This window comes from Quercus lobata, chromosome 12 (assembly GCF_001633185.2).
Source record: "Quercus lobata isolate SW786 chromosome 12, ValleyOak3.0 Primary Assembly, whole genome shotgun sequence".
In the NCBI taxonomy this organism is placed as follows: Eukaryota; Viridiplantae; Streptophyta; class Magnoliopsida; order Fagales; family Fagaceae; genus Quercus; species Quercus lobata.
Window position 1 is genome coordinate 6,222,615 of NC_044915.1, and position 71,158 is coordinate 6,293,772.

Below are 71,158 nucleotides of genomic sequence, written 5' to 3' on the forward strand. Positions count from 1 at the left end.
ACTGAGAAAATCCTGAAGTTCTTGAATGCCACTGAGGGCATCAACAGTTATAATCATATCATCCACATATAAGGGAAACAAAATGGTGCCTTTATTAGTGCGACGAAGAAATAAGGCAGAATCATAAGAATTGGCAGTGTAACCCAAGCGAAAGATGGTGGAGTTGAACTTGGAAAACCAAACTCGTGGAACTCGTTTAAGGCCAGAAAGTGCACGTCAAAGACGACAAACCTTGTTTGATTCAACAGAAAGACCAGGAGTAGGTTGCATATAGACTTCTTCACTCAAATCTCCATTAAGGAATGCATTTTTAACATCTATTTGAAAAATATCCCATTTACTAGCAGCGGTAACAACTAAGAGGGCACGAACAGATGAGATACGAGCAACTGGAGTAAAGGTCTCTTCATAATCAATCTCATACTCCTGTGTAAAACATTTTGCAACAAAACGAGCCTTGTAGCGCTCAATGGACCCATCAGAGCGAGTCTTGATCTTATAGATCCACTTATAACCAACTACAGACTGTCTAGGAGGGAGAGTAACTAGGTCCCAAGTATGATTTTTGCTTAATGTATCAAATTCCTCTTTCACTTCAATTTGTCGTAAAGGGTCACTGGAGGCCTCATGATAGGTTTGAGGCTCGTGGAGTGTAGTAAGGATAGTGTAACAATGATAGTCAAGTAAATGTGCAGGAATGGATCTTACCTAAGTTGAGTGGCAAGGTGGAATGTCTTGTGGAGGATCTTCAGGTGGAGCAGGAGTAGGGGACCCAACTTCAAGTTGGGGTTGGGGTAGCTCGTCATCAACCTGTTCATTTTTTACCTGTTTAGGAGAAGCATAAAAAATATCTGGAGGTTGGATAAAGAAGTCCAAAGGAGGATCAAGAGTATGTATAGAAGGAACATGAGACTCATCTAGAAAGATTTCTATAACAGAGGAGGTAGTCAAGGAAGAACGAAACGGAAAGAGTTCAACAAATAAGTGATGTTCCCTAAAGACAACATTTCAGGAAACACGAAAACGATGAAAGACAGGATCATAACACCGATACCCTTTTTGAGTTTCACCATAACCAAGGAAACAACAAAGCCTAGATCGAGGCTCAAGTTTGTTGTGCTCATGCGGCTGAAGAAGACCGAGACAAGTAGATCCGAAGGAGCGAAGATAATGATAGTCAAGGGGTGACCCAAAAAGGCACTCATACGGAGTCTAATTATGGATGATAGCACTTGGAATGCGATTAATAACCTGAACAGCATGAAGAGCAGTTTCACCCCAAAATGGAGCAGGAACTTTGGTAAAAAGAAGAAGAGCACAAATAGTGTCAAGAATATGATGAAATTTTCTTTTGGCTCGACCATTTTGCTAAAAGGTACCTGGACAAGTTAGATAATGTACAGTGCCATAGAAATGTAACAGAGCTTAAAAAGCATATTAAGTATATTCAAGAGCATTATCAGATCAAAACGTTTTGATACGTTTGGAGAATTGTGTTTCAACCATTTTTGCAAAGTTACTGTATATCGGTAAGATTTTAGAGCGAGATTTCATAGGAAAAATCCAACTATAACGAGAATAATCATCAATAAAAACAACAAAATAATGAGATCCACCAATACTAGCAACAAGAGAAAGTCCTCAAACATCAGAATGAATTAACTCAAAAACACTACTAGAGATAGATTCACTGTTATTGAAAGGTAAAGCTGGTTGTTTTCCTAATTGGCATGAAGTACAATCAAAATTGTTTTTGGACACAGAACCCAACAAACCCTTAGAAGCTAACTGTTGTACCCGATAAGATGGGGCATGACTAAGACAAGAATGCCAAAGTGCGAGAGAAGGTAAGGAAGAAATAGGAGTAACAGGTGGAAGATGAAGATTGTCCACGGGAAATATACGCTCAACTCTAGGATCGGTCCCAAGCTCTTGCCCCGTCCTTGGATCCTGCACAATACACCCAGAATAGTAAAAAATAAGGCGATATTCTAGTTCAGCTAATTGTCCCACAGAGCACAAATTATAGGATAGATTAGGTACATGGAAGACCCAGGAACAAAGAGGTTGGAGGTCGAAACAAAACCTAAACTATTCCCATGCATGGTGGAACCATTAGCTATATGAATATTAAGAAGATGTGGTGCAGGGTTAAGTTTGGAGAATAAGGATGAGTGGGGTGTCATGTGATTGCAACAAACAGAATTAAAAAGCCAAGTTTGAGACTTACCAAGTAGAATTGAGAGAGTAGTGGAAAGAAATGCATTATCAGCCATACGTATAGCCTGAGCTATGATATCCTATAGTTCAATGGGAGAGAGGTTAATAATGGATCCAGAAAACTGGGACTCAGCTGAGATGGAAGGCATCGACGGAGTAGGCTCAGTATTAACAACAGCAACAGTAGATTTGTTGCAACAGTAACAAGTCTCAATGGTGTAGTCAGGACACTTGTAATAGTTGCAGAACTTTTTGTTGGTCTGCTTGCAATGATTGCTAGAGCTAAAGGAATCACCTGATTGCTGAGGTTGCTCTATGGGTGGAGTAGGAGTAATAGCCAAGACATTGAGCTTATTTTGGGCTTGAAGGTTTGCAAGACGCGCTTCTTCTCTAACCAACTCGTTTACAGCAGTATCAAAAGAGGGAGGAGGACTACGATTAAGAAGCTGACCTCGAATGGGTTTAAAGTCCTTGTGAAGTGACATCAGGAATTCATAGAGACGAAATTCATCTCTAATGGTGGCATATTGCTGAGCATCCTTTGAGCATGCCCAAGTTGGATCAGAAAGGTCAATTTGGTCCCAAATGAAACAAAGTTGATCATAGTAGTCATTGATGGATTGCCCTGGTTCTTGCCTGAGTTGATGCAATTCAACCACTAACTGATATTTCATGGATCCACGAGTAGTGGAGTGCCTTTTGGCCAACATATCTCATGCTGATTTTGCATCACCAAAACTGCCCAACAGATTGGAGATGGAGGGAATGGAAGTGTTCCGAATCCATGTAAGGATCATATGGTTGTGACTATCCCATTCAATCATGCGACTGAGGAAGGTAGCATCTTCTTCACTTGCCCCCTTGACAGGAATAGTGATTGCACCAGTACAATATTGTTAGAGCATGCGACTATTAAGAAAACTGCGCATAGCTTGAGACCAAGATAAGTAATTCTTATTCCCCTCCAATATAGTATTGATGGGGTGAAGAAGAAAAATATCATTTTTATCCATTTAGAGACACAATATGCAAAAACAAACTGCAAAAATGAAATCTACGCGAAAAATTGAGTAAGGAAAACCTAGACTGTAAAAGTCAACCCTAGAGAACAGACAACGGTCAAAGTCAACAACTCTGTCAATGGTCAAAGTCAACGCGGTCAATGGTCAGCAGAGATGACGTGGTGTTGATGTCAGCAGATCACTAGATGCTGATGTGGCATTGATGACATCAGCCTGAAGCTGATGACAGCGCATGTGGCGCGTGAGCTTTGACGCAGCAACTTTAGGCGGCGCGTGCAATCTTCGATGGCTGCGAGGCTTCCACCAACGTCTAGATCGGCACAAGACAATCTTAGTGACACCTGCAGAAACGTAATCGGAGCAATATTCACAACGGTGGTGACACATGTAGTGGTTTATGCGGTGTGAGACTCCTTAATGACAACAGCTACAGGTCTGGAACCCAAAGACAACAGCTGGAAGACGTCGGAGATTCAACGGCAAGAGGCTGCGGCGACTGTTGTGACAGCGGAAGCGATGTTGAAAATGGAGTAACACCAATAAAGACAAGACTGCTAAGAAAATATTAGAGTAATGACTCTGATACCATGTTAGAAATACTGAAATCTGTAGTATTGTATTTCATAATGAAAGAATATACATGAGTGCCTTTACGTAGGAGGTATATGTGTGCAATACAAGTAAATATGTGTGCAGTACAAGTAAGAGTGTAGTACAAGAATGTGTGCTATACAAGTAATCTAGTTGGGCTTAAAGCCCACAACATTATACACGTTAATATTTTTTTTTTTTAGGTTGAATTTTTATGAAGCATTTTAGTAAGGACTTTTTGTGCCACCTAAAAAAAAGAAAAAAGAACTGAGTGGGACATTGTTAAATCCTTACCCAAAAAAAAAAAAAGGACTAGTATTGACTATTGACTATAAATGAGCCTAACGTTAAAAGTTTAGATTTATTCATTTAATATCACTAGATGCTGATGTGGCATTGATGACATCAGCCTGGAGTTGATGACAGCGTGTGTGGCGCATGAGCTTTGACTCAACAACTTTAGGCGGCGTGTGCAATCTTCGATGTCTGCGAGGCTTCCACCAATGTGTAGATCGGCGCAAGAAAATCTTAATGACACCTACAAAAACGTAATCAGAGCAATATTCATGGCGGTGATGACACGTGTAGTGGTCTGTGCAGTGTGGGACTCCTTAACGACAACGGCTACAGGTTTGGAATCCAAAGACAACAGCTGGAAGACGTCGGAGGTTCAACAACAAAAGGTTGCGGTGACTGTTGTGACAGCGGAAGCGATGTTGAAAATGGAGTAACACCAATAAAGACAAGACTGCTAAGAAAATGTCAGAGCAGTGGCTCTGATACCATGTTAGAAATACTGAAATCTGTAGTCTTGTATTTCATAATGAAATAATATACATGAGTGCCTTTACGTAGGAGGTATATGTGTGCAGTACAAGTAAGAGTGTAGTACAAGAATGTGTGCTATACAAGTAATCTAGTTGGGCCAAAAGCCCACAACATTATACACGTTAATATTTATTTTTTTAGGTTGAATTTTTATGAAGCATTTTAGTAAGGATTTTTTGTGCCACCTAAAAAAAGGAAAAAAGAATTGAGTGGGACATTGTTAAATCCTCACAAAAAAAAAAAGGACTAGTATTGACTATTGACTATAAATGAGCCTAACGTTAAAAGTTTAGATTTATTCATTTAATATCACTAGATGCTGATGTGGCATTGATGACATCAGCTTGGAGTTGATGACAGTGCGTGTGGTGCGTGAGCTTTGACGCAGCAACTTTAGGCGGCACGTGCAATCTTCGATGGCTGCGAGGCTTCCACCAACATGTAGATCGGCACAAGACAATCTTAATGACACCTGCAGAAACGTAATCGGAGCAATATTCATGGCGGTGATGACACGTGTAGTGGTCTGTGCGGTGTGGGACTCCTTAACGACAACGGCTACAGGTCTAGAATCCAAAGACAACAGCTGGAAGACGTCGGGGGTTCAACGGCAAAAGGTTGTGGTGACTGTTGTGACAGAGGAAGCGATGTTGAAAATGGAGTAACACCAATAAAGACAAGACTGCTAAGAAAATGTCAAAGCAGTGGCTTTGATACCATATTAGAAATACTGAAATCTGTAGTATTTTATTTCATAATGAAATAATATACATAAGTGCCTTTATATAGGAGGTATATGTGTGCAGTACAAGTAAATATGTGTGCAGTACAAGTAAGAGTGTAGTACAAGAATGTGTGCTATACAAGTAATCTAGTTGGGCCTAAAGCCCACAACATTATACACGTTAACATTTATTTTTTTAGGTTGAATTTTTATGAAGCATTTTAGTAAGGACTTTTTGTGCCACCTAAAAAAAAAGAAAAAAGAACTGAGTGGGACATCGTTAAATCCTCACCCAAAAAAAAAAGGACTAGTATTGACTATTGACTATAAATGAGCCTAACGTTAAAAGTTTAGATTTATTAATTTAATATCACTAGATGCTGATGTGGCATTGATGACATCAGCCTGGAGCTGGTGACAGCGCGTGTGGCGCGTGATCTTTGACGCAGCAACTTTAGGCGGTGCGTGCAATCTTCGATGGCTGCGAGGCTTCCACCAACGTGTAGATTGGCGCAAGAAAATCTTAATGACACCTGCAGAAACGTAATCGGAGCAATATTCACGGCGGTGATGACACGTGTAGTGGTCTGTGCGGTGTGGGACTCCTTAACAACAACGGCTGCAGGTCTGGAATCCAAAGACAACAGCTGGAAGACGTCGGAAGTTCAACGGCAAAAGGCTGCGGCGACTGTTGTGACAGCGGAAGCGATGTTGAAAATGGAGTAACACCAATAAAGACAAGACTGCTAAGAAAATGTCAGAGCAGTGACTCTGATACTATGTTAGAAATACTGAAATCTGTAGTATTGTATTTCATAATGAAAGAATATACATGAGTGTCTTTATATAAGAGGTATATGTGTGCAGTACAAGTAAATATGTGTACAGCACAAGTAAGAGTGTAGTACAAGAATGTGTGTTATACAAGTAATCTAGTTGGGCCTAAAGCCCACAACATTATACACGTTAACATTTTTTTTTTTTTTTGGTTGAATTTTTATGAAGCATTTTAGTAAGGACTTTTTGTGCCGCCTAAAAAAAGAAAAAAGAACTGAGTGGGTCATTGTTAAATCCTCACCCAAAAAAAAAAAAAAAAAAAAAGGACTAGTATTGACTATTGACTATAAATGAGCCTAACGTTAGAAGTTTAAATTTATTCATTTAATATTATTTTAAATGCAAGTCGAATTCAAGCTCATTACCAAATAATATTACATATTCAAGATTGGTTCATTTTCTTGTTGAACAAGCTTGAGCTTGTTCATGAACTACTTAATTAACTTTTTTTTTTTCCCTTATATGGTAGAACCATAACTAAATTTTTTTATATAGAATTAACTAAAAATTTTATTCCTTCATAAATCTGTAAATTTCTACTATATGCAAACTAATTATGTTATCAATAAACTATAAATAATATTTAATATAATGTGGACCTAATTACAAACTTACACAATTCAATATCAAGTCTATATACTCCCTTAAAAAAGAAGAAGAAGAAGTCTATATAATTTTTTTTTTACTTTTTAGACAAATATACATATAAAAATATAATATTAATATATAGTTAAATCGAGCATCGTGTTTACAAGCTTATTCACAAGCACATTATAATGTTTGATGGTTCATTTTATAATTGAGCCTATACTTAAACTTGATCTTACCTTGTTTGCTAAACAAATGAACTTAAACAAGTTTAGTTCATTTCTCTCACTCTCTCTCTCTCTCTCTCTCTCTCTCTCTCTCTTGTGAGATGTGCTCGAAATTTTCACAAACAATTTTATAAGTTTTTTTCACAAACATTTTAATAGTGGGGCCTAAACCCTTTTTTTTTTTTTCTCTCTCTCTCTCTCTTGTGAGATGTGCTCGAAATTTTCACAAACAATTTTATAAGTTTTTTTCACAAACATTTTAATAGTGGGGCCTAAACCTTTTTTTTTTTCTCTCTCTCTCTCTCTCTCTTGTGAGATGTGCTCGAAATTTTCACAAACAATTTTATAAGTTTTTTTCACAAACATTTTAATAGTGGGGCCTAAACCTTTTTTTTTTTTTTTTTCCTTTGCCTAAATTTCAAAACTCATTCTTTGAGTTTCACTAATTTTCGTTTTAGTCCTCTAAATTTGCATTCTATTATTTCAGTTCTATAAGTTTCAAAACTCCTCAATTCAATTCTCTGTTAACTTACCATACACTATTGCCATTAAATTCTGCAAACGACGTTGTTTTGCCCTTAATTTAATATTTAAAATTTATTTTTTAATTTATAAAAAATGTTAATTAAAAAAATCCACAAAATTAAAAACAAAAAACAAAACAAAAGCTTGTCTATATGGTGGTGTCATCTCTCCTACACTGTAAAATCAAAAAAACCAACCCCCAACTCCTTACCCTAACATGGAGAGAGAGAGAGAGAGAGAGAGAGAGAGAGAGAGAGAGAGAGAGAGAGAGAGAGAGAGAGAGAGAGAGAGAGCTAAAAACAATTTGGTCTCAACAGCTCTAAGGAGGTATTTCCAGGCAACTCTTGCCAAAATATTTGGTTGGGTAAGTTCACAAAATTTTTAAATGAGTAAAATATTATTTTGGTCCATAAACTTTACCCAAAATTTGTTTTCATCTATAAATTTTAAAAAGTTCTTTTTTCATCCTTAAACTTTGTAAATGGTATAGAGACAAAAATTGGGGTGAAAAAAGAATTTTTTTCAATAGTTTAGAAATAAAAAACAAACTTTTGGTAAAGTTTAATGACATAAATAAAACATTTTCAATAGTTTAGGGACAAATTGAACTTTTCAATAGTTTATGATAAAAAAATAAACTTTTTAAAGTTTAGAGATGAAAAACAAAATTTGGAAGCCTTGTTTGATACATTATTTTAAACTATATTTTCAGTTTTTAAACAATATTAAACGTATTTCCACACTTTTTCACCCACACATATTTTCAAAAAAATTGAAAACTGTTGTTTAAACCCACATACCAAATGAGCCTTTAAGTATTTGACATTTTTTTTTTCAAATTTTTGGAATGATGTGGCAAGCCACCTTTTGTCTTTAATGACGTGGCTGATTTCTATTGGTCAGGAATGCAAGATCAGCATGCTGAGTTGTACTCCGACACTATTCTATAATTTCCGCTAAACTCATCTGCACAATCCCAAAGAGAGAGAGCCAGTGAAGTCTGCGACTTGCGGTACGAGAGGTGAGATTTTTCCCAAGTTGTTGGTTTGTTCACTTTTTTTTGTTGTTGTTGTTGGGTTTGGAATAAATTATATGATTTTTGTTGGGTTACCATAATCAATCAATCATGTTGGGAACTTTGACTGAAGTCTGAGAATTTATTGTTAGCTACTAAATAAGAAACAGCATTCCTTGCTTAAAGCTATTTGACTTTGGCCTGGCTTGGAATTGGGTTTTCATTCTTTGTGTTTATTAGTGCTTCTTGGTGCTTTCTCTTTTTAATGGGGGTTTGGGTTGATTTTTGAGTTTTAGAATATTTGGGTTTTGCTTGATTGTTGAATTTAAGTACTGATTTTTGATTTTTGATTTTTAATGATTGGATGTGTTGGTTTTTTGCTTGGTACTATGGTTGAATATTAAATTTGGTAATTTTACTTGCTGACATGGGATTTCATTGCACCAAACCAAGTTAATTACACTGCTTCCGTTTTTTCTTTCTATATTTAATCTTAACATTTTTTAAGGTTTTTTTTTTTTTTTGGGTGTGTGTTTTAGTTGATTTTAGGTTCTTTGTGTTCATTAAGTCTAGTGTGCAAGTGAATTCTGGTGCTTTTTTTTTTTTTTTTTGTGATTTTTGGGTTTTTCTTAATTGATGAATTTAAGTTTTGGGTTGTGATTGTTGAAATTTTATCTCAAGACTGGGTTGTGAAATCTTTCTTTCTGTACATGTAGGTTGATAGAAATTTTCTCTTTTTTTATTTAGACCTTCCTCTTTCTTTCTTATTTTGCATTATTGGTTGAAACTTGCCGCCTCATTGTAATCTGTAGATAAATGCATCTTTAATATTTGTTCTATATGAAGAGGGAGAAGGCTCTTTTGATGCCATGAAATTTTCAGTGGTAGTATGGTACCAAATCCCCAATTTTTGTTATCTTGATGTCTTGTTTATGTATATCATTATAGCAGAGCAACATTGGCCTTAATCATGTACGTTATGATCAGAAACTTTGATGTTATACTATCTCTATCATCATTATTGTTGCCTTTTATAAGTGATTTGTGTCAAGATTTATTTTTATCCAATGATTCTTTAACATATATTATGAAGTATGATTATTGATATTTTTTCATATATTTTTTTAAACAGATTCTACAAAACCCTCTCACTGATCCTGTGTAAAATTTCGATCTTGACAACCTCTGTGATCTGATTAGATTATAGTGATCCTGTAACCATGGCTGCTTTGGCCTTCACACCCCATATTCAAAGACCCCCAATCCCACCACTTTCAACACCCACCAAAGCTCCCAAATCCAGAACCAAAACCAGGGTCTCTCTCCAACCTTCCCCAACCTTCTCTGACCCCTTTGTTCTCCAACTGGCAGAAACCCTTGAAGACTCGCTCCCCTCTTCTTCTTCACCACCATTACCTCTCCAAAAGCTCAGAGACACCTCCTCTGAGACCCTTCTATCAACCCCTTGGCCCTCCCGCAAAGACGAGCCCTTTCGTTTTACAGACACCTCCTTCATTAGACACTCCCAAATCCACCCAATTCCACGCCCTCCTCACTCCTCAGCTCTCTCAGGCATTTCGTCAAACACCCAGTTCCCCAATCTTGTTGTAGCCGATGGCTATGTAGTAAATTCAGTGAATTTGTCCGAATTGCCAAATGGGGTTTTTGTTGGGAGCATGTTGGAACTCTCTGAAGTGAGTATTATGAAAAGGGTGAGTGAATTTGTGAGTAATTCAGATTGTGGTGACTTGTTTTGGTCTATTAATGGGATTGGTGCACCAGATTTGACAATAGTGTATGTTCCTGCGGGGTGTAAGGTAGAGAATCCTGTTTGTTTGAGGTACATTTCAGTTGAGGGTCGGTACGAGGGGTCAAATGAATTGCCCGTATCAAATCCAAGGGTGCTTGTGTTGGTGGAGAGGGGAGGGGAGATTGGTATAATTGAGGAGTTTTTGGGTAAGGATGGACAGAATAGATATTGGGTGAATTCGGTTTTGGAAGTGATGGTTGGAGAAGGGGGAAAGGTTAGGCATTCTTATATTCAGAGGCAGTCTTTGAATGCTGCTCATATAAAGTGGACATCGGTTACGCAGGTGAGTTCTGTTTCTTGGCTTTTTTTTTTTTTTTTTCTTGTTCTTTTTTAAATTATTAAAAGTAGTCTGCAGAGCTCATCTGTAATATCTATTTAGGAATGAGAATGATGTTCATTTCTATGCCATCGTCTATTGTATTTTGTTTCTTAAGTCATTAAACATGGGGCAAAACATGGATCATCAAGATGTACATATCTTTGTTTATATATGATTGAAATTGTGGTCTGTTAAAATGACTAGTTATTAACGTGTTCTTGAAAAGCCTTCTCATATGATTCTGGATGGCTTAAAACTGAAAAATTCTTTGAGGAATTATGATAGGTATTACTATAAATGGTTGAAGTTCAAATGAGATTGTAATGTGCTTACGGAAAAAAATAATTCTAAGTCAGGGCTGAACCTATATCATCAAGGTCATTGAAAAGAAACTGCAATATTAATAGAAAGAAAAAGGATGTGGACAGAATAAGAACTCCATTTAAATTGGGTCATCAATAGTTGAGAAGCCATTGCATTGGATTTTTGAACTATTTCTCGGTGGCTATGCAGGCATGTGCTCTGATTTGTGCATGCTGGCAGGCCCTCAAACAAAATGGACCTTTTAGCAAGCACACAAGTATTTCAATTATTTGCTTCTTTTCTTCGACAAAGTTTATTTGGCAATTGGCATGCAAAATCATCTATTACAATTGAGCACTAGTTTGGACTACGGATTATATATATATATATATGTAGATTATTTCTTTCTTAAAGCTGCAAGCTATAGACCTTATTGCGTCTTTCTTCTTCACCCTGTTGTCCTCTTTCCTCTCCATGGCTAATTTGGGTTATATTGATATAGCTGATACTTTCTTCTTTCAAGGATTCATAGGCCTCCTCATATTTGCTTCTATGAATAATTTGGGAGAAAAGAAATAGGTGGTTTCTTGTAGCTAGCATGCTACTTTGATTTAATTGGTTGAAATTTTCAAATTAAAAAATAAAATAAAATACAATAAAAGATTCAGGAGGAATCCCTATAAATTATTACTATCGCGAGGGATTTATAAGGTACTAAGCTATTATATGTTGTTAGATTCAAAGCAATGGCTTTTTGTTTAGTGTTGGTATTGGACTCAGTATTAGGCTAGTAATGAACTTTGAGATGATTCATCATTTGATGTGCAGTTTGTAACTAGATAAATAATTGAGGTGCTTCTGATATTCAGAATTGCAAAATGGGAATGTTAAAATCTATAATAATGAGAAGAACAAATTGAAGCAGTAGAACTTTTAGAACAAATGTACGATACAGAAATGTAAGATAAACAATAATACTTTACTCAAGTATAAGAAAAAAAGGTCAAGAACCTTGTAGCTCAACTAGCACCTCCTAATGTTTCCAACGGAGATATCTAAGTTTTGAATCCCCCCCTCCGTCATTTTATCTATTGATTTATCAAAAAATATGTATAAGAAAAGTGGGGAAATGTTTTAGAGAGTTCAATCTATCTTGCCCGAAGGTGATGCAACAGAAGCAACAGTTACATCAGAGGGTTCCTATTTCCTAAGCTCATGTAAAACCTGTTCTTTTGAGATCTCTAAAAAAATATATTCCTGGGAGCTTGTTCTTGTAATATATTTCTCAAGTGGAATCTCTTGAATTTGGATGGCTAAATTGTGTATTGTTTTTCTTTTTCTTTTTTTGGTTGAAGGGTTGGAGGTCTATCATACATCCCAAACCATTAAAGCCTCTTTTTTGGGTTGCTTCCATTTTGTGCTTTTAAGAGAGCTGGATGCAACTGTGAGAAATTGGTACTTGCATCATAAACTTTGTCCTTTTTAGTAGAAAATAGCGTCTTCTTTTATCTCATCTTTTTCTTGGATTGAATTTGCAATGAATTCCCAATCTGCTGTGCTCAGTTCTACTAGTGATTATGTGGGCTATTCAACATTTGTCTTATTGCAAAAGATTTAAAAGCTTAAACTTTAGCCTATTATAGGGACTACTAGGGAAATGCTACTACAAGTATTCAGCTCTGGTTTAAGAAAATTTTCATCCACTTCATTTCCTCTGCTGTCTCATTTTTAGTGCAGTTGATATTTATGAAACAACCCTGGAGTTGATTTTGTAAAAAATGACTATGCTATGCAGATATAGGTTTTGAAAGCACACACCTCCACATATGCGGATATGGTTGATATTTATTTAAAAAAAACATGTAGATGTAGGTTTCAACAGTGACTTTTGGTTTGATTTCCTAGATCATGATAGGACTGACCACACATGACTTGGGCATATTGTCCAACAAAGTTTGTAAGATCACTTAGTTGATTGTGTACCTTTCTTTATTTCATATCGTCTCATGTGCATGTGCATGTGCATTTGTGAATGTGTGCTTTTGTCAATCTCTGGTTTATACTTGTGTGTTTGTTTGTTTTAGAGTTATTAGTGTTTTTCCATTACCTCAAATGTGCTTTTGGAGACATAATATTTTATTTCATGAGCATAATAGGATTTTAGCATAATATACTCCACAAGAATAATATACTCCACAAGAATATTGGGCTATAACATATAAATTTTCCACAAGATGCTACATGGGTATGGAGGAGTCTGCTTATAGACTTGGAAATCTTGCTAGGCAGTTTCTAAAGCATAAAATTGGGCAAGGAGGATGACCCCTTGCTTCCTAGCATGATTTTGGAATTATATATGATGCTGGATGCGTGCAAGGTCTAATGCTTTGGTTGAGATTCAGGCTGAAGCTCCAGGTTAGTCTTGCTAAGAAAGATTCTGTGGAGTTGTCTGCTGCTAGGCCTGGTATTTTTAGTTGTGCTAAAACCTGGGAGGCAATAAGATCTAAGCTCCCAGTTGATGGAGGTTGGTTTGGCATTCATCTAATATACCAAGACATTCTTTTGTCTGCTTGTTACCTATCAGAGGTAGATTGACTGCCTTGGATAGACTATTGAAATGGAGTTATCAAGGTGACTAGATGTGTGTTTTCTGTAGGGGCTGTGTAGAAACCAGGGATCACATCTTCTTTGAATACCCTTTCCCCATGAGGATATGGCTTCAGATTGAAGGATTCTTTGGTTAAGAAGGCAGACATGGTCTGAAACCCTTCAATGGGGTGTTTGGGCTTGAATGGAAAGTTTCTAAAATCTGTAATCTGCTAAGTTGCTTGGGCTGCTGCAATATAATTTGGTTCCAAAGAAATGTGAGAATATTTAATGAAATCATCATGACAGAAAGCATTTTTTTCCCCTCCAAATTGGCAAGATACACGCATCCAGTGGGCCTTGAACCCATGACCTGACCCACCAACCAATTATTACGGGAGAAGGAAGTTCCAGTTGAGATATTCATGCTTTCAAATGGGATGTAAGGGCTAGGATTGGTTACTGCAGGAAGTTTACATGCTGCTTACAGAACAAAATTCTTTGCAACTTGTGGGGCATTCCTTGCTCAGTGTTAAAAGGGTAGGTGGGGCAGATTTTGCTATAGGCTGTCCCTGGTTTTAGGTTTTTTTTTCCTGGCTTGTATTTTTGTTTGTTTTTTGCTGTTTGTAGCTGTGTTCCTGCAGTTTTTGTGGCTTTGCCTATTAACTGATTGTTGTATGGATTGTTGTGATGTATTAAAGTTTATGGTCATTCATAAATAAATAAATAAATAAAAAGGAAGTATTTCAGCAACTTGTATTAATATTTTATTTAATGCTTGCTAGATATGTTGCATTCTAATCTTGGTAAATTTCATGTTTATGAATTTCTCTGTAGGGTGTGACTTGAACAATGAGTTCCTAACCTTTGTAAATACCTACTGCTTATGTCACAAGTCTGTCAATTTGTTAAGCCCGTTATATGTATCTCTTATAAGAATTATGTACGATTTAATTTCTCCAGCAATGGTAGATCGGTAATTCTAAGTTGATTGTTTACAGGAAGCAGCTAGTACGTATGAGCTTGTAGAGGTGAGCAGTGGTGGAAAATTGAGCCGACACAATGTCCATATTCAGCAATTGGGCCCAGAGACAGTGACTGAGTTATCATCGTTGCATTTGTCTGTCAGTGATCAAACACAAGATCTACATAGTAGACTAGTCATGGACCATCCACGAGGTTATTCTCGACAACTTCACAAGTGCATTGTGGCTCATTCTCAAGGACAAGCTGTATTTGATGGGAATATAAAGGTCAACAGGTAATTCTGTTTTAAATGATTACTTAAATTATAATGAGTTCTTTTTCGTTTATTTTTTCACATAATTGTTGCTGCTATATGCTATTACATCCATAGTGGCAATCATATTTAGTTTATAACAAGTGACTGTTGTCGAGAGCTATTGCCTCTCATTGTCTACTAAAAGTCTAAAACCCTAAAACTCTATGGGTCATCTTTTTTCTTTTTTCTTTTTTAAATTGAAGTTGACACTAAAATAATAGCCAATTATGTTACTGACTGGAGTAGCTTTATGATTCAATTCATGTATGATCTAATGCTTTCATATACAATTATCAGTTGCTTGCTGATAGATACAGGCTAATATGTGGAGTCAATAAAATTAGAGTTACGCATGCATGCTATATATCAATTTTATTCTTGTTGTATCACGCAGATATGCACAACAGACAGATGCAGGACAATTAACTAGGAGCCTGCTCCTTGAACCTCGTGCAACTGTGAATATCAAACCCAATCTCCAAATAATTGCTGATGATGTCAAATGTTCCCATGGAGCTGCAATAAGTGACTTAGAAGAAAGCCAACTCTTCTACTTCTTGGCACGTGGCATCAACTTAGAGACAGCTAGAAAAGCTCTTCTCTTCTCGTTTGGAGCCGAGGTGGTAGAACGGCTGCCTAACCCTGTCAGAAAGGAAGTTGAGAGTCATATTAGAGAATTGCTGGATCCTACACTTAAAAGATCCTCATAATGAGAGATAATAGATGCTACGGTTATGTGTATCTAAATTTTGTAATGATTATTTGTTGCATTATTTAAGAGACTAGTCATTGAAATTCTAGAAATTTTTGTCCTTTGATTTGTATGTATACTGCCTAATGCTCCATTTGGTTTCTAAGCAACAGGAAGAGAGAAGAAAGAAAAAGAGTATTTGTTTATTTATTCAGACCCACAGTAGTGTTTATTTATTTTTTTAAGGAAAAATAATAATAATTTCATTCACTTGGTGGATATTGTAAAATCAATAACAGAATGGCTGCCTCTCTTTCGTTTGGGAACAATTTATTTAATTTTTTGCTGAAAATTTTTTGTTGAAAATGTGCTATAAAATATACTTATACTTTGAAAATATTTGAAAAAGTGAGAAAATGCGGAAAAAAGTGAGGTTTTAAAAAACTGTACATAAAATCTTAAAGCTAAATGCTGAAGCTGATGCCAAATAGGTTCAGTATTTAGCTTTAAGATTTTATGGTGTTAGAAGTTTGAACTTGTGATTTTGAACCTGGAGATTTATCGTTTGTTCATATATTAGGAATTTGGTACTTATTAATTTTGCCTTTCAAAAGTAACTGGTGTCAAAATTTACTTTATCTTATTCTTTGACATATATTACAACTGGTTTTTATTTTTTAGTTTTCTTTTAACAGAAGGTATACTCAATCTGATTATATGCTTCAATCTAATTTTAAGAATCAATCCACAAGACCCTATTATCAATATTATCTTTCCCAGGAGTCCGTTCATTTGCTTAAAAAAATAATCCAAGAGTCTGTACATTATATATGTCTAGAAAGGTCACAGGACAGAGCACCAAGTATGTTTACCACTTTAAAAACAAAGCAAGTTAAGAAGCCACAGGATTTGTTCTAATACATGCAAAACAAACGATATGTTCAATGGCAACTGATCATCTGATCAAATCTCAGTATTAACAGCAAAAATAGAAGCTAAAATTACCAGACTCATCACATGTCATTAGGAACAATTCCTAGACTCTTCATTGCTGTCAATCTCAATTGCTGCCTTACTTGCCTTCCACTTCTCTCACTCGAACTCGAATTCTCAACCTTCTCAATTTCTCCTTCAACCCAAAATACAATGGAAACAAAAATATGAGTCATATTAGGAACACAATAAAAATTTACAACTTTTTCAAATTAGTATTAAAAAAAAAATACTCCATCTCACATCGTGGTGGGCCTATATGTGAGGTGATGGGCTATTTTAAGAATATTTTGAAATTTTTGTGAATTTTTGTTATTTTCCTAGTTTTATTCAATAATAATGAGTCTAATACTGATTCATTAGTGGCAATTTTAAGCCTAATAAAACGAACTAACAAAGTTTATGTCTATAAACTCTCCTTATATTTCTTTATCATATGTGAATTTTGACAAATTCAGTATTAGATTACATTTTCTTATTTTATCCTCCATACTTACAAAATTTCAAGAAAATTAAAGATCAATAACTTGTCATTAATACCCCCGTATACCTTTGGCGCGATGATCACTCCACTAGTATGAATATTTGTGAGATATCGGGGGCAAGAGGCGGGGTTTAAGTCTCTAGGAGGGAGTTTCACACACAAATACTTAAATTAGGCTATAATAAAATTTCTATCTTATATAAATTAAAAAATAAAAACTTGTTATCAATCAAATATTTAAATTTCAAGTTTTTAGTATTAAATTATGTATAAAAAAATTACTTTATGGATTAAATACTATATAATATACAAGTTAAACGAAATTTAAGACTATGCAACCCAACAATTAAATTTTCAAAATTTGTAGTGATATTAGAATTTGTAGCCATGAAGATGGTACATGCTAGACTCAACTGCAATTCTAATCCCACATCGCAAACATCTAAGAAAGTTCGCTTCTTTATAATTATCCTATTGCGACAAAAGAGGCGTGTTCGTAAAAAGGAGAGATGGTTGGCATCTCCCCTGACAGGGACGGGAACAGCTTTCGAGCTTACCTGTTACACATCCGGTTAAGGCTTCCCACCCTTCGGGGTGGATCTATAACCCAATTTTTTTTTTTTTTTTTTTCTTTTTCGGGTCATAATTTTTTTTTTCATTTTTGGGTCATAATTTTAGGGTACCTTCAATTCGGATAAGGTGAAAAATATCTTCAAACATCTTTTTTGACAGTAAAACAATGGTATCCTCAAACATCTCTAAGTTAAACTAAAAGGGAGTTTTTTTTCGTAAACCCTCTCTCTCTCTCTCTCATGGCTACTTCTCTGTCTTCAGTTCTGGATGTCCATTTTACAGTCCATCTCTCAGTCTCAGACACAAAGAAACCCAATATTATCTTCAACTCTCCATTCAGACAACACATAACAACCAAAAGAGGATTTACCATTCTGTGTAACTCTTCCAAGTCTCTCCCAAAACCCTCTCCAGAACCAACCCAGAAAAACCCAAATTTATCTGACCAACTCAGGCCTCTATCAACAACCACTCTCCCTAAACCCAACACTCACCAAAACCAGCTTTTGTCCAAGCCTAAGTCCACTTGGGTCAACCCCACCAAGCCCAAACGCTCTGTGCTCACCCTTCAGAGGCACAAACGCTCTTCTTACTCATACAACCCTCAGGTCAGTGAGCTCAAGCTCTTTGCCCACAGGCCCAATGACTGTGACAACTCTGAAGCTGCTTTCTTGTCTGTTCTTCAAGAAATCCCACATTCACCCACTAGAGAAAATGCACTTTTGATACTCGACAGCTTGAGGCCATGGCAGAAAGCTCGCCTGTTCTTGAAATGGTTCAAGACCCAGAATTTGTTTCCCTTGGAAACTATATTCTACAATGCCACAATGAAGTCTTTGAAGTATGGGAGACAGTTTGAGCTCATAGAGGCTGTATACTAAAGATTCTATCTTCAGAGATTTCAACCTTCCTTCAATCCTTTTAACAATGTTTTTACCAAACTTTTAATTTTGTAGAGAAATGTTTTTACCAAACTTGACAAGTCAAAAACTCTCTTTCTCCGTTCTAGTGAAAAATAAAATAAAATAATAATAATAATAACAACAACATAAAAGTACTTCCTACTTTTTTATGGTACGATTAAAAATACAGATCCTCAAATTAACAGATCAGAATGATGATTTTGACCCTGATAAAATAAAAACCCTTGCAGCATAAATATTTGTTCATCAAATTTGATCCTAGGATGTCAGGCACAATTTATGATGGTAGGCCATAGCCAATTAGCCCTGATGCCCACTCTGATATCCAAAGTGGTAAGAACTGAGACTGACAAGGTTTCCATTTCAAAAAAATAAAAACAAAGACTGCCACAGCTTGAAAACTTTATGCAAACATGCAACCACACATAAAAGTATCCACTTAATTTGCAAGTATTTCCAATAAGAGAATCGCAAGTTAGGGTTAAGGCTTAGTAAAGTTGTAAAATGTCTTAATTTTGATATCCCACAATTTTTCTAATCATGCTTGCATCATTTGAGAAACCAGTTCTACATAATACATAATATATATATATATATATATATATATTTGTGTGTGTGTGTGTGTATGAATGAGTGTGTTTATACACATTATGGGGGGCATACCTAGCACAAAACATTTTAAGAAAATATTGCACCTTTGAGAAGCAAGAATCCATCATTTACCATACTTGTTAATTTGATATGTTCAAATCATCCAATCTTGGCCAAGTATATAAGGCAATGAGGAATGAGTAAACATAGCCACCAAGCATCTTTGGGTCATCATTGTTTACTTAAGGCTTCACTGCTTTTCTAAGTACCAAAAGGCACATACGGACCTTCCACATCCTCCTATTTGATGCCTCATGATACCATCTTCTTACTAAATGACTCGATATCATTGAAAGAAAAGCTCGAAGGGGGGCATTTCCTTTTGGAGAGTTAGAAGCCCTATATTACACATGCATTTAGTGGCTCCTAAACCCATAACCTAACCCTTCACTATATTTGGCCATTTGCGTCAAAGCTCACTGGCAAGTTAAAACTCCCTATCAATAATTTACTGAGCCCAATTTTGTGGAGTCGGCTATGCATCTTCAATAGATTAGTTAGAGTCGGTCACATGTATTATTGATAACAAACCCCAACATCCAACGTCCAAATTGAAAAATGGGTAGAGCCATATAAAATGTTATAACATGAAACCAACACAAATTAATTCAATAACACCCCGTCATCATATGTCAACTACAATGGGGATCAAATCTTCAATGCCAGCTCGATTATACGCATCACCATTTGCATAGATATATCATCACTTGAGCAAATTTAAATTTTTCTCAGAAATCTGACTAAGAGGAAGGCAAAATAAAAAGAGAAATAGTAGTAAATCAGTAAACATAAAAGACTAGCAAAGCTGATCAAAACCAAGAAAAGAAAATTCTTTCTACCCATTGTCTCAAGGTCCAAAATTCAGGGCAATCAAGTACACTGTATTATCTATATCAGGAAGGAAAAACAAACGCACAAAAACATCGATTTTCAACCCCTAGCAAATTTGCTTATACTAAGATAGATCAGTCGAACTGACCTACTTCTTAGCAGGTTTCTTCTTCAAACTCATAGCCTGCTGCTGTTGCGGCTTGGGATGCTTCTCGGCCACGCTGGGGTCCAACCACTTGAGCGGGTGGCGATTGAAGAAAGGCCAATTGGGGACTGTCACCAATGTGGTGAGAAACACACCGCCAGCGTATATTAGCATCATCATCTGGAAAGATCCCAATGCATAGCCAGTCCCGAAAGAAACAGCAGCGAATGCCAATAGCAAAATCTGCATCAGCTGCTCCGCTAGCTTTTGCCCTTGCCAATCCATCTAAAACACAATCCACAACCAAGTTCGATTTTTCAATCAGAATTTATCAAATTTATGGAAACTTAACCCTAGATCATCAATCCAATCGATGAAACACCTAAAACTAAATAAAAATTTTTTCAACTAACCCACCATCAAAATTGCACAGATCAGAGTCTCGAGAGTAGGGTTGTGGAGTTTGAGACACGGTGAGTGCAACGAAAACTTTGAATCAGCGAGGCGCAGTAGGGCCAACTGGACGACGTCGATCAGGAGGCTAGGATTTGGGGCGGCGATGAGGCTCACCTTGGCGACGCCGGTAGCAAGGATGCTAAGGTTAGGGATTTGAGAGAGAGATCATATCAGAGAAACGGGAGAGTGAGAGATTTCAGAAAAGAGATACAATACTCGTCAGAATTTTCTCAAACAAAAGCCACGTGTAACCTACGTTTTTTTCTTCTTTTAAAAATGGATTTGACTAACGTGTGTCATAAGGGTACACATTAATTTTCATTTTTAGAAAAAAAATTTTCAAAAATTGAAAAATTAATGACAATTTTTTCAATTCTCAAGAAAATATTTTCAAAAATAGAAAATTTAATATATGTCTTAAGGACACATTAACTGGACCCTTTAAAAATTTTGGTTCGGACGGGTCAGTTTAGAAGTCAAGGGACCCGAAACCGACCTGTAAAACCAAATTTTAAACTTAATTCACCCGCATCTGACACATATAGACAATCGAATCCCATTGGCCTTTGGGTCGGACCAGGTGCGTTAATGGCATGATGCGTGGCCAATGGTGGCAACTTGAGATTTGAAAGATAGTAGCAAGATCAACTTGAATGTGATCTTGATTTAGTGATGTGGCAGCATCGTAAAGGTGATGTGGATGTTGGGTTTCTTGGTTGACAACTTTAGAGTTGATTGGGTGTGATTTCTTAATTGATTTTTATTTTATTTTTTTAAACATGTTCTTAATTGATGGTTGGGGGTTTCAATGTGATTGGTAAAAGTTAAGTGAGTAAAGGTGCTATAATTTAGGTTGAGTCTAGTATTTCAATGCATTGAATCCAATACAATAGGAACAAATGATCAATTTTGAACACTTGTTTTATTCAGTGCTTTAGAGCACTCAACAAAAGTAAACAGAATTAGTTGGTTTTGGTCATTGTATATGATTTAAGGGTTTGGTTGGTTTTGGTTAATGTATATGATTTAGGAGTTTGGGTCATTCTTGACTAGGTATGAGTTCGATCTCATATAGGGGTTCATGAGTTCGATTTGGGCAATGAGCCTCGATTTGGTTTTGGGTGTAGATTTGGTTTTGGGGGTGTAGTTTTGGTTGGGGGTTCACTTTAGGCACATGAGTTTGACTAGGCGATTTGTAATATAAAACTATAAAAGGTAAATCCGTTTTTGTTACGAATTATTCTCCCTAGGTTGGAATAATAATTTTATGAATGTGTTATTCTTTTTTATTTATTTAGAATTCTTGTAGTAATTTTATCCATAAAGATGGTACCCTCTATACTCAACTACAATTCTAATCCCACATCGCGAACATCTAAGAAAGTTTGCTTCTTTATAATAATCCTATTGCATAAGAAAGAATGTGTTCGTAGAAAGGAGAGATGGTTGGCATCTCCCCAGACAGGGACGGGAACGGCTTTCGAGCTTTCTTGTTACCTACACATCCGGTTAAGGCTTCCCATCCTTCGGGGTGGATCTATAACCCAAATTTTTTTTTTATCTTTTCTTTTGGGTCATAATTTTTTTTATCTTTTTTGGGTCATAAATTTAGGGTGCCTTCAATTCGGATAAGGTGAAAAATATCCTCAAATCTATGTTAAACTAAAAGAGAGAATTTTTTTTTCTTAAACCCTCTCTCTCTCTCTCTCTCCCTCTCTCTCTCTCTCTCACATGGCTACTTCTCTGTCTTCAGTTCTGGATGTCCATTTTACAGTCCATCTCTCAGTCTCAGACACAAAGAAACCCAATATTATCTTCAACTCTCCATTCAGACAATACACAACAAGCAAAAGAGGATTTACCATTTTGTGTAACTCTTCCAAGTCTTCCCCAAAACCCTCTCCAGAACCAACCCAGAAAAACCCAAATTTATCTGACCAACTCAGGCCTCTATCAACAACCACTCTCCCTAAACCCACCACTCACCAAAACCAGCTTTTGTCCAAGCCTAAGTCCACTTGGGTCAACCCCACCAAGCCCAAACGCTTTGTGCTCTCCCTTCAGAGGCACAAACGCTCTTCTTACTCATACAACCCTCAGGTAAGAGAGCTCAAGCTCTTTGCCCACAGGCTCAATGACTGTGACAACTCTGAAGCTGCTTTCTTGTCTGTTCTTCAAGAAATTCCACATCCACCCACTAGAGAAAATGCACTTTTGATACTCAACAGCTTGAGGCCATGGCAGAAAGCTCGCCTGTTCTTGAAATGGATCAAGACCCAGAATTTGTTTCCCTTGGAAACTATATTCTACAATGTCACAATGAAGTCTTTGAAGTATGGGAGGCAGTTTGAGCTCATAGAGGAGCTTGCACGTGAGATGATAAACAATCAGATTGAGCTTGATAATATCACATACTGCACCCTTATTACTTGTGCCAAAAAGTGTAACCATTTTGATAAAGCTGTGGAGTGGTTTGAGAGGATGTATAAAACAAGTTTGATGCCTGATGAGGTGACGTACTCTGCTATTCTAGATGTGTATGCCAGATTGGGCAAGGTTGAGGAAGTGTTGAATCTGTATGAGAGAGCAAGGGGTAGTGGGTGGAAACCTGACCCCATTGCATTCTCTGTGTTGGGGAGGATGTTTGGTGAAGCTGGGGACTATGATGGTATTAGGTATGTCTTGCAAGAGATGAAGTCTCTTGATGTGCAGCCTAATTTGGTTGTGTACAATACATTGTTAGAGGCAATGGGTAAGGCTGGAAAGCCTGGTTTAGCTAGGAGTTTATTCCAGGAAATGGTGGAATCAGGGTTAAACCCAAATGAGAAAACGTTAACTGTACTTGTTAAGATTTATGGCAAGGCTAGGTGGTCTAGAGATGCTTTGGAATTGTGGAAACAAATGAGTTCGAAAGGTTGGCCGATGGATTTGATATTGTATAATACGTTATTGAATATGTGTGCAGACCTTGCATTGGAGGAAGAGGCTGAGAGGCTGTTTGAGGACATGAAGGGGTCAGAGCGGTGTAGGCCAGATAGTTGGAGCTATACGGCAATGCTTAATATATATGGGAGTGGAGGGAATGTTGACAAAGCAGTGGAGTTGTTTGAAGAAATGTCTGAGTCAGGTGTTAAGCTCAATGTGATGGGGTGCACTTGTTTGATTCAGTGCTTGGGAAAGGCTAAGAGAATTGAAGACTTGGTTAGAGTTTTTGGTGTTTCGATTAAAAGAGGGGTTAAGCCAGATGACAGGCTTTGTGGATGCTTGCTATCTGTTGTGTCCTTGTGTGAGGAAAGTGAAGATGTTGATAAGGTCCTTGCTTGTTTGCAGCAAGCTAACCCAAAGTTGTTTGCCTTTGTGAAATTGGCAACAGAGGAAAAAACTAGTTTTGAAACTGTCAAGGAAGAGTTTAGGGGTATTCTCAGTGAAACTGCAGTCGAAGCACGGAGACCCTTCTGTAATTGCTTGATTGATATTTGTCGAAACAGAAAGCTTCATGAGAGAGCTCATGAATTGCTTTACTTAGGAACCCTATATGGGTTATACCCAGGTTTACACAACAAGACTGTACATGAGTGGTGCTTGGATGTTCGCTCATTGTCTGTTGGTGCAGCTCATACTGCACTGGAAGAGTGGATGGGGACTCTTTCGAAAATTGTCCAGCACAAAGAGGAATTGCCAGAGATATTTTCGGCTCAAACAGGTTCAGGAACCCACAAATTCTCTCAAGGACTAGCCAATTCCTTTGCTTCTCATGTGAAGAAACTTGCAGCACCGTTTAGACAGAGTGAACAGAAAGTTGGTTGCTTTGTTGCAACTCGAGAAGATGTAGTATCTTGGGTGCAGTCAAGGCTTGCATCCTCTGCTGCTACAGCATAATTGATGAACAAGTGTAATTACAAAGGCAATAGTTTTCACTTTTCATCATTGCTTTTTTCTTTTTTGGTCTTTTAAATATCATGGCATAAATATGTTGATAGATGTCATTTGTATTTGTTACATTAAATTGCACACTTTATTCTGCTTTAGATTTTTGAAATGTAACATTGATCTTGATATCAAAACAGAGAGGGCTCTTTAATTGGCTTTGATTGCAGTGAGAATACCCTCAATAATTATTGTCCTTCAAGCTGCAGCGCAAAGTAGTTTTGCTTTGGCACCGAGGATTATGAAAAATGTATTTTTCTACTCGTTTGGATGATAGTTTCCGTACAGGGTCAATCCAGCTTTATTTGTAAGGATAACACATTTTCTTTTTCTAGATTTATGTTGCCATCCAAGCAAATGGACCAAGATATGAAACTACTTCCTATCGCAGAGTACGTAGCTATTTGGTTTTCTTGGGGTTAATTGCACTCATGAACAAAGTTACCAATACAACAACTTGTTTCCCTTGTTGGCAGGCTTGGGATTATTCTTCCTTTCCCCATTGCTCTTTCACAGCTGATTTATGAACATGCTTTCTTTTGGAAAAATTGTGCTCAAAAGTGATTCTGCATTCTATTTCTACGGCTAAGCTACGCAAGGATTTGAAATAAATTTCCAACTCTTTTACCCGCAGTGGTGAAAATACCACTTCAAAATTACAGATGCTCATTTTGGACAAGGGAATGCTCAAGTTCAGTAAGTAAATTTGTAACCCCACCAATTTACAACCACATTTTCTTAGCTCTGAACAAAAAAGGGATGAGAAGCACAAATGAATGGAAAGAGCCTCCACCTATGCAAAATTTCTATTTTTTTCTTTTTAACCCAAAAAAAAAAAAAAAAAAGTCTAAAATCTTAAAAACAAGAAGATTTCTTTTCTTTTTCCCTACAAGAGCATTTCCCTACAACCCCCCATCTACAAATTCCCATTTTCATCCTCAAACCAATTTTTTTTGGCATCTAGTCGAAACCTTGATTATCTAAGATTAGCCTTTTTGCCATTATCTGCCAGGGTTCCTCTATAAGCTGTATTCTTATGCTGTGCAACAAAAAATACTAATGAGACCCAAGAAAAATGGGTCATTTACTTCTGATACCGCTTGCGAGTAGCTCGAGTTGAAAATTGAAACTGCTACTTCACTTGTATAAAGATCGCTTGTTTATGAAGGTTTCAGAGGTACTTTCCTGATGATTTCCAAATTCTTCCTTCAAGTGATACAACCATAACAGTAACATCATCATGATACTTTCTGCGATCTCCTTGCGGGATGTCCAATAATTCATGGAAGTCCATTCCTGCAAACAATACCACTTCTAATTTAACATTTGCAAGCCCACAAAATAGAAGTAGAATAGCAATGGATTAAGTTGAAATTGATGGGGCCAAATGAACACAAACTGAATGAAGTAACTATCCTAGTTTGAGCTGACAATTTATTTCACAAGAGATGTTTCTCTCTCCATTTAAAGAATCCAACAGACTACCAAGATAGCTGCAGATGCTACTGTTTCCCCTCCATTCAAGAATAAAGTAAGTGAAGTCAAGCCCCAAGCTGGTAGAGGAGAAGAAAAATGAGACAGATAAAGACGTTTAGCTCTTATCTTATTTTGGTAGCTACTATTTATGTGGGGGAAAAAATAATTGGGCCCTGATATGGGTACATTTCCTAACCCATTTGTCTTAAAGAACCTCTAACATAAAACAGCACAAGAGAGACCAGTAACCACTAAAAGCATGTTTCCTACCTTACCAAAAAGAATGTGTATTTTCCTTCAAATGAGTTTCTTTTTCTTTTGCAAAAAAAGGGAAGGGGGATGAACTCCACGTGCATGTATTGCTCAAAAGGGTTAAATGAGTTATAATTTCACTTAATCTTTTTGGTAAATAAAGAAAATTTTATAAATAAAAATAAGAGGGAGCAACTTAGGTACAGGCTGTATACTAAAGATTCTATCTTCAGAGATTTCAACCTTCCTTCAATCTTTTTAACAATGTTTTTACCAAACTTTTAATTTTGTAGAGAAATGTTTTTACCAAATTTGACAAGTCAAAAACTCTCTTTCTCCGTTCTAGTGAAAAATAAAATAAAATAATAACAACAACATAAAAGTACTTTTACTTTTTTATGGTATGATTAAAAATACAGATCCTCAAATTAACAGATCAGAATGATGATTTTGACCCTGATAAAATAAAATCCCTTGCAGCATAAATATTTTTTCATCAAATTTGATCCTAGGATGTCAGGCACAATTTATGATGGTAGGCCATAGCCAATTAGCCCTGATGCCACTCTGATATCCAAAGTGGTAAGAACTGAGACTGACAAGGTTTCCATTCCAAAAAAATAAAAACAAAGACTGCCACAGCTTGAAAACTTTATGCAAACATGCAACTACACATAAAAGTATCCACTTAATTTGCAAGTATTTCCAATAAGAGAATCGCAAGTTAGGGTTAAGGCTTAGTAGAGTTGTAAAAAGTCTTAATTTTGATATACCACAATTTTTCTAATTATGCTTGCATCATTTGAGAAACCAGTTCTACATAATACATAATACATAATATATACATATATATATATATATATATATATTTGTGTGTGTGTGTCTGTGTGTGTGTATGAATGAGTGTATTTATACACATTATGTATCCACACAGAGAAATACAGTTTACAAAGGCAAAATGATAATATCAAGGTCAGTTTAGTTACTTCCCATGGAGAAGTACATGACCTGATCAGTGTCTTCCTAGACTAGAAACTTAAGTTGGGATTAAGGAGTGATTGAGTTGAGGTGAGTTGTAGTCTTATGCTGACATCACGTAATTTTTGTACTAATTCTTCCATCAATTCAGAAACGACATCTACAAATCATATATGGAGAACAGTGTCTGCATAATAAATGACATGATATCAAACAGTAGGAGAATGACTATTTACCAGCTTTCTTGGCAGCGCGGAAAAGAAGCTCCTCTATCAAATGTTGTGCAGGATCTCCATCAGGGAACTTCTCCATGAAACTCTCAACTTGCGAAACCACTTCTTGATTACTCAGATATTGATACAGACCATCAGATGAGAGAACTAAGAACTGGTCTCTAGGACAGAGTCTATGGTGGCGAAGAGAAGGCAAGCAGGATATGTAAGGTGCAGTGCCAATGTACTCATTCCTAAACATTTCCAGCAGTGCATCATTCCATCTGGGCTGCACAAACATGGTTGTTGCATTATTATGTTAGTCTATATTCCTAACATATGATGCATCCCAAAAAAAACACCATACATGGAAAGCTTCATACAGTAGACAAAGCACAAAAACATAATTCTGATGGCAGCACTTGTAAGTTAGTACGCTTATACCACGAGAAAAATAACTTCTAATTTAATTTAATTGTATCATGAAATGCATAATTTTTCTTGTAGAATGCACACAATGGATACATGCATAAGTAAGCCTGACCTCATAAAACTTAAAGCAATTAAATCCCATTAATCAATAAACAGACTAGAGGACAAGCTTGCTAAAGATGGGTCACTCCAAAACAAAACAAGTTTGTTTCACGCCACAACCTATCAGAAGATGTGGAAAACATCATGCATGAATATCAGAACATATTCAGGAATAATTTCTGATGCACTTTTTCGCATTCATACATTTTTTTTATCTTCCATGCTCCATACCCATCTCCCCAAACCCCCACTCAAACCCACCTCCATGACAAGGAAAAAATTAATAGGTTCTTCATTCACATCATTCAAAGATATTTAACACCTTGTCTTATTAAGAAATGCAAAAAAATGTCCAAAATGAAGTCCATCCTACTTAAAATCTATATATATATATATATTTTAAAAGATAAAAAAAAATTATTATCATTACACAAAAACTACAACTAAAAAGATGTAAACTGTTTGCATGTACTCAATTGAAAGAGTTTACCCTTCAAGGCTTTTATTCAACCTACTCAAGAGAAAAGGCGTGTGTGTGTGCCAATTAGCTGAATCTGTTTTAATTTTATTTCATACCAATAGTAGACTTATGGCCCATAAATTGCTTACATTTCCCTCTTTTGTAGAACCAAGTCTCATTTAGATGCCATGATGACCTCTAAAATGATGAATATTCAGTCATCTTTAAAAAAAAAAATCTGAGGAAGTACTAATCACTAACTGTTTGATGTTTCTGTGACAACAGTGTGACGAGTTCTTGTCCAATAGAATTAGTTTAGAAGGAAAAATTCTCAAGATAAATTATGAGGAAGAACAATAAAGAGAACCTGTTTCAGAGATCCTGCCCCAAACGCTCTGGTGACCTTGAGACGACCTTTTACTCTATCATTGACAATGCAATGTTTATCATCTGGGTGCTCATTCTTGATTCTTATGACTTCCTGCACATTGAAGACAGTACTTTTTAGCAAATCTGAGCAACTACACATCAATCACATGACCAGGATGCTTAAGAAGACTAATACCAACCATAAGTACCAAAAAGGAAAACAAGTAAACAGTCATCATTAATAAGAGAAAAATATGAGCGTGCAAGTGCACACATGGGTGTGACACAATTATCAAGTGTCTCAAAGCTCATGAAGGAACCAAAGTAATGGCTTTCATTTCAGCATGAAATGAATGTACAAAAGTATGGAAATCTGCAAAAAGCACAGGGCTGTCTCAATAATTGAAAACACTCCCATCACTAAAACAGTCATGCATTAGGTCTGTACGAATTAGTATTGAGAAAAAGATAGAAGATGCTGTGAAGCAAAAAGAAAATAGGGAGTGAAAATTAACAACACAACACCCCCCCCCCCCTCCTTTTCCTTCAAAAAAAAAAAAAACAGAATAAGAATAAGAAAGAGTAAAAATGCAACATTAGTAGCTTGCATATTTGCGCCCGTAAATATGTATCATTCTTCTGAAAAAATGTATCAGCTAGAAGGCAAATGCACTGAAAGAAGATTCAGGCGGTTCAGCACAGAATAGCATAAACTTAAAAATGCGACAAGGTCTCTGAGTTCAGCAATTTTGATCTGATTGAAGCACAGAGAGGCAAACAAAGTTGTGCCAAACTAGAACTGATTCAAATCTTAAGCTAAGGTACAAGAAAAGCTCAATGAGATTGAAACTTCTCCATGAAAAAGGCTGAGTCTCCAGGGAATGATCAGTTTTAAGCTATGCAATCCTGCTTGATCACTTCCTCAAAAGACATAGCTACAACCAAAAAGTTCTGAAACCATACAAAACCACATAAAGAAAGATCTAAAGAGAGTACAAAAAGTTCAGCAGATCTTAAGAAACTACCAAAATATGTACATCATAGAGAATTTGACAAGGAATAATTTGCACACATAAATGCATCAAGTAGACATCAAGAAAGGTAACATCTGAATCCAAGATGATTTGATATGAAAAAAATGAAAAAGAAAATGATGAGGAAGCTTCTGCACATCTTCCTTGTTCACTTGCAAATAAAGGGTTTAGTGACAGCATGTGTCAAGACAAATGACAAAATGGGAAGTAAAGAAGGAACAAAGGAAAAGGAAGCTTCCTCATATCACCACTAAAAGACAACTAATAAAACACCAAATACAAGTCATTAATCTATAAGTTCAATATCTTTTTTTTATTATTAGTGATACGGATTTCACTGCCCTTTAAGATGACATTGGAAGTTTCAGGACTACAGAAATGAACTATTCTTCACTTTCCTATATTCACTTTAAAGGCAATAGAAATTCTATATGGCACAAACCCAAAAGAAAGGTTCTAGGTGGCAATTTCTAAGGTTCAGATTGAAGGCCATCATAAGAGAATTATATATGATGAGGAATCACAATGAATCCATTTCGACCATATGCACTGCAGGCAGTATTTTGCACAACTTAAACATAGTAAGCACCTTATCAGGTTGACCTTTCTTTTCTCTGAGAGTCAATGCGTTGAGGAAATACAGCACAAAATCTTAGAATACCTAATATGCATATTACTAAGACAGTAGAATGCACAATTAAGTGAGAAAATAATTATTTGGCCATATCAATCAAAGATGATAAAACTGGCAACACACAATTATGATTGCCAACGATCTGAAATGGCAACAAATGCAGGTCAAAATTTTATTTCCTTTTTAAGCATCTAAATCTATAATTGCCAATAAATTGAATTCAAAATAATAATAAAAAGAGATTGACCTCTTAGATACTCTATTTCCTATTCAGTAAACCATACCCCAAAAAACTCACAAATCACTAATGGGGATATGGATAGTGGACCCATAATTCACAGACTCAACAAACTAATGGGACAAAGGCATGTGACTTCTGCCTAGATGGAAGGTCTTAGAAATTTTCTTATCCCAAATTTCCATCAATAGCTCTATCATATAACTCGTTCAAGCTATAAGTGCCATTCCAAATACAATCCTCTGTTCAAGGCAAAACAAGAGTCAGTACATTACTAGTCTCTAAAGGTCACTGGGCACTAAGTTTGTATGCCAATTTGGAAACAGAGCAAGTTATGAAGCCACATGATTCCTTCCAATACATGCAAATTAAACAATATGTTCATGGAGAATTTCAATAGCAACTGATCAAATCTCAGTATTAACAGCAAAAAATGAAGCTAAAATTTCAAGGAACACGTCATTAGGAACAATTACTAAACTAAAGATTTTTCCAAAATTCAAAACTTACCTCTTCAATGCTTGTGCTGTGATCAGTAGAAAGCTGCAATGCCACCAATCTCATTGCTTGAGCCTGAGCCAGAGCCTCATTTGGGGCCTTAATTGCCTTTTCACCCACAGCTGAGGACTCCTCAGCAATACCCTCAATGCTTGACCCAATCATACTCGAACCAACCTCTTGCGGCTCATACTGCGCAACAATAGCCCTACTATCACCCACATTCATCACATACACATCCTCATCCCTCATTAACACAACCAACAAACACGAACCCATCAATGCAAGCTCTGGATTGGTATCAATTACCTTATCCGTCATATCCAAATACGCAAGCTCTGTCAGTTCGAGAGCCTGAGACAATGCCTTCAGAACCAATTCGTGATCCACGGGTCCCTCCTTCCGCTTCCTCCCACTCCTAGAAGACTTCTCCTCCACTCTATTCTCAACCTCAACCTTCTCTTTCTCCTCCAATCGAAAACTCCATGGAAACAACCTCCCACCATGACCCTCCTTGTGCTTCGACAACCCCTGCTTCAATTTCGACAGCAGCAGCCACCGTCTACTCACAGCCGAACCCGCATTGCTCACTCTAAGCGCATCATCCACCGAAAATGCAAACCTATCTGACCCAGAAAGATCTAGGCCGTCTTCCGCATCATCCTCAGCCAAAAATTCCCAAAGCCGCCTCCTCCTCACCTCTATCCCCTCCTCCGATTGAAACGTCACTTTCTTCGGCACTGCCACCGTTCCTCTATCACCAGAAATTGGGTCTGATTCCAAATTCGAAACGAAAGCATTCCTATTTCCAGAGTTCTCTTCACTTTCTAAAGCTACATTTACTGGATTGTTGTTCTCGTTATTAATGTTGTTACTATAAGCATCATCATCATTATTAATTACACTAATATTAATGTCATCACTAGGTAGCTCAGGCTCTTGTTGCTGTTGTTGTTGGTCAATTTCCCAAAACAAGCCTTGGAGTTGATTGTATACGGCACGATAGAGATTACCCATCAAGAATTCCGGGGCGTCGGGGCCGTTGAAGCCGTCATATATTCCGACGAACAACCACCCTTGCTCCTCCGAGACCACGACGTGGACTCGGTCCTCGCCGGCTTTGCCGAGCGCCCACTGAACGTTATCCGACTCATTTCTGGCCTCCGAATCGTCTGCATTCGCATTACCCGAACCGCCTTCCTTGCGGCCCACGAAATTGAGCACCGGCACAACCCACGGCCGCTTCTTCTCCCACGACAACGCCTTCCGAATCCCCGAAATGCCCTTCTTCTTCTTCCTTCTTACGTACATGCCACCGAGCGGAGCCGAGAACGGAACGCCTCCGCTATCGGCGGCGGTGGCGGAGGATGAGTCGAGTGGGCCGGAGAGAGCGCCGCGCTCGATTGGACCCGAGAGGAAGAACCCGCCCCGCTCCCGCTCCATGACCGGGTCCATGCCGCCGCCACGTGGCACGGGCTGGAGGGGGAGAGCGCAAAACGACGAGGTGCTCTCGAAGCCGTTGACGATACTACCCCTGACGCCGCCGCCGGAAGTGACGCCGGTGGTGAGAACAGCGTCAGTGGCATCGTCGTAAATATTGTCAAGCTGAAGGACTGTTCTGGGAGTTGAGCTGTTAGCACTAACCGAAGCTCCGGAAATGGCCCGAAAGGTAGTCGTAGCAGTAGCAGTAGAAGCAGCAGCAGCAGGAGGAGGCTCGTGTAAACCGGGTCGGGTCTTGCAAGAAGCAGGAACGGCGTCGTTTGTGTGAGAAGGAGAGAAGCGGAGAGAACTGGAAGGAGAGAGAAAGCGATCGGAGTGAGTAGGAGAGAGAAAGCGAGCTGAAGATCGGACGTAGCAGAAAGAATGGCCTAGGGTTTCATCCAACGGCTCAGAAGCCGCGAAAACCACCTCCGGGTTCGGGTTATCGGTTTGGTCCGCCTGGTTCCTTGCTTTGAAGCAGGAGAACAGGCTCGACACTCCGTTTCCCATCACATTTGACGAACTCTATCTCCGCCGTTTGGCTCCCGAGAAAATGGAAAATAAAAAAAATAAAAATTTATTATGGAAAATGTCCTACTCCGGCAAAGTCCAAAGTAAAAGCAACCAAGAAATTTTTTTAAAAAATGAGTACTAGTGCAAGTACTAGTAGTAAAAAAATAAAGAGAGAGAGAGAGAGAAAAAGTGAGAGAGTGTTTGTTTATTTTATTGTTAGAAAGAGAGAAGACTGACTAACTGACCTGGTTTTGGTTTTTATAGAAAGAGAAACACTCACACACTTTCGCTCTCTACCAAAACAATTTTTTTTTTAAATAATTTTAATTAATTCAATTATAAAGGTTTTTGTTGAAAAATCTGGAATTTAAAACACTCTGTCTACGTCAAAAACGATTCTCCTCGTTAAAAAAATTTTAATATCCAAAATTCACCAACACCAAAAACTACAATTGAGTAATTTGATTGAACGAACACGGTTGAAATTCTACCATAACTATATAAAAAAATAAAAAATAAAAAAAATTTGTTTGATTTTGATTTTGGTTTTGGTTGGGGTGTTTTTCTTTTGTATTTACTGTAGTGGTTGGCTTTGTGGGTTGACGGTTAAACCTGGGGGACACGTTGGATGCCAGGTTGGTTAAATGTGGGTCCATGATGGGTGGTAAGCAGAGAGAGAGAGAGAAATTTGATTAGTTTGACAAATATGGGGGTGGAGTTTTGTGTTAATGACGGGTCAGTCATTGTGGGTTGCTTTTGGGAAAGTTGGTGGGACTGGGGCAGACCGGGCAGGAAAAAAGAGTCAATGAAGAAAATCGAGGAGGATGTATAGGGTTGTCTTATAGGGAATAGGGGTACTTTTGTCCTTTTTCTTTTCGGACTTGACCCGAAGGCCCGTTTATATAGATAAGGCCCTATTGGCTATTTTTCACAATTTGTCAATTCACCATTTTGTCCTTCTATTTTATAAATGTGTTTATATTATTCAAACTTCTTATTTTATTTTATTGTTCAAAACAATAGCCCATAGAATTAGTTTCTCATTCAACCTTGCATTTCCTTAAAACTTATATAATCAAGCTAAATTATGGTTGATTGTTGTTTAAGGAGTGATAAAACACTTACATCCCTAGGTTTTTTTTTTTTATTACTATTATTACTTATTTGCTTAAAGGTACAATAAAAAAAAATCATAACTTAGTTTTTTCTTTTTTTTAAAAAAAAAAAAAAACTCATTTTCATAGAAGGCAAACAAAAGGCAAAATTTTGGAAACTAATTTATTGTTGCCAGCTAGAATCAAAAGTCATAGTTCATACGTTACTCTCTCGCTTTAGTCTATCTTTTCTTATAAATTATAGTAGACTGTAGACCCTACGTAAAGATTCTATTATGATAAAATTGTCAGATATCCGTTACTTTTCAAAAAAATTTGTTCCAATCTACAATACAAGTAATGTCAAAAAATATTTAAAAAAAAAAAAACAGATTTTCACAATCTAGCTCATAGATTAGTTTGCCACATCCTATTTCTCCTTATAAACTCTAATGGACACAGTTAGATGATTTTATTAGGGTAAAACTATTATAAAAATACTAGAGGTTCTTTTTTTCTTCTTTTTTTCTTTCAAAAATTTTGTTTAACCATAAAATAGAGAGAGGCCAAAAGCTTATAGGTTAGTCTATTGCATTCTATCTTTTCTTATAAGAAAATTCTCATGGACCCAACTACGTGATTCTATTTAGACAAACTATGATAAAAATACCAAATGTTTGTCTATTTTCAAAAGTTTGGTTTTACCCAACAATAAAGATCGATCATAAGCACTAAACAAATTTGAGTGTTTTTACAATCTAGCTCATAGGCTAGTCACTTACCACATCCTAACTTTCCTAATAAATTCTAGTGGACCTAAATTATAGTTCATACGTTACTCTCTCACTCCAATGTGTTTTTCCTTATAAACTCTAATGGACCGAACTACATAATTCTATTGTAAAACCATAATAAAATGTTTGTTTCTTTTCAAAATTTAGGTTTTACGCTACAAGTTTCTCAAAAAAAAAAAAAAAGGTTTTACGCTACAATAAAAAAAAAGGTCAAAAACTCTTAAAAAAAATTGAGCGTTTTTCCACAATCTAGCTCATAGATTAGTCACTTACCCATCCTAACATCCCTCATAAATTCTAGTGGACTAAACATGGCGTACTGAAAACATTGAAAGTTGATCTATTTCTCTATAAAAAATTTCGTCCTACATAAACATATAGGTTAAAATACCCATTTAAAAGCCAGGGCATCGGGAAATTCCTTCAAGACTCGCCAACTACAACTAATGAAGGATAATGTGCATACTTAAAAATATTCTTGTGTTAAATTGGACTACATCTGTACTGTAAATGTTTAAACCTCTAGTATAAGTACATCTAACAAGTAACACTAGAAACTATTTTTTCAACTTTCCTTCTTTTCCTTATAAGGTTCTTTAGACCAAGTTCTTCGGGTCCTAACCCGAAAGCTTGTACATATGCAAGACTTGTTTGTGAATGTATTAATTTACAATTCTTTACTTAATCTATAAATTGTTCACGTTATAGAAGAAATTTTTGTCTTTCAAATCTTGAGTTTTATTTTAAAACCTAGGTCATAGATTAGACTCCCACTCCACCTTAGCTTTCCTTAAAGCTTACAAGAAAACTAATTGATGGTTCTTTAATGTTTAAGGAATAATAAAACACTGATAAAATAAATAAATAAACAAAGTGTACCTTCTGATATTTATTTTTTTTCCATAGTAAAAGACAATAAAACCTTATTCATAAGTCATAGTTCATATCTTACTTTCTTGCTCTAATCTATCTTTCTTTATAAACTCTAGTGGACCCAATTACGTGATTCTATTTTGGTAAAATCGTAATAAAAAGGCTAGATGTCCACTTTTCTTTTTATAATTTAGAATTTACCCTACAATAAAAAGAGGTCAAGAGCTTGAAAATTTTTCTTTTAACGTTTTTCCATAATCTAGCTCATAGGTTAGTCACTTACCTCATCCTAACATTCCTTACAAATTCTAGTGGACCTAACATGATGGTTCTTTCTTATAAAAGGTGTATGGAAAACATTAAAAGTTTATTTCTTTGAAAATTTTCCCCCTACATTAACATAGGTTAAAAGCTCTATTTAAAACCAGGGCATCAGTAAATTCCCTCTAGACTCATCGACTACAATTAATGAAGAATAATGTCAATAAACATAGTTATTCTTGTGCTAAATAGGACTTATATCTAATAAAACCTAGTATTTTAAAACGTTTAACCTTTCGTTATAAGTACATCTAAAAAAATAACACTACACACGATTCTTTTAACTTTTCTTTCTTTTCTTTATAAGGTGCTCTTGACCTTTTCTTCTTTGGGTCCCAACTTGAAGGCCCATATAGATCAAGCAATGTTTGTGAAAGATTATTAATTTACAATTTTTCCCTTAATTTATAAACCATTTGCATTATTGAAATATTTTTTTTTTAACTTGAGATATTATTTCACAACCTAGTTCATAGATTAGTTTCCCACTCCACCTTAACTTTCCTTAAGTATTATATTGAAGCTAATTGATGGTTTTCTATTATTTGCAAAGTAATAAAACACAAAGTGTAAACTAAATAAAATGCATAAATAGAATAAAATAAAATAGAGTGTACAATCTACCTCATAGATTAGTCACTTACCAAATCCTAACTTTCTTATTAATTAAAGTGGATCTAAAATGGTGGTTCTTAATTATAAAAAGTGTAATTGTTTAGTAGTTTCTAAGTTTCTTTTATTTGTCAACAACCAAAACCTAAGAACAAATTAAAATAAAGTGCTATCAAATGACATGCGCTGTGGGGTGCTTAGCACATTTCCCACCCGTAAGCGAATTCCTGAATTCATGATTCTTGTTTGAGACATGAATTTTAACTCCTATTTAGATAAGGAACACCTGACTTTCCTTAAATTTAGCTTGGTAATAAATTCAAATAAATATAGATGACCAATCACACTTTAAAATTCCCAATGACCATTGACTGGTGGCAAATTCAAAAGATCAGGCGAATCACTCACAATTTCCATACACAGTGCTTGCATAGGATTCACAACAGCTTGCACACATTTTTCCCGAAAGGGATGCCACACCATTCCTTTTCTAGAACGTCGTTGTTATGGGTAGTCAATTGACAATAAAAGGCTATTAGTTTCATCTAATTTTTTTTTTTTTTCCTCTCTCTTTCATAAACTTCAGCTTTTCTTTTTCTAATGTTTGGGTTGCTTTTTCTAATGTTCCCAAGACCAAACAAGACTCCTCCTCCATCTACTCATTTTGGTTTCAACAAGGGTTGGAGGTAACCAATGGTCTTATTGAATTTATGGTAAATTTGAAATTCGCTTCGTTGTTGTTGTTATTATTTTGGCTACATTTTGAAACAATTTAATGGATTTGGAAATTTATAACTATACTTTTTTGTGTGGTGGAGACTTTGATTTTTCATTTCGGCAACAGTAGTATTTAGGGTTGTTTAGGTTTCACTAGACATTGTTAAAAATATTTCACGCCTATTCTAATATGATTTTTTTTTTCCTTTTTTGAAAAAATATTAGAATATTTTAATAAAAGGAATTGTAAAATAAAGAGTGGAATGTAGGGTAGATTGCAAAAGCGGATTTATAAAAATTGGGGATGTGAATGATCTTAAAACATTGCCATTTTATATTGAAAAGGAAAATTTTTAAAAAAAGAAAAAGAAAAAGAAAGCAAGCAAGGGTATTTATGTCATTAAACAAAACCAATAATGGGCCACAAATCCGAGACAGAAGAAGGAGGTTTGACTTTGACAGGCCCAAACCCAAAAAGCAATCACACATCTCCATCACTACCCCTCACGGATCCTGGTCGGGTATCTTTCACAGCACACGTCACTTCGACATGAACCACAGGATGAGACTTCTACCAAATATTCAACGGTCAGGATCCGAATATGCCAAGCAAGAGGAAGATATTTGTCTCTCTGCCCGACCCTATTCTAATTAGTCAAAGGGCTCGAATTCCTCTTCACTCTCTGGTTTTGTCCTAATCTTAAAAAAAGAAAAAGACTAATAAAACTTTAATAAAATATTCCAAAATTATAATATTTCTTTTATAATTTAATAATCAAGGATTAGTTTTGGGAAGTCGTAATTTGGAGCCTTTTCCCACTTATAGTCAAAAATAAATTCCCACTTTAATTATTCAATAAAAAAAGAAAGAAATTAAAAAGTATTGAATTTGTTTTGCATAGTGGCAATTTAAAAAAAGAAAGAAAGAAAAAATTTATGCATGTGAAGGCGGGAAAAGGAGGTCTCTTTTTGAGCGTCACTGCAAGTCAAAGAGTTTGTTGGTTGCGCGAATTCTTGGAGCTAAACGACAAGCAGCATGTAATGTCACGCGACTCGTGTGAACGCCTACATTCTTCTTCCCTCCGCTGTTACGAAAAAGAAAGAAAGAAAAAGGAGACTTATTAGCATAAACAAATGAATAAAAACAAAACTTCTTTACTTACACCATGGCATTTTGACAGCTTTTAGTTACACTGCTTATTAGTTTAGTCTCTCATGCTTTACATGCAGGTCCTATCCGGTATTTTTTTTGTCATCAAATTAATTAGATAAATATAAATTCCTTTCAATTTTTAGTTTTGAACCAATTTTGAATGATAATATTCAACTTGGTTTTTAAATTAGTTTTTATTTATATGAATTTTGTTTAGAGTGAATGTAGGTGTGTTTTTGGGTTGAATTTGGATTTTGACTCAATCTTGTTTAGGTTACCAAAAAAAAGAGACTCATAGTAGATCAAAAAGAAACAACGGGTCAGTTGGTTATTGTGGCAATAAGTTTCGGTCAAAATCAAAAGGAATAGTGAGATTTTGGCAAATCAAGTTAGAAATCGTGAGATTTTGGACTAACATGGCTTTTTTGTCAGATTGGGTCGAGTTAAATTTTGGAAAAGAAAACTCGCCTTTGCCAAGTTTTGAAGGTAGAACATTTGTTGTTGACAACCACAATTGTCAAATCGATCGATTCTTAGTTTGGGTATGATCAAATGACTCAAGTGGGTTGGATTTGATAGGTCTATTAACAACCCTAGTAATTAGGAGTGACAATTTGTGTTAACTAGTAGAACCATGGTTTAAGCTTAGGGAGGTAAGATTGAAAATAAAAATTAATACAAAAAATATTAATTGGTATTATAACAAAAAAAAAAAATTATATGCTAATTATTGTCATTTACAAAGTAAATTTTAATTATTTTTCATACCTAGAATAATATTTAGACTCATTATTATGATCATGTTTTGCTATAATCTCAATTAACTACAAGTGTATATTTCATATCATTTAAAACGAAAAAAGAAGAAGTCAATTTCTCGTTAATAACAATCAAATTAAGAGATTAATTAAAAACATCAATTTTAGACATATTATTTAATTACTTAAGATAAATCGAAAAAATAAATCAACATAAAAATGTTTAGAAAATAGCAATATACTTGCAAAAATGTATACGTTGCTCAATGCCTTTAATGCTTAAAAAATGATATAGAATCCAGCCTTTCTTAGTTGTTAATATTTGGGTTTATAGAGAATAAATAAAATTTGAAATTGTGAAGTTTGTAAGGAGATGAAAGAGAAAAATTTTAGTGGAGTAGCTCATTTTAGAGCTATGTAAAGTAGGAATTTAGCAAAAGGTAAGGTTTTATTATTATTATTATTATTATTATGCCAACATTGCTACAAATTTTACAATATAAAACTTACAAACTACGTGACAATGAATGTGATTGTTTGGCTTTAACTACCTAATAAATGAATATTTGATTTTTTTTAATTGGTGAAATATAAATTTGTAATTTTTATATAGTAAAATTTGTAACATTCTTAACATCGTCTTTCTTCTTTTTATTATTATATGGGACCCACAATTTTAATACTTCACTTGTTGTAATAATGAAATGGTAAAAACTAACGTGTAACAAGTAAATTTTTTTTTTTTTGAAACAGTAAGTTTTAAGTGGGACCTTAGGAAAAACCAAACAATTGTGTAGACCTATACTAGTTTTTCTCCTAGAGTAGGTTATTGGTTTGTTGAATTTTTGTGAGGGGAAAATTACTTTCTAACTATTATTATAAAAGAAATTTTGGAGAGCTAGGAAGGGGAGTGGGGCAATTGCTCTCCTCTTGCCCCCTTGACTTTGCCATTATTAACTAAGTCATGTTCATGTTATGTCGAGGCAAATGTATTTTGTATTTCACATTAGAACATTAAAAGATTATTTAAAAAGACATCATTTTATGAAAGTCAATATATATTTTTTTTAAAGACAATGTTGTTAAAGTTTACTGATTAGAATGAAAATAAATAAATAAATAAATTTAGTGGATTAAAGTGACAATTCACACTCCTATTATTATTATTATTATTATATGGACTCACTATTTTAATACTTCACCTACCGTGAAAATGGAATGGTGAAACTACCATGTGAAAAGTAAAGAAATTCTGCAGTGGTAAGTTTTAAGTGGGACCCTTAGGAAAATCAAACAATTGTATAACCCTATACTAGTTTTTTCTCTTAGAATAGGTTATTGATTTGTTGAATATTTGTGAGGGGAAAATTACTTTCTATACTATTATAAATGAAATTTGGGGAGTTAGGAATGGGTAGGGGTAATTGCTCCCTTCTTGCCTACTTTGGCTCTGCATTATTAGCTAGTAGTCATGTTCATGTTATGTTGAGACAAATATATTTTTTGTTTTACATTTATAACATTAAGAAATTATATTGTTTTATGAGATTAAATAATTTTTTTTAATAAAAAAGGGGACAAACATAAATACTAAAATGACAATGCTCTCAAATTTTATTTATTTATTTATTTGTTTTGTTTTGTTGAGAAACGGTGCTCTCAAACTTAACAAACTAAAATGGAGAAAAAAAATCCTTAGTGTATTAAAATGACAATTCACTTATTATTATTATTATTATTATTCGCGGGGCTCACTATTTTAATACTTCACTTGCCGTGAAAATGGAATGGTGAACTGACGTGTGACAAGTAAAGAAATTTTGCAATGGTAAGTTTAAGTGGGACCTTTAAGAAAAGTCAAACAGTTGTATAGATTATAGACCTATACTAGTTTTTCTCTTAGAATAGATTATTGGTTTGTTGAATATTTGTGATGGGAAAATTACTTTCTAGTTACTACTATAAACATGATTATCAAAAAAAGTTACTACTATAAACGAAATTTTGAAAAGAAGAAAGGTGTGGGGGGCAATTGCTCCCCTCCCGCCCCTTTGGCTCTTCCGTTATTAGCTAGTTGTGTTCATGTTATGTCAAGGCAAAGACATTTTTCATTTTCCATTTATAATCTAAAAAGATTATCTAAAACGATGTTATTTTATGAGAGTTAATAAATTAAAATAAAAAACAGCAATATGTGAAAATACTAAAATGATAGTACTATCAAAGTTAATAGACTAAAATGAAAAAAAAAAAAAAAAAATCTTAGTGAATAAAAATGACAATTTACTCTTATTATTAATATTATTATATAGGACCCACTATTTTAATACTTCACTGGCCGTGAGAATGGAATGGTGAAATTTTGAAGTGGTAGGTTTTAAGTGAGACTAGTAGGAAAAGTTCTAACTACTATATATTATAAACAAAATTTTGGGGAGCTAGGAAGGGGGTCAGGGACAATTGCTCCCCTCTTAACCCCCTTGGCTCTGCTATTATTAATTAGTCATGTTCATGTCATATTGAGGTAAAGTTATTTTATATTTCGCGTTTATAACATTAAAAGATTGTTAAAAATGACAGTATTTTATGAGAGTTAATATATATATATATATATTTATTTATTTTAGTTTGTTAACTTTGATAGCACTATCATTTTATCATTTTCACCCATTGCCGCTTAAATAAATTAATTAATATGGTTTAAAATGACAATTCACTATATTTATCAGGGGAATTTCTCTATTTTTGCCTTATAATTGATATTTTACTCACTTTTATCATTTAAAATTATATATTACACCAAGACACTTAACAGTACAATTTGATGAACATTGAAAAAACAAATGTTAATTGGATAAAATACTACTATTTTTAGTCACTTGTATCATTTAAAATTAACAAAATGAATTTACCATATACACGTTAGAATACGCATTTTTGAGGCAACACTTGGGACTCACACTAACAAATCTTATCTATTTACCTCTTTCATCAACTTGTTTAGTCAAAAAAACAAAAAAAAAAGGGGGGGGCAAGGTTGTGAACTTTAGAAGCCAGATATCAATGTTTTCAAATCGAAACCACTAGTCCTATAAAGGGACAAAAAAATAAATAAATTAATGGCTTGACTTGTCGATTTGCATGAACAATTTCTAGAATTATCCATACAAAGCACTCTACAATCTTTATAATAATATAAAAAATGAGAATGCACACATAGAACACGGCTTTAGTATTAGTGGCTGAGGCACTTATATTAAATGCAACTGTCCCAGCAGTGACCGTTCAAAGGGGCTCAGTTGGCTTGGGGTGGCACCACTATGTTTGGTTCTGCATATACCGTCTTGCCTTTTTTGGCATGGCATGCATCATCAACATCAAGTGCTGCTCTTTAATAAGCGTGGGCCGATTGAGAGTAAATACAAACTTATAATTTAGCCATGTCAACAGTCTTATTAGTTGTTTTCTTATTTTTATTTTTGCATTGTAAAACTAGGCATGCCGGCTGTACATCAAAAAGGCAGATCGAATCTTTTGATTGTTTCAACTGTGTGTCAAGCTAATCCAAGTCTAGTGTTCCTATGTATTGGAATTGTCATGTGTGCCTATTAATAATTAATCGTCATGATTTCTTTGGGCTCAAGTCAAGTTCGGGTTTTTTATCATTAGATTTTATCGTTCATATATTTATGAATTTCATTTGACCTAGAAATAATACATTAGAAGACTCTTTTGGCTATTACAATATTAATAGATTGATTTTTTCACTCCAATATCTTCCAAAAGGAAGAAAAAGATTCTTAAGAGCTGTTTCTAGAATCTAAAAGAGAGTAATTGGGCTTTTTCAATAACTAAAAAATGTATCATGTGTGAATCTAACTGAGGTTTATGGTGGTGGATGAACTGAATTGGAAAAAAAAAGAAGGATTCCAATTGTAAAATATCTAATAATGAAATCTCAATTTAGATTGATATTGTTTGATTTAACTTAACATACAAGTTTATGTGGGATTTTTATTTTTATTTTTTATTATTTATAAGTTACAAGATTATTTTTACCATAGTTTAGGTAGAAAATTTTATAGTTTCAAAATTTTAAAAATATAATTATATTTTTACACTGTTAATTTTTAAAATTGAATAAACCCTCTTCTATTGAATAGACAACTGAACTTATTTTTTTATTCATTTGATCTGGTCCACATAACCATCTTTCATTTTCATGGAAGTATGACAAAAAAAAAAAAAAATTTGTCTTTGGGAGTCTATATAAGACTATTAACACTTAAATTTTTTTAAAAGAGTGGTCACTGTACTACGAAAATATATAATAATATTATTAATAATATCAAATATTGATAACGTAAAATGCAAATTTAATTTTATGAGTAATTAGAGTGAGTAGGTGAACATGGGGTCTAGTGAAAAATAGAAAAAAAGAAAAAAAGAGCATTTGTTGCTGCCACATGGTTGACTTTACTCAAGTTTACGTGCCGTCAAGGATTGGCAGTGCAACTACCACTGATAATCCTCTTTTACTATATATCCACTGAAAAATAAATACTAGATATTATGGAATAATAAATTATAATTCGGATCTTCTTGTTTATTCCAATCACAACTAGGTGAACACTTTACTGATCATAGGGTATAAGAGTTGAATTTCATTTTAGGTTGGTGGCCTAAAGTCCTCTGCCTTAGGATAATGCCTTTAAATCTTATTTCAATGCGAATAAGACATGTCCTCTAAGTCTTGGTCCTCATTGGAGCGTGTGATTATCAGAAACCAGACATCAGATACATGATCTACATCAATCAACAATTACTAATTCCTCCAAGTTGCCAACCTTTTTTTTTCTTTTTTCTTTTTTTTGTTGTGAACATCCTCAACTAAATTTGAATCTGATGCATGAAAATGCATCTCTCATTAATTCAATAAATTATACACAATGGTGTTAGCTTATTGTGTGTGTTAAAGTAGTTGTGTAATGGTGAGTTATTGAATGATGAATGAACAAAAGCTTGAAATCAAGAGAGAGTTCGCAAAAAGATTTACTTGATTTAATTAGCTTGACAATCTATGTCTATGGTGTGAAAGCTCTTGATAGTTACATATTTTATTAAGCACTTGTGTTACAATGAATCTAATGTAGGGTTTTTACAATAGAGAGAACTTGATTAATTCTAAACTAAATTAAGATTAAGTTGCTTGTTCTACAAGTATATGAGCTTATAATTAGTTTGGATTACTTGAGTCATAATATATCTAGCTAACAGTGTGCACCACATTTTAACATGACCAATGTTACCCCATTTTGTCTTTTGATATCAACTTTGAATCATCGGTAATTTGTTTTGTTATCAATGTAGTAATGAACAGTAGCGTAGGATTTCAAGTGATAGACAAACGATAGTGACACTCTTTGTTGTGTCTAAATCTTGATGTCGGTTATTTGAACTCATTTCTACAAGTATATGAGTTTATAATTAGTTTGGGTTACTTGAGTCATAATATATCTAGCTGTTAGTGTGCACCACATTTTAACATGACCAATGTTATACCATTTTATCTTTTGATATCAACTTTGAACCATCGGTAATTTGTTTTGTTATCGATGTAGTAATGAAAAGTAGTGTAGGATTTCAAGTGATAGACAAATGATAGTGACACTCTTTGTTGTGTCTAAATCTTGATGTCGGTGATTTGAACTCATTTCTCCCTTCTCTCACCATCCATCTTCTATAGTAATAATAATAATTAAAAAAAAAAAAAGAGAAAAAGAAAAAAGAAAAGTAGAGAGATCCAGCTTCGTAGTCGTTAATAGGGAGTGAGGGACTTTTGAATGGGTTTACTGGGAAAAGTCCAATTTAAATAGCTTTGAATTATTGGTTCTTTTTGTACAACCTTACCTCACAAGACAAAGTGGTTTTCGTCTGGAAAGTGAGAGTGAGAGCTTAACCACGAAAACGAAATGGAAAAAGGAATTTTTTAAGTTCTTCCTTACAATGCAATTTTGTTTTTGGGGGGTTCTAATTCAAAATGTTCTCATGTAATATTGTCAAACCACAAGCCTCCCCTGTCCACCTCTTTCTTCTGAAAAGAAAAACAAAAAAACAAAAGGGTTCGTCACCTAACTGACCCTTGCAATCACAATATAGATTTTGTTTGTTGGGTTTGGAGGGACCAGTGAGCAAAGTTTTGTGTTCTACTTTTAAGGTAATTTTGATCGGTCTCTTTGAGATTTAACCTTCAAAAAAAACTATATAAGAAAACTGGCCCACTCTCTATTCATTGGGGTTGACTATGGGCCCAAGACCACAAAGTGAGGGTAGGTTCAATTGGCAGCACCCATAAAAGAGTTAAATACAGTAAAACACGAGGGAAATCAATCTATGTATGAATAAAATTAAATTCTAATAAGACCTTGATGCCCATGTGACCTGATGGACATATTCTGACTCGTGCAAGTGTTTGATCAATCAGAAAAGCTAGCCTTACTATAGTTGAAAGATACTCGACTTGCCGACTACCATTGCCCTATGTCATATGTTGGATTAATTAGACAGGAGTGAATGAGTGAGGACCATTGATTATCACCAATTTCTGCTCTTTTGGTGGGTGAAATTTTCCACTTGTGGAATTTTCGTCCAGTGCTTTTGTGCATAAGGAGAGTCACTAGGTCACTAAGTGACCTTTTTCAGACACGTTATATTTGTCTCTTCCAGTGCTTTCGTACAAATTATTTTCTATTGGGATACTAGAACCAAGTTACACTTACCAGAAGATGTGCTCCAAATTGTTTACAATAAAATCTTTTTGCAATTACTGGAATAATATATACAAATTCCCCCTTCTCTCTCCCTCTTTTTTTTTTTTTTTTTTTTTTGTGGGGGGGGGGGGGGTATTTTTTAAACCACTAAAAGCACAGCAACTTGTAATGGACCAGCTTGCCAAGACTGCAGATAAAGTGAAATATTTGTCTTTTAAATTTCCCCCAACCATTGAGAGAAAAAGACAAAATATCCTCATACGTAAACATGCATTATTGATAGGAAGGCAACTTTGTGAGCTTTGTTTTGGTCTATGGAGAAGAGATGGTGAATATTTGAAGGCTTTCCCCTTTAGGAATTTTAGGGCTCGCAAAATGCTGATATTAATTTATTAATGTAATAGCTCTCATAGAATTCCTCATTCCATCTTTTGCTTTAGGTACACCAAAATTAACAACAAATTTCACACCTATCTAAGGTAGTAAATTGTTAATGGTTGATAATAAAGTAGTGTCAGTAATAGGCTTATATGAGAATCAACATATGAGAATCAATAATAGTATGCTAACTTAATAAGTGTGAAATTTATTATGACCGTAGGCAAGATTCAACACAGTTTCATGGGTTTATTTGTCTGCCCCCAACATTTACCAACAAGACCAACCCAAAAAAGAGCATAGTTTGAAAGGAAATAGATAGTGAAGTGTAAAGGCAATTTAGATTAAATGATTTCTAAGGGGGAAAAGATCAAAGAGAGCACAAAACAGAGTATAAAGTGGCTTCTTATTCTCTCTAGAAAATTTTAAACCACACAATGAGCACATTTTTAAAAATAATGTCCAGTTTGTGTAAGAATCTCTTAAGGCCTCCATGTATTATCCAAGGGGAAAAATCTTTAGATAAACACATTGTCTACTAAAGAAAGAAAATTCCGCCAACGATGTACTACAAGTTTCTGTACTTCCGTCACACAAACAACCGAACATGGGAGAGTATAGATAAGCTCTGAATACTAGTTAACCCATTTTGATGTCTTCAAGCTTTAGAAGATATTATTTTGAGAGGTTTGAACAAGCCGAAACATGTTTGCCTTAAAACACAGTTTTAGCTGCAGCAACTGCATGTCCAAATTCAAGTTCAATTACTCTAATTACACACAAGGTCAAATTCACCTTAAACACTCATCCTCGGATAATACCACACTCAAAATTTCATTACTGCTGCTAGTAGGGATTTTTTTATTTATTTTTAAAAGTAAACAGTTGCTAGTGGTTAATGAGGAGATACTTGGGAAAAATTAGAAACTTTCATGATATACTTAAGTTTGCAATTTGTCAGCTTGAATTCAATACTTCTGTGCAGTTCTGTTGATACACATCCTTACAATATGTCCTTAATACATTGGGACGATCATATATATGTGGTGTGAAAGGCTCAAAATTGACCTGCTCGTATGTCTCTATCAAGACGATCTGCATTAAGTGTCCCAGGCAGTTCTCTAAAATCTTCATTAAAAACCGAGTATGCACTGCAAATATTAAACTAGCAAATTATATGATATCCTTGACATATTGAGTATTGGACAAAAAAGAAAAAAGAAAAAAAGATGTCCCTGAAATATTAAATTAGTGATAATGATGTTCAACAAGATGCTCATATTTCTTCTTGGAAAAGTATTAAAAAATTAGAAAAAGTAAAAAGATGACAAAAGAATTTATTCATATGGACATACACACACATGAGAGAGAGAGAGAGGACTAGTAACTAACACAACCATCAAAAAACACCTTGAGAAATTAGAAATGGACTGGAGAGAGGAGACTCTCAAAGCATTGGACAAAGGTTTAGGACAAACACGGTGGTCAGAATTTATATTTTGAGTGTAATAGGTCAATTGAACAATGATTTTCACTATTTTTATTTCTTTTTTGAGTACATATCTTAAAAGGAAATAAATAAAGAGGCACACTTTATTTACATTACTCTTTGAAGTTATGGTGAATGTCATTCAAATGAATAATTTATAATTTATATTATTTTTATAGTTTAAATTTCATTATTACCAGAGATTTTAAAATCAAGAGCAGATGATTGCCAGTATCAGTGTATACCTTACATCACCAGGTTGCCTCTGTCCAAGATTTAGGATAATGATACCAAAACCTGTTCCAAGAATCTGAATGCATAGCAAAAAACAAGGGGTAGAAAAAGATATAAGAATTTTTCATATGAAGTCTTTAAAAGAACGTGTCAATGCCCTAGTTTAGGTCATCTGTGTTTTCATTATCATCTGGCCTTGATTACTAATATGTGCCTGGCTATTTCTTCCATTATAAAAACAACATTGATGCCAATGTGGAGATCTCTTTATACTCATTTCTAAAGATGTCATATCACATAACACGGATGAGAAAATGATTTCCATAGATGCTCTCCATGTAGTAACATTGTCACCCCTTTTGTGCTTAACCATAAATTTCTTTAGCTTTTTTTTATTTTTTTAATGGTAAAAAAGAAAAAAAGAAAAACTTTCACAGAAGCTAATGGCTACATCCCCTCAAATGCACTCGAGACAAGCTTTCTCCACACAATTTAAGCTTTCAAAGGTCACATGAAAAAGGTATGTACTAAAAAATTGCAAGATACTATGAATTAAAAAAATCTGGTATCAAGGAAACTTACATATAGGGGTCCAAGATCCCATCTATGGGCAACTGGTGCCAAGATAAACCACAAGATAATAATAACCCACATCTTTAGACTGAGAGTGAAAATTGCCATCAAAAGGATATCTATCACAAAAGATCAAACAAAGCTCAATCAGCAAATAAATTATTTTGAAGAGTGGACGTAAGTCAACTAGATGATTACCCGGAAGCTTCAACTTATTGTGTAGAAAAGAGTATAATCTTCTTTTCCACCGGCTTGATGATTGTGGGAGCTGAAACTTCTATAAAAATGAAAAGTAAGAGAAAAGGCAAACACTGAGAAACACTGTATATAAAAGTTGCCTTAAATTCATTTTTAAGGAAGCACTAGCAATAAATAAATAAAAAAAGTGTGTTTTAAAGTTAACACTAATTTAGGGGTACCAGATCTTCTTCTTCATCATCATCATCAAATCCATCACGAACATGTTTCACTGGTGGCTTAGGTTTGACAGCAACAATCAGGGAATCTAGAAAATGAATGAAAAAAATGCTCAAGTATCAAAAGCTATTCACCAAACAAGCCTAAAACTGAAAACTTCAAGAACCTAACAAAAAAATGATTTTCAACTATCATTGATCATATTCATGTATGACTCCACTTCTAGTTCCAGCTTACAAGTTATGTCAAGATGATGAATTTCGCTTAAAAGAATTAACAATGAGCCGGACCTAGATTCTGTAAAACCTAAAGTTTTGAATATTTTCATTTTACAAGCAAATTAACATTATTAACTTTTGTCCATCAAAAATGATAATTTTGTTATTAAATGAACAAGGCTAGCGAAACGACTTTTTTCACAATTTTCTGAGGTAACAAGTTGTGATTGGGAACATCACTTTCACATGGGATATCATTGACACCACTTTTATTGTGCATCAATCACAATATCCCACCTCAGCAAATTGTGAAAGAAATTGTCTCTTCTATTGTATCAGATAGATAACAGCTCAGCAGTTATTTATTTTCTTATGAATGGACATGGTCACATTTCTACCGCTAATGAGAATCCTAGCTAATAATGAACATCTATAATACAAATTTCAAACCATCAATGCCAATTCATATTTAATAGGCTTCATAGAAGTGAAAAGATATGACACATTGTAACTTCTTCATATTTGCAGGTATGCTAATCTCAATTACCTTTTCCACCTATATCAGGAAGCTAATCACATGTTGCCTATAAAAATATAATGTGATGAGATATTGACATTATTATGTCTTGTTTAGTTGACCAACTTTAGATAAATATTAACACAATTTCCATAATTTACTCTACATTCTCCAAAGCAGTAAAATGATCAACAAAAATACTGTCAAAATTCCAAATGATTTTTGCACACAAAAGGATCCAAAGAATCTAAAGCAGTTTACATTTTATTTCAAAAAGGAAAAAATTATAGGGTATTAAATTATTAGGAAAGGTAACAATATTAAGACAAAGACCTATACCACCACTATTGAGTTGTAGGTTGACATCATCCCCATTTTGGCGGTCATGCAATACATTCCCTCGCAAAATAAGCCTCAAATTCTCAATTGGTAGATGATCATTCTCAGCAATCAATTTTCTCAAATGACATACCTAATAATGATAAACAATACAGCACATTATAAGAATTTCCAATGACTAACATCTTCAAGATCTTTTCAACAGAAATCCAGGCAAACAAAGTTTGTCTTTCTGCAACTGTGTAAATGGAGTTAGATGATATACACAACATTTAACAGAAAAAACTCAGATATCATTTGACTCAATTTTTTAAAGTAATAAACTTCATTGAAAAAAGATGTAAGAAAATACAGAGGAAATAAGGCACACAGGCAGTGTGCTAAAAGGCAACAAAGAAATAAAAACTGACAATGAAAGTACAAAAATCAAGTATATCTAAAGAAATGAAAGTAAAAACACCCGAAGCATTTGCCCAATCAAGCAAAATTTGAAAAAAGAGAAGCTTCAACTCATGAATCAATCTTCCATTCCCTTCAAAGGTATGTGCATTCCTTTCCCACCAAATGACCCACACAAGACAATGAAGGATCATTCTCCAAAGCACCTTAGTTCTGAGTTTGTTAAACTTGCCTGACCAACTTGCTATAAGTTCCACAACACCCTGCACATGACCCAATGAACCCCAAATAGTGAACACATCATATCCCACAACTCTTGAGCTACTGGGCAGTGTAGGAGCAAGTGATCAATGGTCTCCCCACTCCTCTTGCACATGCAACACCAATCCACCACCACCACTTTTCACCTCAAATTATTAGTGGTTAATATTTTCCCCAATGCCATACCACTGTCCAAATAAAGAAACTAACCTATGTAGGCACTTTTGGTTTCCACAAAGGTTTCCATGTAAAAGAAACGGAGTTTAGAGGTTGTAAGGCCCTATAATAAGAAAGAACATTGAAAACACCCCAAGGAGAGTTTCCAACACATTTTATCTGCCCCATTCCTTCTACAAGATCCAGAATATATATAAGATCCCTAAAGGAGGCAACCGATTCTAACTCCCAATCTTGAACTGGTCGAATAAAATTGATATTCCAGTGGTAGTTTGCCTTTGAGGATGATAACAATTCAGCCATTGAGGCGTCCTTGTTACTAGCAATGCTGTATACTTTTGGGAAGTTATTTTCCAAAGGAAGTCCCTCACACCAAGGATCACACCAAAATTTAATACAAGAACTGTCCCCCACCTTAAAGATGATAAAAGGATAAAACTTATCCCACCCCTTCTTGATACATTTCCATAGACCAACCCCATAAGGCCCCTGCACACTAGAAGAACACCAACCCCCTACATGCTGCCATATTTAGCATCTATTCGCCTTCTCCACAAGGCTCTTTTCCATAGCATATCTCCACAACCATTTCTCCAACAAAGAGTTATTAAATAGAACCAGATTACGCACACCCAAACCCCCCATATTGAACCGGCATACAAACAGTCTTCCACTTGACCAAGTGATACTTAAACTCATCTCTTAATCCACCCCATAGAAAATCCCTTTGTAATTTTTCAACATGTGTAGCAACACTTACCAGGACAGGAAATAGATATAAGTAGAAAGTAGGCACACTGGATAAGGTGCTCTTTAGTAAAGTGATTTGGTCCCCCTTCGAAAGATACAATCTTTCCACCCAGCCAACCACTGCTCCATTTTCACCAGCACACTAGCCATATAGCTTTTGCCTTGAAAGTAGCACCTAAGGGAAGACCTAGATAAGTCACGGGTAAAATTGCCACTCTACATCTTTAAATACCAGCCAAAGCTTTCAACATTGGGTACATCTTCAAACAGTACTAGTTCAGATTTCCCCAAATTTATTTTTAAACCAGATATAATCTGAAACTAGACAAAAACTGCTTTCAAATGCCAAATTTGCTCTAGATCCTCTCCGCAAAAAAAACAAAGTATCATCTGTGAAGAGGAGACGAGAGATCTCTAACTGACCCACAGAATTTCCACCCACCGAAAAGCCTGAAACAAAGTTGCCAGTTTTAGCTATCTCAAGCATCTAGCTAAAGGCCTCCATAACAATAATGAACAACGGAGGGGATAAAGATTCTCTGTCTCATACCCTGTGAACTATTAAAGAAATTACTCAGACTACCATTCACACTCAAATGTGGTCTTCAACAGTCTGGATGTATTAATTCCATAGCAACAAAGTAAAAGTATTTCTTTGCATAATCTTATGTCCACTATAAATTTTGTAGAAGATGTTAAATCACTTGTTCCAAACACCCTATGTCAACTATAAAGATATATGTGGAAGTTTAATAAAATTATACAAGCACAGTAAAGGTTTTAAGAGAAGAACCTATCTAAATGAAGCTCTAAAATGATCATATAACTTATATGCCACATCCATCCTTACACTACAACCCACTTTTTATTTATCCAAGGCACAGTCAAACATAGAAAAACTATGGGTGCTATCTATAATCTACCACAGTCAAATAAACTAATAAAGATGAATTATCATGGAAAATGCGAATACATGTTAGAAAAAATAAACCCCCCCCCCCCCCCCCCAACCCAACAAACCCCCTCAAAGAAAAAAGAAAAAAGACAGAAGCAGCTCTTTAACTTTTGCGACAAATTAAGTTCTTATAATTTGGAAAGACCTGCTGATTGTTAAAAAAAAAAATCCTCCTTGAGATACAAGTTGAAATGAGTTACAAATAACTCATACAACTGCTACTCTATGCATCATTTTCTAATCTTTCAGGCTGCAGCCCCATGTACTTATCATATTCAATGGAGATTGGTATATGCAATAGAATTTAGTTCAACAAAGAGTGTATTGAGCCAACACTACTCATAGAAAAACAATGACACTAAGTATGGAGGTCGGCATTGGAAAGGTATCCCTCAAGGATAAGGGTGGTAGATATTAAGTATGGCAGTATGTGGGGGAGATGGTACTCTAACAGTGTGCAGGGGTCATACAGGGTGTGCCTTTGGAAGAGTATCAGGAAGGGATGCGACACTTTTTATCGATTTGTTAGCTTTAAGGTGGGGGATGGCTCTTCTGTTATGTTCTGGCATGATCTGTGGTGTGGAGGACTTCCTCTGAAAGATAATTTCCTAGAACTTATGGTTTTACTCGTAATCAGGGTGCTTCAATAGTCGAGCTGCTATCTTTTTAAGGGGAAAGTTACCAATGGAATGTCAGTTTTAATAGATTGGTGCAAGATTGGGAATTAGAGTCGGTTCCCTCCTTTATGAACCTGATTTATTCGACTTCATTGAATCTAGGTGGAGTGGACTAGCTATATTGGAAACCTCCCTCATGGGGGATTTTTGAAGTTAACTCCTATTATAAGGTGTGCATTCTACAACTCAGCTGTCTTTTCCTTGGAAGTCTTTGTGGAAACCCAAAGTTCCAACAAAGGTCAGCTTTTTCCTCTGGACCACAGCATTGAGGAAAATTTTAACTGAAAATTTGTGAAAGCACTGAGTGTTGTGATTGATAAGCACTGCAAGTGTAAGACGGATGGGGAGACTATTTATCATTTTCTTTTACATTGCCCGTTGCTAGAGAGTTGTGGCACATGGTGCTCTCACTTTTCGAGGTTCATTGGGTTATGCCCAGCAGTGTTAAGGAGCCCATGTGACCTGATGGACATATTTTGACTAGTGCAAGTGTTTGATCAATCAGAAAAGCTAGCCTTACTATAGTTGAAAGATACTTGACTTGCCGACTACCATTGCCCTATGTCATATGTTGGATTAATTAGACAGGAGTGAATGAGTGAGGGCCATTGATTATCACCAATTTCTGCTCTTTTGGTGGGTGAAATTTTCGTCCAGTGCTTTTGTGCATAAGAAGAGTCACTAGGTCACTACGTGACCTTTTTCGGACACATGTTGTATTTGTCTCTTCCACTACTTTCGTACAAATTATTTTCTATTGGGATACTAGAACCAAGTTACACTTACCAGAAGATGTGCTCCAAATTGTTTACAATAAAATCCTTTTGCAATTACTGGAATAATAGATACAAATTCCCCCTTCTCTCTCTCCCTCTTTTTTTTTGGGGGGGTATTTTTTAAACCACTAAAAGCACAGCAACTTGTAATGGACCAGCTTGCCAAGACTGCAGATAAAGTGAAATATTTGTCTTATAAATTTCCCCTAACCATTGAGAGAAAAAGACAAAATATCCTCATACGTAAACATGCATTATTGATAGGAAGGCAACTTTGTGAGCTTTGTTTTGGCCTATGGAGAAGAGATGGTGAATATTTGAAGGCTTTCCCCTTTAGGAATTTTAGGGCTCGCAAAATGCTGATATTAATTTATTAATGTAATAGCTCTCCTAGAATTCCTCATTCCATCTTTTGCTTTCAATGTTTAGAAGCACACCAAAATTAACAACAAATTTAACACCTATCTAAGGTAGCAAATTGTTAATGGTTGATAATAAAGTAGTATCAGTAGTGGGCCTATATGAGAATCAACATATGAGAATCAATAAAAGTCTGCTAACTTAGCATGTGTGAAATTTATTATGACCGTATGCAAGATCCAACACAGTTTCATGGGTTTATTTGTCTGCCCCCAACATTTACCAACAAGACCGACCCAAAAAAGAGCATAGTTTGAAAGGAAATAGATAGTGAAGTGTATAGGCAATTTAGATTAAATGATTTCTAATGGGAAAAGACCAAAGAGAGCACAAAACAGAGTATAAAGTGGTTTCTTATTCTCTCTAGAAAATTTTAAACCACACAATGAGCACATTTTTAAAAATAATGTCCAGTTTGTGTAAGAATCTCTTAAGGCCTCCATGTATTATCCAAGGGGAAAAATCTTTAGATAATCACATTGTCTACTAAAGAAAGAAAATTCCCCCAACGATGTACTACAAGTTTCTGTACTACCGTCACACAAACAACCGAACATGGGAGATTATAGATAAGCTCTGAATACTAGTTAACCCATTTTGATGTCTTCAAGCTTTAGAAGACATTATTTTGAGAGGTTTGAACAAGCCAAAACATGTTTGCCTTAAAACACAGTTTTAGCTGCAGCAACTGCATGTCCAAATTCAAGTTCAATTACTCTAATTACACACAAGGTCAAATTCACCTTAAACACTCATCCTTGGATAATACCACACTCAAAATTTCATTACTACTGCTAGTAGGGATTTATTTATTTATTTTTAAAAGTAAACTGTTGCTATTGGTTGATGAGGAGATACTTGGGAAAAATTAGAAACTTTCATGATATACTTAAGTTTGCAATTTGTCAGCTTGAATTCAATACTTCTGTGCAGTTCTGTTGATACACATCATTACAGTATGTCCTTAATTGTTCAATAAAAGTTTTATTACTTACCAAAAAAAAGTGGGGGGGGGGGGGTTGTGAGAGCTAATTACAGACCCCTTCAAGGTCTCTTGACATGGCCAACACACACAATCATCCCATACTTGCCAGCATTCATCAAAGAAAGAGTCCACTAAGAGAGAGCTCATTCATCAAGAGATTCAAAACCTCTAAATAAGTTTGTAACCCTGCCCCATTCTCACACGAGTAACTTCATTCCTAGAACATATGTACAAAAGAAACTGAATAGACACCAATGATGTGAGACCAGGGAACTACAACAGATGCTCAGGGCAAAAAAACTTGGAGGATTGGCTCTAGCACATTGATCACAAAACATATCCATAATAGATCCAGTGCACATGGGTGGCACTCCTTTTGTGTTTAATTAATGCAATATTTATTTATCAAAAAAAAAAAATAATGCGTGTAAGTCCACAAAATGGGCACCAAACTTGCAAGAGCTTTTGTTACATACCAGTCCTAATTCAGGGTGAATGTCATTCATTCTTAAGCATATCCTTTTTTAGCTTAAATAAATTGGCAATAAGAAGCTGATTCCTAGAATGTTGGCAAGGATATGCTTCCATCATCATAGGGTTGCTAAAGTTTGGCAAGCTGTTTGATTGTGTGTTATGTGGAATCTTTGGCGTGAAAGAAATAGGACATTAATTTTATTCTAAAAAGGGTATCACCGCAGCTTGTGCAAGCCACCATCTCCAGGTCTCTGACATGGCACACAATCATCAATCAAAAACTATAAACAAGTTGATAACCCCACGAATTTCGCACAACTAACTTCATCAATTCCTAGAAGATTTGTACAAATGAAATAGAATAGACACCAATGACAAATACAAATTGGGTTATCAAGGAAAACCTAATTGGGGGATTGGGTCTCTAGCAAAATCATGATAGAACAAACTTATAGTAATACGCATAAATAATTCAACAAAATGGGCACCCAAAAAAAGAAAAAAAAAAACTTGCAACAACTATTTGTTATATAATACAATACAAGTCCTAATATGTATAAAAAGTTTGCAAATTTGAGATTGAAAAACTTGAAACTGTGAAAGTTAATAAATAGAGATGGGAAATAAAAAAGGGGGGAATGAAGCGTACTTTGATGGGAGAAGGGACGCGGAGGCGAGAGGGGCGAGCGGGGCCAATGGTTCGGAGAATGATTTCGACTGTATTGTTATTGTTGTTAATGTTAATGCTATTGTGCATTAACACTCCTCCTTTGCTGACATTGACCTCTTCTTCTTCTACGATCTCTTCCATGCTACCAAGCTATGATTATATATATATATATATATTACACTTTCTTTCTTGATAATTTTTATATCATATCATATCATATGAATCCACTACTAACTTACCCAATTCAATTCCTACTACTCTCACAATTACAATTCCACAGATTGATTTCCAGACTCTCTCTCTCTCTCTCTCTCTGCTTATTTATAGGTTTTTTTTTTTTTTTTTTTCAAGAAGAAAAAAATTCTTGAGTCTCGACTCTTGACGCTTTGCAGCGTGTAATGGACGAATAGTAGACAAAATGGATTATATTTTTAGACGTGTCAAACAGGTCGGGTCGGGTCAGGTCAGATTGACCCGTAAAAAAGGGTCGGATTATGGGTCAACCTCTTTTTTCTTAAAAAAAAAAAATTAATTTCAGGTGAAAATTTTCAGGTTTAGTCAGGTTCCTTTGGGTTATTGAGTTGGGTCTAACCATGTCTAATTTTTACGATTTGATATTTTTTACATTTTTATTTGGACTAGATTGTAATTTAAATGCACTTAAAAGATTAGGATAATTTTGCTTTTATTTCTTAAGGTTTCAAAATTTGGTACCTAACTTAAGCGTCCTCAAAAAAAAAAAAGGTACCTAACATTTTAATTGAGATCCCAACCATCCATGCTTATTCTTTCTAATGTGTTCATTAAGAAATACCTAAGCTTAAAATGATGTTGTTTGATATTCAAAACTATGTCATTTTGAGTTTCGTTGAGTAATGTCAATATACTTTTTATTCAAAAATGAAAATCAATATACATTTTATTAATCAATATAAGTATTTTTTTTAAAAATAATTTCTCCTTTTATTTTATTTTTGTAATTTTTCATTACTCTCTCACTCTCATTTTTAAAAACTTTTCCCCTATAATATCACGATCTCTAACTTCTCATAATTTTTGTAGATTTAATTTGAGTGTTTGGTAATTCATAGCTAAATTTTCAAGCTCCAATTATAGTACGTGATTGTTCTCATTTTGGAATCTTGATCTACGTTTGGTTCCCTTGCAGACGTAAAAAAGACACTAAATGAAAGATCAGGATTATATCAAAATGTCTCGAAGTCACATAGGAAGCACATTACTAGCACTAGCACTAAAGTTTACCTAAGTTAAGACTCTTAAACCCCATCTTTATCAATATATTATATGTGCAACCTGTTCTTCTTATATATATATATACACTACTCTTTTTTTTTTTTTTTTTTTTGTGTGTACTATTATTACTTTCCTTTCTATTTCAACCACTTCAATCTTCAAAATCTATTTCCAACATTTTGCTATAAGTCTTTTATGTTACTTTCCTTACATTGCTTAAGTTTGCTATTACAAATCATATTTTCTCTAAGGAATAAAATTGTAACCTTCTCGAAACACTTGACAACTAAAGAATTCCAAATTAAACTTCCTCTCAAAACTTGATGCATGGTAAGACGATAGAAAAGGACTCAACACGGAGATAGACTATTTCATGGTAGAGATTTACTACTTTATGAATCTAATGATGTACATACTAATACATAGTTTAAAATCTCATCCAATCCAATAAGTGATGATAGCTTATTTTAAATGATATAACAGTATATTAAGTCATTTGTGAACTACTTATCCTTATTTAAATTCATGCAATAAATAACTTCTTAACAAAATCTAACTTATAACGAGTAGATCTGGGATCCGTTGAACTAATAGTTTATGCATAAGTATGTAGCCACAAAATCACCGACTTTCCTCTGCATGTGTTATGGTGGAGCGACTTGGTTTGGTTAGGGATAGGAAAGTGGAGGGAGAGAAAAGTGGGGGAATAGAAAAAATTTGGTTTTTTCCTTATGTGTGTTTGATTGGGAGGATGGAAAAGTAGAGGGATGAAGAATTCATTTGTTTAATTGAGAAGAAAAATGAAATGATGAAAAATATAATTTGTATAAATTTATTCTCATGCCCCTATAACGTAATTTATTTTTTTTAATAATAGTTTATAAGAAGTAATTTTTTTCTAATTATTATAAACTTGTAAACTAACACAACTATGTATATATATATATGATGGTGAATTGAAAATTCAACTCCCATTCGTCCATGAGGGTTGTTCGAGCCAAGAAGGCAAGAATGGTTGTACCTAGCAAAACGGTCGTCCAAGGGCATATGGGTCGTCCATAAGGCAAGTGCTTGGACGACCCCCAACACTTGGAAAATTTCATGGAGATTTATCTACAAGAGCCAATAAAATTGAATCACATGTTATTATTTCAAGGCATGAGTAAAATCTTGATTCATCGCTATAACTTCCTACTTAGTACTTAACTTCCAATGACAGTTATAGAAAAAATATTCTAACTCCTATAGGGGATGTGGAAGTTAACCTTAAACCCTCTGACCTCCTTAAATATAGGGGAAGTTACAAGACAAGTAACCGCTTTAAGAGCACACTATATATAAACACTCATTCACAATAAATGAAGGTAAGTTTGAGATAATTCCCAAAACGTTGAAACTCCAGAATTTAAGAGAGAAACTAACTTAAGCATCGAAAGGTTCTTAGTCAATTAGTCCCGGTCTCCTTTGATCGTTGGTTTATCTTTTCAGGTCTTTCAAGCAATTACTAGATTATTGAAGTTTGGGACATTCAGCCTATTGATTTTCTGTGCATCATCAATTGGTGCCATCTGTGGGGAAGATTATTTTTGTATTTTGTAGTTTATCTTTCTCCGATAAAAGGCTGCATGGTTCGAACAAGATCAAGAGCCACCAGGAGAGTAGGGATGCCTCTAGTAATCCCCACTGTGATCGACAGTCAACGCCTGTCACGCAACCGCCTTCCATCTAGCATGTACAGTCCATGGCAGCCGTCATGGCAGAATTAACTCGTCAGAATCAAGAGTTGACTAGGGAGATTAATCTAAAGAGGCAGCGCTATGAAAGATATGCGGAAAGACAAGCCCAGAGTCAAGAAGATAGAGGAGGAAATGCTGAGCTCAAAAACCAGTCAAGGGGTACTGTTTCGCGAAGGGTGACACACTTGGAGAGGGAGATGGATTAGATGAGGAAGTTCATCGACGAAATGAGGGGAACATAAGAAGGGTGAATCCCATAGATGATTTAGTTCATTGAACAGACTCCCTTTTCACGGCTTCCATCAACAGTTATCCCTTGCCTCCTAAGTTCAAGATACTTTCCTTGGACTTATATGATGGAATGCGTAACCCTTTTGATCATATTGCTACTTTCAAGACTACGATGTACCTTCAAGGGGTTTCAGATGAGATTATGTGCAGGGTCTTCCCTACTACCCTCAAAGGGCTAACACGAGTATGGTTCAGCAAGATACCTTCAAATATTGTGAATTCTTTCGAAGAATTGAGTAAGCTGTTTGTCAACAATTTTATCGGAGGACAAAGGCATAAACGTTCCTCGTCCAGCCTATTAACCATAGAGCAAGGGGAAAATGAAAGCTTGCGGTCCTTCATTACTCGTTTTAACAGAGAAGCCCTAACAGTAGATGAGATGGACGACAAGTTGTTATTGGCGGCCTTCCATAATGAAGTTAACTCTGATTTATTCATCTATAAGCTGTATGAGTAAGAATCTCAAACCATGGCTGAACTAGTCCATTCGGCCCTAAACTTCATGAATGCAGAAGACGCAATTATAGCTAAGAAAAGGAAAAGAGCTGAGCGAATGGAAGCAGATCTCCCGCGCTATCCTGAGCAGGGTCCTCGTCCAAAGAAGGCACGGACAGGAGAGAAGAAAGATCAAGACAATAAAAAGGCAAGCTCTTCAGCACGGAGTTAGCAATACACACCCTTGAACATGCTGCTTGAACAAGTGCTTATGCAAATCAAGGATGATCCTTTCATGAAGTGGTCAGAAAAAATGAAGGGAGATCCCAACAAGCACAATAGGAACAAGTATTGCCACTTCCACAGAAACCATGGGCATGACATGGACGAGTGTTTTGATTTGAAGCAGCAAATAGAAAATCTCATCAGGCAAGGAAAATTGAGAAATTTCCTTGGACGAGATCACAAAGACGAGAAGTTAAAGGGAAAGCTAGAAGAGCTATCACGGCCCCCACTTGGAGAAATAAGAGTCATCATAGGAGGGACCTTGACACGACAATCTTCCAAGTCAAGGAAGACGTACCTGAAGGTAGTGCAAAATGTCTAACTTTCAGGACGGTCCCCAAGGATGAGGGTAACAGACGAGTAAGCCATTACGTTCGCAGACGAGGATGTTGAAAGGGTTCACCACCCACATGATGACGCGATCGTCATTACTTTGCTTATTGTTGATTATATGACCAGAAGGGTGTTGGTGGACAATGAGAGTTTGGCAAACATCTTATATTACTCTGTTTTCTAGCAAACGAGGCTTGGACGGAATCAACTTCGTCCAATGAATTCACCCTTGGTAGGATTTAGAGGGATGAAAGTACAGGCCGTGGGTATCATTACGTTACTTGTGGTGGTAGGAGCATATCCACAATAGATAACCAAAGAAGTAAACTTTCTTGTTGTGGACTATTCGTCGTCATACAACGCTATAATTGGAAGACCAACTTTAAACAGTTGGAAGGTGGTAACATCCGCTTATCACCTATCAGTCAAATTCCCTATAGGGTACGGGATAGGGCAAGTGTAAGGAGATTAGTTAGTAGCAAGAGAGTGTTATTTGGCCATATTAGCTATGGACGAGCACGTTCACACAATGAGCATTGAGGAGAGGAGAGGAGAGTTGTTGTAGAGCCCACTGAAGTGCTGGAAGACATTCCTTTGGACGAGAATAACCCTGAGACGTATACAAGGGTTGGAGCAAGTATGGAAAGGAAAATGAAGCAAGACCTTGTCCATTTCTTAAAGAAGAGCGTTGATGTATTTGCATGGAGTCATGAAAACATGTCAGGTATCGACCTTAGTGTTATCACTCATCGTCTAAACATATATCCTTCCTCCAAGCCCGTGCATCAAAAGAAAATAGTGTTTACCCCTGAATGAGATAATGTCATTAAAGAAGAAGTTCAAAAGCTAAATATAGTAAAATTTATCCAGGAAGTTTATTACACGAACTGGTTGGCTAATGTGTTGATGGTCAAGAAGGCTAATGGAAAATTGAGGATGTGCGTGGACTTCACCGATTTGAATAAGGCTTGCCCTAAGGATAGCTATTCATTGCCGCGTATTGATTAGTTGGTGGACTTAACAGCGGGTCATAAGCTGCTAAGTTTCATGGATGCCTTCTCAGGTTATAACCAGATAAGGATGGACGAGGCGAATTAAGAGAAGACATCATTTGTCACTAGTCAAGGCATGTTTTGTTACAAGGTGATGCCCTTCAGGTTAGAGAATGTGGGGGCAACTTATCAAAGGCTGGTGAATCATATGTTTCGTCCATAGATTGGGTGGAATGTGGAAGTTTATGTAGATGATATGTTGGTAAAGAGTTTGGATGAAGAAAAGCATCTGGACAACCTTCAAGAGACTTTTGATACGCTTAGATGATATAACATTAAGTTGAATCCAAGCAAGTGTGCTTTCGGAGTCTCGTTTGGTAAGTTTCTCGGGTTCATGGTTTCTCATAGGGGAATTGAGGCGAACCCCATTAAATCTAGGCAATACTAAATATGGAACCACTAAGGAACATCAAGGAAGTCAAATCCCTCACCGGACAAGTTGCTGCCCTTAACAGGTTTGTCTCTAAAGCTACTGACAAGTGCTGGCCATTTTTTAAGGTTCTTAAGAAGGCATTTGAATGGACGGGCGAGTGTTAAAAAGCCTTTCAAGACCTCAAGGCCTACCACACAGCAACTCCTTTATTGAGCTCGTCTATACTAGGTGAGGAATTATATTTGTATTTAGCAGTGTCCCCGCATGCAGTGAGCTCAATGTTAATTAAAGAAGAAGGGAAGATATAAAAGTTGGTTTATTACATAAGCCAAGCGCTAAGAGGGGCAGAAGGATGATACCCAATGATGGAAAAACTAGCATTTGCTTTGGTTAGGGCTTTTAAAAAGTTAAGGCATTACTTTCAAGCTCATGTCATAAATATCTTGATAGACCATCCACTAAAGAAGGCAATGAACAAATTGGAAGCCGCAGGACGACTAATCCAATCAGCCATAGAACTCAGCGAGTTTGATGTCAGGTATCAACCAAGGAATGTGATAAAATCTTAAGTATTGGCAGATTTCATTGCAGAGTTCACTCCCAACCAAGGTGAGCAAAACGAGGTGGATGAAGCTCAAAGGTGGGTCGTTAATGTGGATTGCTCGTCCACGTTATAAGTTGAAATATGTAGCCCATCTACAATATCAAATCACCAATAATGAAGCAAAATATGAAACTCTCCTTAAAGGATTGGAATTGGCTAAGTCTTTAGGGGCGGAGTCAGTAGTCGTCCAAGAGGATTCATAGTTGATTATCAATCAAGTGGATGAAATGTGTGAAGCTAAGGAAAATTGGATGAAGAAGTACCTAAGCAGGATAAGGCAGCTTGTCAAAAAATTTAAAGAAACCAGTTTTGTTTAGTTCCCAAGGGAGGAAAACATGGAAGTGGATGTTTTGGCGAAAGCAGTTTCAGCAGGAGGGGCCATGGACGAGTATGACAAAGGCCAATACATGCGGAGCATAGATCTTCCAGAGATACAGCAGGTTGAAGGTGAAGAAAATTAGATGACTCCAATATTAATTTATCTCAAAGATGGTAGGCTTTCAGAGGACAAGGATAAGGCTAGAAGATTGAGGATCAAAACTGCCAAGTGTGTCCTTATAGACGAAGTACTATATAAAGGGGCTTCTTTCAGCCTTACTTAAGGTGCTTAGCTCCGGATGAATCAAACTATATGTTGAGGGAAGTTCATGAAGGAGCATGTGAAAACCACTCAAGAGCAAGAGCACTGGTCTATAAAGTCGTCCATACAGGTTACTACTGGCCAACTATTCAAGCAGATGCAAAGGCTTATGTCAAGGTGTGTGACCAATGTCAACGCTTCAGCAACGTCCCCAGGTAGCCATCGAAATATCTCACTCCAATGATGGCCCCATGGCCCTTTGCGCAATGGGGATTGGATATCTTGGGCCCTTTTCCACTTGGAACTAGACAGATGAAGTTTTTAGTAGTAGGGATTGATTACTTCACTAAGTGGGTAAAAGCAGAACCCCTAGCAAATTTCACACAGTAAAATGTTAAGAATTTCGTCTGGAAGAACATTGTATGTAGGTTTAGGGTGCCTAGGGTATTGATATCAGACAATGGACTGCAATTTGATAACACATTTTTCAGGGACTTCTGCAAGAACTTTGGAATCAAGAATCATTATTCCTCACCCTCCCACCTGCAAGCAAATGTTCAAGTAGAAGTGGAAAATCGATCCTTGTTGAAAATCATCAAGATTCGGCTTAAGAGGGCAAAAGGAATATGGCCAGATGAGCTACCAGGAGTTTTATGGGCTTATAGGACGACTATGAGGACATCCACAGGGGAAACTCCCTTCAAACTAGCTCATGAAAGTGAAGCAGTGATACCTGTAAAAATACACATGGCAAACCATAGAGTGATGAAGTATTAGGATAAGGATAACGATGAGCAACTTCTCTTCAACCTTGATTTGATAGACGAAGTAAGGATGAAAACAGAGCAAAGGACTACGAGGTATAAAAACCTCATGGCTCGACAATATGATGCAATGGTCAAACCTAGGCGCTTCAACATTGGAGACCTCGTTCTAAAAAAGGTTTCCTTGACAACCAGAAATCCAGCCCATGGGAAACTGAGACCTAATTGGGAAGGACCCTATAGGGTTATTAATTGCAAAAGGTAAGGGTCGTATTACTTGGAAGTCCTAGACAGGAGAAAGCTAGAGCGCTCCTGAAATGTTGAGCATTTAAGAAGATATTATTAGTAAAGAGTTAGCCTGGACAAGCATCATGGACGAAATCATCCTAGACGTTGTCACTTTGGACGAAATAAAGTTTGTTGCTTTCTGTTACATGTGTTTGCTTTTTGTTACATGTGTTCTTTATTAGCACTATGTGTTGTATTTTAATCTCCTAAAGGTGTACTAGTTTTTAAACTATGTGCTATGGACAAAGTCCTAGACGATCTATATGTATTCTTAATTTCCTAAGGTACTGGCTTTTAAAGCATGTGCCATGCTTGTGGACGATGTTTATGTTACATATATACAATTTGAATTTCCAATATATGTGATGTATGAATTTCTACCTTAAATTGGGATAAAGCAAAGAATAAAGGCACATTCGTTTAAACAATGGATGAGGTAAAACTTGAATCATATTTGTCCAACTAATGGACGTGGAAATGTGCGCGCGTAAGAATATTCAGAGTCTAGGGATAAGTATAACCAGCCAAAACAATCCAATCTTTGGATGCGTAAAAAGCTGGAGATGTCTTGCCTAAAAGGTGAGTCTTATGGACAAAAATAGAACCAGCTATTAAGTCTTTGGACGATTAGAGCTGGCAGAACCAATGCCATTCGTAGGCGAGTTATACTTGCAAAAATTTAAAGAATGGTGAAGATGTTAAACGTGAGGAAATTCTTGTCATGGACGAGACAAATGCCTTCATAAGTAGACAGACCACACTTGAAACCAATATAATGAATGATATGAATAATAATAATAAAAAAAGTTCGGCCATACAATAATATGTTTAATAGTAAATAAAAGAGTGATAGAAATAAACATTCATTCATCAAAGTTTAGAAAAGGGTAGACGACCACTGTCCAGAAACCCTTATAAAATAAAAGCCTGAAAGGCAATTGTTTGGAAGCTCGTCCTATGTATTATGAACGAGTGAAATGTACTTGAATGATTTCAAATGGTCCTAAACAAAGGACCTCATAAAAAAAGAAAAAGAAAAGACAAGACAAAGGGAAACTAAGACTAAAATTTTATATCTTCACTGTGGGGGGTCATCTCCAACGTCCTGGGTAGGCTGAGTGGTGGCATCATCTTCAATGTTAATATCTTCAAAGCTCGTATAGAGGAGAGAACTTATAGCAGCACCAAGGTTGAGCTTAATGGAGCTAAAGTCAATTTCAAGGAAGTTTTCCATAGCGTCCATGCGAAAATCTTCAAAGCCTGCAGCATAGTTGGTGTTCAGCAAATCAATGAATTGTTTAGATGCTCTGAACTCCACTACTGCGTCTTCTTTTGCCTTGTTAAGAATGGTACTCAACTCGTCACTCCTCTTTTGAAGGTGGTCAAAATGAGTATCTTTCTCAATAATATCAACTCTTAGCTCTTCAACCAAGTTCTGCAACTCCTTGGTCTCGTCTTTAGTCTTAGCTACCACCTCAGCCCAGCCTTTGCAGTCATCCTTGACCTCCTAGATCCTCGTCTCAAGTAGGATCCTCGTCTTGTCCATCTCTGTGGCCTGTTTGGACATAGTTATGAACTTTGACATGGCCTACACAAGTGATTAAAAAATTCTGTTAAAAAATATATATACATATACATATTACTATGACAAGATAAGGTCAAAGTGATTACCTTGAAAAGATCATGAACACCAGAATGCTCAAATTCTTTCAAGGACATGTCATAGCACGCTGCCATGTCCTCACTAGTTACAACCTTCTCAAACCTCTCCCAAGCCAAGTCCTCATTTTCCAGAAGGTTCATAGGAACCCTTTGGGAAGGTTGAGACGAGGTGGGAGCAGTGGTCTTGGCCGGAGTGACTTCAATGGGAATGGACGAGTCAACATCAAAAATTGGGACAAACAGTTGAGAGGTGGGAAGACTAGGCTTGACAAACCTAGGCTTGGACGACCCATACTTCACCTTCTTCCCTCAACGACTGGGAAGGTTTCCCAAGTCCAGCGTCTTGGGTAAAGTTTTTCTTTTGTCACCAACAGAAGGATGAGGCTGGGATTGAGCCTCAAGCCTAGTTGCATTATCCACCACCTCCTTTCCCTTATTCTCCTTCATGGTTGCCATCCCTAAAAGAAAAGCATAAAGTATTAGCTAAATAGTATAACTCAAATAGTACTCAGGTAGTTTCTAAGTAAAAAGAAAACTCACGTCTACGGACAGTGAACTCGTGAGCAAGAGCTTCAACAGATGGCTCAGGACCAAGTTCCCATGTAGCAAGACGTTGAAGGGTCACCAACGAATGGAAACTCCTATCAGCGTGTAGACGAGCTCTATGGACGCGATAACGGTGGAATTTGCTTAAAGAGGGTTGTTCAATAGTTATAAAAAGAAAGAGAGAGAAAGGTTAGACGATTATAAGCAAAAGATAAAAACACTTAAAAAAAAAAAAAAAAAACAAAAACAAAGCAAAACAAAACATACCTTCAGGACAAAGGTTCCCTAATTCTCCAGTATAAGGGGCAAATGGATCCCTGCCGACCTCAATAAGGTGCCCAAACCAGAAACCAGAGACGAAGAAAAACTTTGTCTTCCAGTTTCCATCAGACGTTACCAAGGACTTGATTAATCTACAATCTTTACTCTTGGCTGTGAATTGATAAAAGCTAAGGGATTGGTTAATTTCTGAGGGTTTGTAGCAGAAGAGGAACTCGTCTACAGTGAGAGGACGATCCCCTTCAAACACCTCCATTCACAAAACTTGCATAGAGATGATTAATCTCTATACGTTGGGGTTAAGTTAACACACTCCTAAATCTAGCCTAGTGAGTAATTCTCTAGCAAAAGCATTAAAGGGTAACTTAAGTCCCTTCAAAAGATAAGCTTCATAGACGCCTATCCCAAAACGAGGGTTGCAACACCACTTTCCACGGATGGCTAACCTGGGGTTAAGATCGTCTGGGATTTGGTACTAACTCCTAAATGCTGCAAGCCTTTTTTCATCTGTTTTGGAAGGGATGCCTACAGCATAACTATACATAGTCTCTACTTCATCTAAAGGGGGAGACGAAGGAATACTCGACGAGGTGCCAGCTCGAGACCCAGAAGCTGCCCTTGTCCTAAAATGATCCTGGAAAACCTCTAGAGGAACCCTAAGAACACCAGAGATGTATTCCTCGTCCGTGGTATTCCCACTACTACTACTACTACTGCTATTGGAACCACTATAACTGGTTGAGTCATGGTACTCGTCTATAGCTTTATCTACAATATTACTAGACAAAGAGACGACAACTTCATACATGTTGAAATTTGAAGGAAAACCTAAGAATGAGGATGAGGAGAGTACCTAGCTCTCGACGAAGGAAGACTAAGGACGCAGGAATACTTCTAGATGAGGCACTGGACTAGGAATGTCAAGGGAGAGAATTTGAGAAATGTTAAGGGTAGGAGAGGAATTCTGCTATTTATAGGCAGTAAATTTTGGCATCTGAAATGACACATCAACTAGAAAACGACATGTGGCATATTCCTTGAAAAGGTAAATCGATGCGACCAATCACCAATGAGGTTATGACACGTGGCACGATGTTTAACTACCAATGTAAAGGAATGTCCAAAGAATAGTTGTAAATTTTACAGTGCTTTGGACGACCCTTGGATAAGGGGGTAACTGATGGTGAACTGAAAATTCAACTCCCATTTGTCCATGAGGGTCGTCCGAGCTGAGAAGGCAAGAATGGTTGTACCTAGCAAAATGGTCGTCCAAAGGCATATGGGTTGTCCATGAGGCAAGCACCTGGACAACCCCCAACACTTGGAAAATTCCATGGAGATTTATCTACAAGAGCCAGTAAAATTGAACCACATGTTATTATTTTAAGGCATGAGTAAAATTATGGTTCATCGCTATAACTTCCTACTTAATACTTAATTTCCAACGATAGTTATAGAAAAAATATTCTAACTCCTATGGCGGCTGTGGAAGTTAACCTTGAACCTTCTAACCTCCTTAAATATAGGGGAAGTTACAAGATAAGAAACCACTTCAAGAGCACACTATATAAACACTAATTCATAATAAATGAAGGTAAGTTTAAGACAATTCCCAAAAATTTGGAACTCCAGAATTTAAGAGAGAAACTAACTTAAGCACCAAAGGGTTCTTGGCCGATTAGCCCTCGTCTCCTTTGGTAGTTTGTTTTTCTTTTCAGGTCTTTCAAGCAATTACTAGATCATTGAAGCCTAGAGCATTCAGCCTACTGATTTTCTATGAATCATCAATTTATATATATATATATATATATATATGTATATAAATATGCTTACGCTGTAAAGATGGAAAATATGTAAATGGGTCAATTTCCATCTACCATTCTTTACTCCCATTTTTTTTTCTCCAAATTTGAGAAATTGATTTTTGGTGGGTCCAGAGAGAAAATAGTCTAAACCCATCAAAACCTCTTCCATTTTTCCCTCTCAACCAAATAGTTATTTTCCTCTCCCCTTTTCCATATCCCTAAATCACACCAACCAAACATACAATACGTGAGATGAAATACATGAATGGGTGTAAAAAGTTCTATGAATTTTTCAATAACATCCTCTTTTATGAGGGAAGGGATAGTAACACTATAGGAGTGGACCAAAAAAATAAAAATAAAGTTTGCCTATAGACATACCCAAACCCACACTTAATTTCACACACCAAATTTTATAATATGCTTGAGTGTCACTTACACACAAGACCACAATATGTACTTGCTAGAGAAAAATTTTGGTGCTCAAAATACAAGCTTATACTTAAGTATGTTATGAATTTAGGTGTGCAATTGGGTGTGTCCTTGTCTTATAGCAAAAAATCATACAAATGAAATGTAATTTTGTTTCATCTATGGGTACAAAGTTTAGGGCCTGTTTGGTTTTTTTTTTTTTTTTTATTATTATTATTATTATTATTATTTTTTATCACTCATCACTCATCACTCTTCACTCAATTTTTGTCACTCTTCACTCATCACTCATCACTTAAAATACCCCAACTCCCTACACCCTACCTGTTTGGCACACGTTTTCAACTTTTCATCACTCAATTTTTCTACTTTTTGTGGGACCCATATCTGAGCACCATGTCAGGCATTCCTGTTAGCCTACCCGCCTCACACCATTTCCTCCCAAAACCACAAACCCACAACAACCAATTTGTTGCCCTAATAGTTGATTTATTTATTTATTATTTATTATTATTATTTTTTATGGGTCTGAGATGAGAAAGGCGAAAAGGAAGAAAAAAAGAAAGAAAGAAAGATGGGACCTGCGACGATCTCCACCGTCACCAGCGGCGGCACTATTTATGGGTTCTGTAATGAAGAACAAAAAAAAGAAAAAAAAAAAAAGAAAGAAGAAAAAGAAAGATTTGCAGCGAAGAGTTCATAGGTTTGTGATGAAGAACAAAAAAAAAAAAAAAAAAAAAAAAAAAAACCTAGAAACCCAAACTCACTTAACCCAGTGAAAGAAGAAGAAAAAAAAAAAAGGAAAGAAAGAATTGCAGCGAAGAGTTCATGGGTTTTGTGATGAAGAACCAAAAAAAAAAAAAAGCCCAGAAACCCAAACTCATCGAACCCAGTGAAAGAAGAAGAAAAAAAGAAGAAGAAAGAAAGAACTGAATGGAGTGCAGCGTAGACCAGAGAAAGAAGAGAGAAAAAAGAAAATGTTTGCGGAGAAGAAAGTTGTTGAAAGACCATCAAAAGCAGCGCCTCATGTGTGTTGCACTGACAGTGGGTCCATGCATGTGGGTTTAATTACGAAAATGCCATTGAAAACTGAGTTTTGGAAAATGAAAACACCTAAAATATGTTTTCAGTTTCATAACTCATCACTCAAAAATCAAAGAATTGAATGATGAAAACAAAAACAGAAAACAAATCCAAACAGACCTTTTTTTTCATGGGACCCACATATTTTGAGTTACTAGTGATAGAAACAGAGTTATGAATTATGAAAACAATAAATCCAAGCACCCTCTTATTTTTTCTGGTGGGCGTGAGAAAGGTAATCCAAGCACCTCCTTAATTTCCTTGACCATAATCACAAAAAAATTAAGAAAGGGAAAAAAAATAAAAAAATAAAAAAGAAAAAGAAAG

At 35.8% G+C, this 71,158-nt stretch overlaps 7 protein-coding genes and 2 non-coding genes across 11 annotated transcripts in view; 6 read left to right on the top strand and 3 right to left on the bottom strand.

The window, feature by feature from the left end:
• Positions 1-8,501: 8,501 nt before the first annotated feature.
• On the top strand, positions 8,502-15,782 carry LOC115971713 (protein ABCI7, chloroplastic). Its single transcript, XM_031091729.1, has 4 exons — positions 8,502-8,583; positions 9,710-10,670; positions 14,597-14,856; positions 15,272-15,782. The coding sequence occupies exons 2-4, from the start codon at positions 9,798-9,800 to the stop codon at positions 15,585-15,587; spliced, it is 1,449 nt and encodes a 482-aa protein (XP_030947589.1). The 5' UTR covers positions 8,502-8,583; positions 9,710-9,797; the 3' UTR covers positions 15,588-15,782.
• Positions 15,783-17,535: 1,753 nt separating this feature from the next.
• LOC115972655 lies at positions 17,536-17,663 on the top strand. The gene has a single exon (XR_004087518.1). It is a non-coding gene; the product is annotated as a U6atac minor spliceosomal RNA (small nuclear RNA).
• A 141-nt stretch (positions 17,664-17,804) lies between these two features.
• On the top strand, positions 17,805-18,549 carry LOC115971160 (pentatricopeptide repeat-containing protein At5g46580, chloroplastic-like). The gene has a single exon (XM_031090891.1). The coding sequence runs from the start codon at positions 17,858-17,860 to the stop codon at positions 18,497-18,499; it is 642 nt and encodes a 213-aa protein (XP_030946751.1). The 5' UTR covers positions 17,805-17,857; the 3' UTR covers positions 18,500-18,549.
• A 1,400-nt stretch (positions 18,550-19,949) lies between these two features.
• On the bottom strand, positions 19,950-20,849 carry LOC115971161 (probable signal peptidase complex subunit 1). The gene is made up of 2 exons (XM_031090892.1): positions 20,586-20,849; positions 19,950-20,453 (listed from the first exon to the last, which is right to left on the bottom strand). The coding sequence occupies exons 1-2, from the start codon at positions 20,586-20,588 to the stop codon at positions 20,172-20,174; spliced, it is 285 nt and encodes a 94-aa protein (XP_030946752.1). The 5' UTR covers positions 20,589-20,849; the 3' UTR covers positions 19,950-20,171.
• Positions 20,850-22,047: 1,198 nt separating this feature from the next.
• On the top strand, positions 22,048-22,179 carry LOC115972656. Its single transcript, XR_004087519.1, has one exon. It is a non-coding gene; the product is annotated as a U6atac minor spliceosomal RNA (small nuclear RNA).
• Positions 22,180-22,247: 68 nt separating this feature from the next.
• On the top strand, positions 22,248-24,753 carry LOC115971158 (pentatricopeptide repeat-containing protein At5g46580, chloroplastic). Its single transcript, XM_031090890.1, has one exon. It carries the CDS (start codon positions 22,356-22,358, stop codon positions 24,501-24,503), a length of 2,148 nt encoding a protein of 715 aa, XP_030946750.1. The 5' UTR covers positions 22,248-22,355; the 3' UTR covers positions 24,504-24,753.
• Positions 24,754-25,148: 395 nt separating this feature from the next.
• Positions 25,149-33,394, bottom strand: LOC115971264 (protein phosphatase 2C 29). Of its 2 annotated transcripts, XM_031091069.1 has the most exons (4): positions 31,249-33,390; positions 28,831-28,944; positions 27,494-27,758; positions 25,149-25,847 (listed from the first exon to the last, which is right to left on the bottom strand). In XM_031091069.1, the coding sequence occupies exons 1-4, from the start codon at positions 33,223-33,225 to the stop codon at positions 25,723-25,725; spliced, it is 2,481 nt and encodes an 826-aa protein (XP_030946929.1). In that variant the 5' UTR covers positions 33,226-33,390; the 3' UTR covers positions 25,149-25,722. The 2 variants fall into 2 exon arrangements, with proteins under 2 accessions (XP_030946929.1, XP_030946930.1); XM_031091070.1 differs by lacking the exon at positions 25,149-25,847 and having other exon boundaries at positions 27,660-27,753; positions 31,249-33,394.
• Positions 33,395-47,605: 14,211 nt separating this feature from the next.
• On the bottom strand, positions 47,606-57,388 carry LOC115970100. Of its 2 annotated transcripts, XM_031089774.1 has the most exons (8): positions 57,269-57,388; positions 57,009-57,179; positions 50,486-50,618; positions 49,414-49,499; positions 49,193-49,271; positions 49,004-49,113; positions 48,433-48,497; positions 47,606-47,849 (listed from the first exon to the last, which is right to left on the bottom strand). In XM_031089774.1, exons 2-8 carry the CDS (start codon positions 57,168-57,170, stop codon positions 47,756-47,758), a joined length of 729 nt encoding a protein of 242 aa, XP_030945634.1. In that variant the 5' UTR covers positions 57,171-57,179; positions 57,269-57,388; the 3' UTR covers positions 47,606-47,755. The 2 variants fall into 2 exon arrangements, with proteins under 2 accessions (XP_030945634.1, XP_030945633.1); XM_031089773.1 differs by having other exon boundaries at positions 57,009-57,388.
• A 13,758-nt stretch (positions 57,389-71,146) lies between these two features.
• LOC115971804 (glycine cleavage system H protein, mitochondrial) overlaps positions 71,147-71,158 on the top strand; it is a 4,383-nt gene continuing 4,371 nt past the window's right edge. Inside the window, exon 1 of the mRNA XM_031091857.1 lies at positions 71,147-71,158. This exon is cut by the window's right edge and continues 282 nt beyond it. The gene's annotated coding sequence lies outside the window, so the exon portion shown is untranslated.

Excerpts from the sequence above, each read along its gene's own strand:
- LOC115971713 (XM_031091729.1), top strand. The coding sequence starts at position 9,798 with ATGGCTGCTTTGGCCTTCACACCCCATATTCAAAGACCCCCAATCCCA. Across the intron at positions 10,671-14,596 it reads AGTGGACATCGGTTACGCAG|GAAGCAGCTAGTACGTATGA; the intron begins GTGAGTTCTGTT and ends GATTGTTTACAG. Across the intron at positions 14,857-15,271 it reads GGGAATATAAAGGTCAACAG|ATATGCACAACAGACAGATG; the intron begins GTAATTCTGTTT and ends TGTATCACGCAG.
- LOC115971160 (XM_031090891.1), top strand. The coding sequence starts at position 17,858 with ATGGCTACTTCTCTGTCTTCAGTTCTGGATGTCCATTTTACAGTCCAT.
- LOC115971158 (XM_031090890.1), top strand. The coding sequence starts at position 22,356 with ATGGCTACTTCTCTGTCTTCAGTTCTGGATGTCCATTTTACAGTCCAT.
- LOC115971264 (XM_031091069.1), bottom strand. The coding sequence starts at position 33,225 with ATGGGAAACGGAGTGTCGAGCCTGTTCTCCTGCTTCAAAGCAAGGAAC. Across the intron at positions 28,945-31,248 it reads ACAGCACAAGCATTGAAGAG|GAAGTCATAAGAATCAAGAA; the intron begins GTAAGTTTTGAA and ends TTCAATGTGCAG. Across the intron at positions 27,759-28,830 it reads GGGCAGGATCTCTGAAACAG|CCCAGATGGAATGATGCACT; the intron begins GTTCTCTTTATT and ends ATGTTTGTGCAG.
- LOC115970100 (XM_031089774.1), bottom strand. The coding sequence starts at position 57,170 with ATGGAAGAGATCGTAGAAGAAGAAGAGGTCAATGTCAGCAAAGGAGGA. Across the intron at positions 49,114-49,192 it reads CAATAAGTTGAAGCTTCCGG|ATATCCTTTTGATGGCAATT; the intron begins GTAATCATCTAG and ends CTTTTGTGATAG. Across the intron at positions 48,498-49,003 it reads GGGATCTTGGACCCCTATAT|ATTCTTGGAACAGGTTTTGG; the intron begins GTAAGTTTCCTT and ends CTATGCATTCAG.